Below are 71753 nucleotides of genomic sequence, written 5' to 3'. Positions count from 1 at the left end.
AGCTTTGGGACATTTTTGTCCCTGGCGAGTGGTCAGGCCTTGGGCTGAGCTGCCCAGGGAGGTTTGGAGTCCCTGAATTGTCCCAGAGCAGTCTGGATGTGGCCTTGGGGACAGGGATTGGGGTGGTGCTGGTGGGGCTGGGGTGGCACTGGGTGATCCTGGGGGTCCCTTCCCACCCTGGTGATTCCAAGATCCTGTGAAACCAGTGGCACTGGGAATGAGCAGGTTTTCATTGCATCACGTTCTCTTGTCCACATCTAAACTTGGCTCCAGCTGGAGCAGAGCCAGTGCTGCTGAGCCCCATCCCCTCCCCAGCCTTTGGAAAACTGACTAGAGTTTCTTTCCTTAGCTCTGGGTGTGGAGAGACCTTTCCACAAAACCTTCCTGCCATCCCCAGAACTCGGGCTGGGAGTTTCTCTGCCGTGGGTTCGGTCCCATCGTGAGCAAACTTTGACACGCTCAGCTCAACTCTTGACCCTCCTGATTTCAAGGGTCGAACATTCCCATGGATGATGCAGATGTCCAAGGAAAAAAATCACATTTTTCCAGCCCTGTCTTCCTTGGAGATGCTGCCAGTGCTAAGAACAAAGAATTTTACTGATTTAAAAAAAAAAATTAATTGGGATTTGATTTCTCATCCTTCCAAAATCTGCAGAGCCAACTCCTGGTTCAGAACCACGTCACCCTGCTCCTCTTTCATGTCAGTGTGGGAAGCATGGACAAAAATGTCTTCATTCTACTCCCCTGTCACGTTCTGATGACCTTCCCACATCTTTGGGGTGTTGCTCATCCTATTCCTCACTGGAAAAGCAGCCCTGGAGCCTCCAGCTGAACCCAGAGCAGCAGCAGCTGAGTCATGGTGCCAGCACTCACAGCTCTGGGGCAGGGAAGGAGGAAAAGCCAACCCCACCATCATCCTGCAACCTCCCTGTGAGGAAGAGGCACCTGGGGATGTGTTTGCTCACAGAACTCAGCTGATGTGGGATGGGAGAGCTCCCCAAGCCCTGTTTGCCTTGGAGCACCGAGGGAAAACATTCCTGAGCTGACATCGCTTCCCATCCCTGCCCTGGAGGTGCTGCTCCAAATGGGAAATGTCCTCACTGGAAAGGATTTGGGGTGGTTTGTTTTTCCTTTCCAAGGCATGAGTTTTCCATGGTGCCCATTCCTGAATCCTCACGGTGCCTGAAGCCAGAACTGCGTCCTGCAAAAGGCTGAAATTCAAGGAATGTGTTGGCTTGGAAGGGACCTTAAAAAACATCTCATTCCAGTGTCACTCCCTGGATGTGACCCTTGGTGGGGACAGAAGAGATAAGCCTTGACTTCCATTGGGAACTGGGAATTTGGAGAATTTTTTCCCTCTTTCTGTAGTCAGTTTTTTTGGATAAGAAGGATCTACTGTCATTCCTGCCTGCAGCCTTCCAGGACAAAATCTGCAGGACACAGAATAAAGTTGTTTTGTATTAAAGGGTAAAATCTGAGGGCAACACTCTCCCTTTGCCCTGGGATTATCCCTGTGGAATATGGCTGTGGTTGGGAATCAGACAAAAATCAGGGAGTGGGAGCAGCCTTGGGCCTATGGATTAGTGAAGAGTCACAACTTGGGATTTTGAATCTCCCTGGAAGTTTTCTACAGAAACCCTTTATTCATTCAGAGTTTTCCCCAATATTAGTACAGCTTTAAAAATAACATTTTTTGAAGTGAATAAAAAGAGGAGAAGCAGCCCAGAATGACCATTTCAGAGAACATTAAACCAGATGTTTTAACAGGAAGATCCTCACCGAAGGCAATTTTTGCAAACACTTGAGAAAAGCAGCTCCTCTTTGAAAGCCTCTTAAACAGAATTAATTCCAATGTGCCTGTGCAAGGTAGCAGGGAGAGAGAGAGAGAGAGCTGTGGCTTTCTTCCCTGTGGAGGAATATTTTTTATTGTTGGAGGCTCCTTAAAGAAGGCCTGGGTCTGTCTGGCTGTTAATTGTGGAGTTGTCTAGACAGTGATGATATTATTACCAAGCTATGCACAGCTCCTCACTCTGTCACTGTTTCCAGAGCTGCCTACACAAATTGCTTCACTGTTGACATGTGCAAGAGCTCCCCAGATATTTATTTTTCTCATTTAGAGGAGATACAGCGAGGCTTTGAAAACCATTATGCACTGAACCATTGCTAATGTTGGAAATGTCTCGTGGGCTCCAGCTGGGGGAGAAGAAGAAGTGGAGGGAGGAAAAGGCACCGTGGGCAGGGTTGGGTGGGATAAGGAAAAAAAGAAATTGGGAGATTTGGGTGTGGAGGACAATGGGATCTGCTCCAAATCTCGCTTGTCCCAGGGTTGATATTCATCCGGGGCTGTCCACATTTGGGGAGGCCAGAAAAGAAAATTCAAAACACCCTCTGGGACCTTAAAAACGACTTTTGAGTGTGGGGTGACCATTCAGGGTGGTTTTCAGGGGTGAAAAACGAGGCAGTTGCTGGAATCATCCCATGGGGCAGAAATGGGACCCTGGGAAGGCTGAAGAGGACGAGGACACCTCACAGAGGACTAAGAAATAATCCAGGCAGCCCATGTCAGATCTGGGAGCCCGAGTGCCTCCTCCCATCCCATCCTTGTCCCTCACATTCCAAAGCTCAGCTCAGATCCCAGGATTTCCTAAGACACCCCACAAAAGGAATGAATGCCCTGAAAAACACAGCGGAGTCCGCAGGAGTTGTGTCTAAAATTTTATAGAGCTATAATTAATATAATGTATGCAGCTTTTCATAGGATTAAGGATATAAGGATTGATATTTGTGTATAAAAATATCTTTATTTATATTATATTATATTATATTATATTATATTATATTATATTATATTATATTATATTATATTATATTATATTATATTATATTATATTATATTATATTATATTATATTATATTATATTATATTATATTATATTATATTATATTATATTATATTATATTATATTATATTTATACTACACTACATATTTTATATATATTATATATTATATATTATATATTATATATTATATATTATATATTATATATTATATATTATATAGTATATAGTATATAGTATATAGTATATAAAATATTATATACATATTTATACTATACTATATTATATTTATATATAATTAATAATTTATATATAATAATTCATAGTTATATAAACATTACATAAATATTTGTTATAGTTATACAGTATAATAAATATTATATTACATAAATATAATATTTTCCTATAATTTTCTTTAATGTGCTTTATTCTTTTTATTATAAAGAAATTATTTCTACATAATTTATGTAGAAATAATTTCTTTATAATAAAATACCTTAATGAGAGTATTTTACCACACAGTACAGTCCAGGTAGAGTTCACTATTTTAAAGCAATTATATTAAAATTAGGAAAAATAATTATTAAGTAGAGCTTGATGTTGGTCACCCAGAGTAAGGAAAGGGGGCAAATCTCACTCAGCCTCAAGGAGTGACATCAAAGGGTGTCCCCATTCCAGGGAGGAATCTCCACACACTCCCAAAGAAAAAATAGGATGGGAAACCCTCCAGTTGCAAAGTGGGATTGGGTTTTTACGGGATGAAGTGTCAGTCAGCTGTCCCAGCTGTGTCAGCCCAGCAGCTTTAGATAAGTTATCAGTGTTTTCCCTTGCTGGGTCATTTATCAGGTGCTCTGACTGGCAAATCCTCCCTCTTCCAGGTTCTGTTGGGAAGTTGAATTTTGGGATGGATGAGTCAGGCTGGTTTCAGCTCAGGCTTGGCTTCCAAGCCCAAAAGCAGCAATTCACTGACAGCTCTGCACATCTGGGGGTGTTGGAGTTGTTTTACCCCAACTCCAGGCAGAGCATCCTCCCACACCTTGGGATCACCATTCCTGAGCACCTCAGCTTGGGGAAGGTTTTGATGCCTTAAATTTTAACTTTTCTATTTTTCACATTCTGTGCTGCTTCAGTGTGTGGGTCTGGGTTCACATTCAGGGATGGTGAGCTCTGTGCACAGAGCAGGGAGACAAAACAATTCCTGCTCCAGCTGGGCACCAAGGACAAATGAGCCAAATCTCAGCCCAGGAGCACAAACCCCGTGGGCTGGAGAGAGAAAAACAAGCAGGGTGGGACTGCAGGGCTAAAGCTGCAATGGGACAATGAACTGCAAGGTGCAAATGGAGCAGAACTGATCCCAGGGACAGAGCCCGTGCCCGGCCGTGCATTTTGGGGCCATTTTGGTTCATCTTGGGTGCAGCCCTGGCTGGGCTCTGGTGCTGCCCAAGGTGCATCCATGGAGGAGATGCTGTGAATAAATCCCTGCTTTATTCTGGAGCTCTGCCCAGCCTCTGCTCTGGGGCAGCCTTCTCAAGGCTTCCCCAGCTGGACAGGAGGAGATCTGCCCTCAGTCCATGGCAGCACCACCACATTCCCAAACCCTCCCTGCTTTGCTCCCTGGGCTGAAAGGAAGGGCTGGAGGCCTCAAAGCAGCACCTGCAAATCCAAGTGGGCAGAATCACAGGATCATGGAATCATGAAGGGGGGAAGGGACCCCCAGGATCACCCAGTGCCACCCCAGCCCCACCAGCATCACCCCAATCCCTGTCCCCAAGGCCACATCCAGACTGCTCTGGGACAATTCAGGGACTCCAAACCTCCCTGGGCAGCTCAGCCCAAGGCCTGACCACTCTGCCAGGGAAATTTTCTGTGCCAGTCTCCAACCTGAGCCTGCCCTGGTGCCATCTGAGGCCATTTCCTCTCCTCCTTTCCCTGCCCCTCCTGTCAGGAGCTGTGCAGAGCACTGAGGTCCCCCCTGTGCCCCCTTTGCTCCAGGCTGAGCCCCTCCAGCTCCCTCAGCTGCCCCTCCCAGGATTTGTTTCCCAGCCCCTTCCCCGTCTCCACTGCCCTTTGGACATGGTCCAACCCCTCCAGGTCGTTTTGAAGTGAGGGCCCCAAAACCAAATCCAGGGGGCAATCCCTGCCCTGCTCCTGCTGGCCACACCATTCCTGATCCCAGCCAGGTGCCAGTGGCCTTCTCAGCCAAAATTTGGCATGCAAAGGTGAGGCCACGTGGGGTTCACCTCTCTGGCATCACTTTAAACCCTGCAGCAGAGGCTGGTGAGCAATTTCTGCCAGCTGAGCTTCCAAGAGCTGAAGTCCTCATGTCACCCAGGGCTGCAGTGTCAGTGTCACACTGTGACACACCAGCTGCCAGGCAGGAAGGTTTCCAGCTGCCACCATTTGTTCTTTCATCATTCCTTCTTGGAATCCTGGTCACTGAGAATTCCAGACTTTCTGTGCTGCCAGGCACTGACCCCCAGGAGAACACTGCACTGACCTGAGGGCCTGGAGAAGCTTCCAGAATTCAATAATAAAACTGAGATTAAAGGTGTGGAGTTTGAACAGAAGTGTGTGATATCACAGGGTGGGAAACTCAGAGTTGAAGGGTTTAGAATACAGGAATAGATAGAAAGCAAGAGGGAGGTTTTAGGGTGGAGGCTGCTCCTTCTTCTTCACCTTCTTCTGCTCCTTGTACTTCACATTCTTCTTCTCTTCCTTCTTCTTCTTCTCCTTCTTCTTCACCTTCTTCTCCATGGTTTTGGGTGGTTTTGTGTCATTGGATAAAAAAGTCCCCATTGCCATCTTTGTGTGATTAGTTATTGGGTGAAAAGTGAAAATAATTGAGGTGCCATTTCTTAATTGGACAGTTTATCCTTCAAAGGCCTTGGAGAGAGAGTTAGCCATTTGTCACTTGTTAGTACGATGCTGTAGAACTCACGACTTGCAAGAGTGTAATATAGACAAGAAATAATAAATATTTGAGCCTGAACACAAAATTCCATCTCAGGCGCTTTCAATCCTGACCCTGACAGAGGCAGAAAAAGAAGATAAATAATCAACAATTCCTATAGAAGCAATTCCTTCCTTCCTGTGAAGGATCAGCTTCCTCCTGCCTCTGGAGGCTGCCAGAAGTGGTAGAGCAGGGCAGGAGCTGAGACAGATTCTCCTGAGATCTGGGATTCTAAATCTACCAATGGAAAGGATTTGGGGATTTTTCTTTCCCAAACAGAATTAGACCTGCAGCTCCAGAAGGATTCTCTCACCCATTTTGGTTCCTGGTGCCCACAAGAGCATGAAGTCACATCCTGTTCACAAATCAGGACCTTGAAGCTGTGGTTAGAAAACTGAATCATAATCTCCATTTCACTCACATTTTCCCTATTTTTATGTGGGATTATTTTTTCCCCTCTGCCTGCTTTTATTTCCCTTTTTCCTTTGCTATTTCCCTCTCTCCTCCAGGCTGTTACTCGATAGCAAAGCCACGTGTGCCGTTCCCAAAACAGAGCTTGGATGGATTTGTGACACGGATTTGATGGCAACAACAGCCAGATCCCTGACCCCCCCTGCAGCCCCCAAAAAATCCCTGTTTGATGCTGACCAAAGCTGAAAGCACGGCTGGAGGGAGCTGAAACAAGACGCTGAGTCATTAATTTTCCTGAACTGCGGAGAAGTTTGGAATTACATCATCATTTAAGGGAAGTACATGAAATTTTGCCTCGGTGTCTGTGTGGCCCCGTGGCTTCCAGCCTGGGATCTGGTTTCTGCCTGGATGTGGGGCTGGAGAAGGGGTGGTGCTGCTCAGTTCCCCTTCACACCCTTTCCTTTCCTTTCCTTTCCTTTCCTTTCCTTTCCTTTCCTTTCCTTTCCTTTCCTTTCCTTTCCTTTCCTTTCCTTTCCTTTCCTTTCCTTTCCTTTCCTTTCCTTTCCTTTCCTTTCCTTTCCTTTCCTTTCCTTTCCTTTCCTTTCCTTTCCTTTCCTCTTTCCTTTCCTTGGGTTTTGCCTCCCAAACCCCCTGTTCCCCATGGATGATGGGGATGGGGCCTTGAACACTTTTCCAGTCCAGGGTTCTCCCCACAACATCCAGGCAGGGAAATAATTTGTGTTACCTCATCTCCCTGAGGCAAAACTGTGCCAGGTTCCCAAAAGGAGCCTTGGCACCTCTCTGTACCTGAGCAGCTCCAACAAAGCCACTTTTTACGTAAAAAATGTGATTTTTTTTTTTCCCCACGTATTTGATGTCTTTGCGTTGCTGAGCAAAGGGGGAAGGAGCTCCTCAGGGAGGAAATCCCAGTGAAATCCCAGTGAAAGGAGTCAAAGTCCCTGAGCCCAGCTGGGTCCAAACTGTGGGAAGTGTGTGGCCTGAGCACTTCCTGCCTTTGGGATTGGTTTGGGACAGGTTTGGGATTGGTTGGGATTGGATTGGGATTGGATTAGGATTGGCTTCGGACTGGTTTGGAAGAGGTTTGGGATTGGCTTGGGACTGTTCTGGGACTGGTTTGGGATTGGCTTGGGGCTGGATTAGGATTGGGTTTGGTTTGGGACTGAATAGGGACTGGATTGGGCCTGGTTTGGGACAGGTTTATGGTTGGTTTTGTACAGGTTTGAGGTTTAGGATGGGTTTTGTACAGGTTTGGGACTGGTTTGGGACTGGTTTAGGACTGGATTAGGATTGGTTCGGGATTGGCTTGGGAAAGAAAGAGAGAAATTAAAGAAAGCATCAAAATATGAAAAGTTTCAGCACCCTCCTAACTCAGTGATGTGTCTCTTGACTCCTCTTGACTAGAACCCCAGGATTTAAGTTGTAAAAGCCCTGCCAGCCCATGCAGTGCCAGCTGTGCCCCATGGGCACCTTGTCCCCAGCCCAGAGCACTCAGTGCCACCTTCAGGGCACACCTGCAGGGATGGGCACTGCAAAGCTCCCTGGGCAGCCCCTGCCAAGGCCTTTCCATGGGCAAATTGCTCCTGATTTCCTCCAGGAAAAAAATACAAACAATTCTTTGCCACAAAATACATCAAAATCCTGACATTTTCTTAATTTGGGATTATTTGTGTTGTGGAATTTTCGCTGCTATTCTTTGTTTGGAAGCTACATGAGCTTGACATCAGTGAAGATTTTATTCCCAAATCCTCAAATAGGATTAACTTGTACTGGTGCCTGAAATTCCTTTTGTATTAAGAAACAAATACGATTTATGTATTTATTGGCACCTGAAATTTCTTTTGTATTAGGGTTTTCAGGTTGGGAAAGATGGTGTTTGAATATTGGGAATATTTTCCGGAGATGGAAAATATTGGCCTCTCAGTTTGAGATCCCAAGGCTCATCCCTGGATGGGGCTGGAAATAGGTTTTTCATGGATTAAGGAAAATCTCCTCTCTGAGGGCAGCAGATTGAGGCACCTCTCACAGCATTCCTGGAGCTGTGGTGGCCAAAACCTCCCCTCTCCCAGGGAAAGATGGACAGGGAAACATTCCCAGCCAAAATCCAGGGAGGAAGGAGGAGGAGGAGGAGGCCCAGCACCTCTTCCATGGAGCTGTGGTGGTGGCACTTCACCAGTCATGGATCCTTCATGATTCTCCATGCCCTGGGTGAAACTCATGCCTTGAGTTTTAGTTTTTATATTTCCCTGATTCTGCGCTGCATTAGTGTGTGACTCTGAACTTCATTTGAAGTGTTTGCAAGCTCTCCTCACAGTTCAGCCACACAAAACAATCCTTTTCCAGGCCCAAAAAGTACAAACAGCAGCGAATTCAGGAGAGCAAACTGGGAGGATGGGACTGCATCACCTGAAGATGTAATTGGACAATTGACAATACGGAAATGGACCAAAACCTATAAAAGTGAGGAAACTTGAGACTCTAAGTCCATCTCGGGTCCATCATGGTTCCATTTTGGTTCATCTTGGGCCCATTTGGTTCATTTTGGGTCCATCTTGTGATCATTCTGGCCCACCTTGGGTGCAGCCCCAGTTGGGCTCTTGTGCTGCCCAAGGTGGATCCTTTAAAGGCCTTTTTAATAAATCCCTGCTTTATTCTGTAACTCTGTTCCAGGCAGCCTCTCAAGGCATCAAAACCACAGAGTCATCCTTCTCCTTCAGGGATGAAAGTTCTCCCCTGACATGTGCAAGCAGCGTGTGGAATGCTGGAAATGAGAACCTCATCCGGCCAGGAAATGTTTTTCCTGAAGTAATTTTTCTATTTTTAGGAAATAAACACCTCTCCGAGGGAGGGATGTTGTGCAAGGCCCTGGCTCTGATTACTGTACCTTTAATCTGGCAGATTTAGGGCGCACTTGTAGCCCCACTTCACCAAAATGGGCAACTTCGAACCAGTAAAGAGTTACATTTTCTATGGGGAAACCCCAAATTGAAGAAAACTGGGGAATTCTGGGGGGAAACACAGCTTCAATTCCAACAGATCATCCCTGACTGCCATGAGACAGCAGGAATCCACGGGGATGAAAAGCAGAATCTGAGGGATAGTTGCAATTTTCCTTTCCCAAGCTGCACAAACCCAAGGAGCTGAACTCACAGGGGCAAATCCAGGTTTTACTCACTTGCTGTTGTTCCCAGCAGAAACAAACTCCACTCAGGAAGAAAAGGCCTCAAGTTGCACCAAGGGAGGTTCAGATTGGATATTAGAGAAAAAAATTCCCTGCAGGAGGGGTCAGGCCTTGGAATGAGCTACCCAGGGAGGCAGCTTGGGGATTTTGGTGATGGTGGGACTGGAAGATGCTCAAAAACTCCTCCAGCCTTGATAATTCTGTGATTCCCCTCATTATTATAAATTATAATTTAAATTATGTATTACAAATTTACCTGCGTGTTTCCTTCAAATAACCCCAAACACCAAGGACAACAGCAATACAAAATCCCAGTGGTGCTCCCCAGCAGAAAAAACCCAAATAAAGAGTGTGACAGATGCTAACACAGAATATTCTGACGAGGAACAGCAGGAAGAAGCAAAGAAAGGTGTGCATTTCACTTTTCCTCTCTGGTTCTGGCAGCAGGGAACATGTTTACATTGTTCTAGGGTTTCACTTGGGAGGTGGAAATCTTTCAAAAGCTTCTGTGGGGCAAACAAAACTGCCTGGGATGGGACAGAGAGGCAGCTCTCACTTCTGGGCTGGAAAGGGATTCATTGAATTATTGATTTCTTGGATTTTTATCTATATTATAAATACTTTATTGAATATATTATTGATTTACTGAATAAAATATTTTAATTTAGTTGCGTGAGGGAATTTAAATAAAAAGTGACCTGAGGAACAGCATTTCTTCTGGGTAAAAAAAAAATCCTAGTTCCAGTCCCATCTTGGGATGAGCTTTGGGATCTCAAATTAAAATAAAGCTGGTCTTAAATGTACAAATAACACACAGAAAACTGAACTGAGGAGCAGCATTTCTTCTGCGTAAAAAAAAAAACAAAACAACAACAACACGACATTTCCAGCCCCATCCAGGAAACTTCAGATGAGTTTGGGATTTTAAACTAAGATGAGACCGAAAAACTATTAAAATTTCTAAAATTATTAAATTTCTAAATATCAGTCTAAAACCCACAGATAACACACAGAAAATGTTTCCATTGCTCTTGGGTTTAATTTGGGATGTGGAACTCTTTCAAAAGGTTCTGTGGGGCAAACAAAACTGCCTGGGATGGGACAGAGAGGCAGCTCTCACTTCTGGGCTGGAAAGGGATTTATTGGATTCATTGAATTATTGCTTTATTGGATTTTTATATACATTATATATATAAATACTTTATTGAATATATTATTGATTTATTGAATAAAAGAATTTAATTGAGCTGTGTGAGGGAATTGAAATAAATGACCCAAGAAGCAGCATTTCTTCTGGGTAAAAAAAAAATCCCATCTCCAGCCCCATCCTGGGATGAGCTTTGGGATCTCAAAATAAAATAAAACTGGTCTTAAATAATTTTTCCTCATATTAAGACTGAGCTTGGTGCTAGAGTAAGTTACTAAAGCAGTCATACTTTCATTAGTGATTAATCCAGCTCAGATACAATTAATCTGTGGTGAAATCAATTGTAATTCTCTCCTATCTCATGATGAGAGAAAGAGCAGGAAAGATTCCCCAGATCAGAATCAACACCCAAAACTGAGGACACTTTTCAATGTCTGGGAAAAAACAAATCCCTCTGGTTTGTCTCAGCTAAAGAGATGATTCGTATCAAAAATATTCCCTTTTCATTAAAGAATTCACTTGCTCCACATTCCCAAAAGGTTTGCCACCCTCCTCCCCAAGCCTGACATCTTTAAAATCCCAGAAATCTCTACAGTGATTTTTGATGTCCTGGAGCTTCTTTGTCCTCATTAGGAAGCCCCAATTTTGTGACAAAAATAAATGAGGGTGAGGGGACAAATGAAGGGGGATCTTCCAGGCCGAGCATTTCAGATTTCCCTCTTATTTTTTATATTCTCTCCATTTATGGGTCCAGAGCTCTCTGGGATGATGTGCAAAGGTTCTTGGCTTGGCACTGGAAATGTAGGAGCTTCCTCATCAAGCCCAGCTCGTCAGGATTTCTTTGAGAATCAGGTTTTGTTCATTGTTCTGCATTAACAAAGTTCCCTCTCCAATCAGATTGGTGTGCTGAGAAAACAGGGATCCTGTGAGTGCTCTGTGCTTCCTTTCTGAGTTTTATTTTAAAAGGTCTGACTGAGAATTCAGATTTGATTCCTGGTTTCTGTGGCTGCTCTTTGCCCTGCCAGCCTGGCAGCGCCCAAGGCCAGGTTGGAATTGGGGCTTGGAGCAGCCTGGCACAGTGGGAAGTGTCCCTGCCATGGGATGGGATGAGCTTTGATGTCCCTCCCAACCCAACCCACCCTGTGAATCTCTGAAGGCAAATCTGGGCTTGTGACTTTCCCAAAAAGCCCTAAACATTCATGCCACAGATGTTTTATCAATCCCAGTTTGGGAATCACCAGCTGAGAGCACCCTGGGTCCCCAAGGGAGTGGATTAAAGGGACAATGGTGACATTTCTGAACTTGATTTTCTTGCAGCACCGTAAGAGCCAGAAACCTCATCCCTGGGGACCATCCAAGGTGGAGCTCCTGAGGAATGCCACTGATGCCAGCTGGAATGTCCTGTTTACCCTCTAAAATGACTCCTCCATCCCTCTGCCTCCTGAAGTTAAAAAGCAGAGCTCTCTGAAATTATTTATTTGGCCTCTCCCAAAAGTTTTCTCCCTGAACTTCAGAGCTGTGTTCCAAAATGAACCAAAATATCCAGGAACAGCTCTGCTCTTATCTCTTGGCTGTCTGGCTTTGGGCAACGTTTTCCATCACAACAAACAGCAGCAAAAAAAAAAAAAAAAAAAAACAACAAAAAACCACAACCAGAGCCCAAACAACAGCAGCGGATGGATGGACCAACACAAAGGGAAATACAGCAAATTTTTATCCATAAAAAACAACTTCTTAAGCAAAGTTTGTTATTTTATCTTTTATCCCCAGCACCATTTTCCACAAGCAGAAGGATCTAGTTCAAAATCTCCCATGAAGGCTGCAAGAATAGAACATTTTTATTTATTTCAGCTCTTTCTTCACTCAAATTTATATTTATAAATTTCTCTTTCTCACCATTCAGGCACAGGCTGGTAACTGTTTTCCCATAAGGAAATACCCAACAACTCTGCCTTGGAAACTGTATTTATCTCCCTGAGAAAGCTGAATTATGAAAGCTAAAAAACAGCTAAATTCAGCGGAGTTTTTTTTTTTTTTCTCCTATTTCAAACCTCTGACAGCATAAAAAAAAAAAAAAAAACAGATTTAATTTTTAAATCACCCAATATAAATGAAGATTATTTAATATAAATTGAGAGCATTGAGCAGTGTTTAAAGAGAAGGGAGTCACGGTCTAACTCTTCCCAAAGAGTGGGAATGCGGCTGGGAGGGGGAGATGAGCCCCAGACACTGCTGAAATCTCTGAAGATGTCTGCAGCAACCAACACTCTCCCTAATGAGACCTCAGAATGTCTTGATGAGCTTCTCTAATTGCTCTGCATAATTGGAAGGAGCTGCAGCCCCATTTCAAAAATGCTCAGCTTCCAATTGGGGGAAATGTGGCTCTAATTAAGCTGAGGGGGCTGGGTTGGGTTTAGGGGGGCTTTTGTTTTGTTTTATTTTGGTTTGTTCTGTTCTGCTTTGTTTTGGTTTGCAGCCTTGATTATTTAAGGATGAAAACAACGTTAATCAGTGACCAGATTTATCAATTATCAGTTGCAAACATCTCAAAATTTACTGATCGTTTTTGGCTTCATCAGGGGATTTACACTGTTCATAAAGGAACAACCAACATTTCTTAATATTTCACTTGTTCCCCACTAAATCATCAGCTTTTCCCCAAGTTCTCCCTTTCAGGCAGTACACAAATAACCAGAAATATTTTAAAAAGCAGATAAAAAGGTAAATGTTTATGCTGGGGTGAGATGGCTCTGGGGAGACCTTCGAGCCCTTCCAGGGGTTTGGGAAAAGGAGGGAGAGGGATTTTTATAGGGACAGACTGTGACAGGACAGTGGGAATGGGTTTAAAGCGAGGCGGGGCAGGGTTGGATTGGATGTCCAGAAGAACAGGGAATTCTGTGCCTGGGGCTCCCCAGGACAGGGCTGGCTCTCCCAGCTCCCAGGGACCGTTCCTGGCTGACATTCCTTGCCATCCACCAGAATCCCACCATCCCTTTCTGTTGTCTTACATATCAAGAGTTCTCCTATCATTTTGGTGCAAGGGTTCCATACCACCAGAGTTTCACACCTCCTCGATGTTTCTTGCAGACATCTCCTCTAAACGCTGACTGTTCCTGGTCCTTGCAGCAGCCATCTAACTCCAGATCCCACCAATCCATTCTTTTATACCACTTGTTCTTATTTGTTACAGGTGTGGCCTGTTAACATCAGGCCTGCTCCTAATTTTTAGTAACTGGTTCAGCTGCAGCTCTTTGGGGGATAAGATCACATTCTATACCATCTTCATACTGTATCCCCCTACAATTTCCCCTTTTTCTTTTAATTAAAGAGTTGCAGCATTACCAGAAGGACAGATTCAAATAAATTAACATTATGACATACTTATACATTTCATTTAGAACTAAGAGTTATACAAAGGTTCAAACAGCATATTATAGGACAGATATATAAATATATATATATATATATATATTTATTTCTAAATGTTAGGTCAGCTCTATAGCTTTTCCCAGTTTACAAAGCACTTATCTTCAAGGTCTTTTACACTCATATTTAACAAACACCAACAGCTGTAATTGATAATATTTTGCCAATAGTTTGGTACTCAAATCCTGTTTCCCTGAATCCCCAGGGTTATATGGCCAAAGTCTGCTTCCCCAAATCCACAGGGTTATATGGTCAAATCCTGGTTCCCCAAATCCATAGGGCAATATAGTTTAGTCCCGAATCACATCGGGGTCACCATTGGTTGTCTTATATATCAAGAGTTCTCCTATCATTACAGTGCAAGGATTCCATATTGCCAGAGTTTCACACCTTCACAATATTTCCCCCAGGCAGCTCCTCTAAGCACTGACTGTTCCTGGTCCTTGCAGCAGCCATCTGACTCCAGATCCCACCAATCCTCTCTTTTATACCATTTGTTCTTATTGGCTACAGCTGTGGCCTGTTAACATCAGGCCTGCTCCTAATTTTTAGTAGTCGGTTCAGCTGCAGCTCTTTAGGGGATAAGATTACATTTTATACCACCTTCATACTGTATTCCCCTACACCTTTCCTCTGTTGCTCCCCTTCCTCATGTGTCCCACATCCAGACTTGTTCCAGGTGCAGAATCCATCCAGCATTTCTCTGGGACTCCTCTTCCAGGGATTCAACAATCTCCCATCACCACTTAGCACCCCAGAAGAATGAGATTTGTCCATGGATTCTCCCAAATTCCACCTGCTCAATCATGAGCTCCTTGCCATGGGTCCAGTTGGATTTATCTCCATGGTTGCAAAATTCCATGATCCAGCTTTTCTCCCAGAGCTGGATTTCTCTCTCAGCCTCAGCAGGGCATTTAGACTGAGATGAAAAGATGCTGCTGTTCCCTATTTACTACTGGAAAATTGGGTGCTGGGAGTGAATTATGAGCAGCAGAAACCTGGGATATTATCATGGAAAACTCTGTCAGTCCCAGTATCAGACATTGCCTCCAGAATCTCCATTTCCACTGTGAATTTCCCTTCCTACTCCAAGGGACTGTGCAGAGAGTGAGGCTTGACAAGGATATTCATAAGAGTTTGGGAATTTTCTGGAGTCCCAGGATTAAGGTTGGCAAAGCCCTGCCAGCCCATGGAGTGCCAGCTGTGCCCCATGGGCACCTTGTCCCCAGCCCAGAGCACTCAGTGCCACCTCCAGGGGACACCTGCAGGGATGGGCACTGCAAAGCTCCCTGGGCAGCTCTTTCCAAGGCCTGACCACCCTTTTCAGGGAGAAATTTTTTATAATAACCAATATAAATCTCCCCTGGCCCAGCCTCTCCTCATGTCCCTGTTCCTGGGAGCAGATCCCAGCCCCCCCGGCTGTTCCCTCCTGGCAGAGAGTTTGGAATATTGGAATATTGGCCCAAAACAGGTTGAGGACAGGAGCAGGAGCAAGGCAGCCTTATCACCCTGATCACCACGAGCAGCAGCAAAGCTCTGTGGTGTTTGCCTCGTTCATTCCTTGTTTTTAATGATTTTTTTTTTCCCTTTGGGAGCACAAAAGATCTGGGAGATCAAATCTGGCACTTCATCATCTCTCTTGTAATCTCCCTCCTCCAAAATGTGTTAATTTGGAAAAACAGAGAGGAGAATAAAAGGAGGATTTATGAACACACACAGGCTAATAAATAAGGTTATAACACTGCAAAAGGGCCGCTGTTAAATATGTTTTACATTTGAAGGGCAATAAAATTGTTCAAGCAAGCTCTGGTGAGCCTGGTTTTAATGAAGTCTTTTCTCTCTCCAAGGCAGCATGTTCCATGTGGAGAAGGTTTATTTCCTCCATTCCTGATGGACTCAGCTCTCACAGGGATGGCAGGGCACTTGTTAGAGCTGCTGGTTTTCCCTCTTTTCCAAAGGAATGAGAAATCCCACTGTCCCAAACATCCCTGAGCACTGGTGGAGGCTGCCTAACAAAGGGTCAAGTGTGCAGAGTTGGGATCTCCCAGAAATAAATGGTCAGTGCCACAAATCCCAAAGGAATGAGAAATCCAGGCTGTGCTCTGTGTGGTCATGGCCAGCAAGGACATCCAGGGTGGCTGGACTTCCCAAAAGTTTTGCTTTTCTCACTCTGGAATCCCAGCACTTCTGATCATCCCACACCTTTGAAAGTTGCTTTTCTCCTGCATCTTTTCTTCCATTCCCCTGAGCATTCAGTGCTCCCTGTGCCTCCTGCTGGGGGATGGCTTCATCCCTGATTTCTCCTCACCCTCACAGTCTGTTTATCATGGAATTATGGAATGGTTTGGGATGGAAGAGATATTAAAGATCATCTCATTCCACCCCTGCCATGGCAGGGACACCTCCCACTGTCCCCAGTGTCCAGCCTGGCCTTGGGCACTGCCAGGGATGCAGGGGTGGAATTCCATGCCAGCCCTGCCCACCCTGCCAGGGAACAATTCCTCATTGCCAGGATCCCACCCAGCCCTGCCCTCTGGCACTGGCAGCCATTCCCTGGGTGCTGTCCCTGCATCCCCTGGCAATTGTCTCTCTCCAGCTTTCCTGGGGCTCCTCCAGGCCCTGCAAGGCCACCCTGAGCTCAGCCCAAAGCTTCTCCTGTGCAGGTGAACAATGCCAGCTGTGCCAGCCTTTCCTGCCAGCAGAGCTGCTCCATCCCTCTGCCCATCCTGGAGCCTCCTCTGGGCTCTGCAGCAGCTCCAGCTCCTCCCTGGCTGGGGCAGCTCTGCAGCTGGGCAATACCTGTGGGGACACAGGGACACAATCCTAATCCTTTTCCTGCTCCTCACACTTTATTTTACCCTTTATTTTCTCTTGCCACTGTGAACTTTTCCAGACCCAGATAAAACCTCAGGAGCAGCCAAAAGCCCTCTGGCTCCACAGCTGAGCCAAATGACATTTTTACCAGCGCTCTCCAACCTGGAATTTCATTCCATTGGCATGGGAAAACCTCCAGGCTGTGGAACAAAGGGGTGGGACTGGAGGAGAAGTGTATTAAATGAAGGAAAAATCGGTGACACCTCCCTCTTGTTTTCCCAGAAGGGAACCCGGAGGTGAGGTGCTCCTGATCTTGAAAAGAGAGGGAGGAAGGAGCTGAAATGGCTGAGTCACAAAACTCCTGAGGACGCTTTTGAGGCAGAGCAACTCCTGTGTCATCGCTTGCTGGTGGCTCTGGAGCAGGGAATGTGGTCCTGCAGGGATGCAGAGCAGGAATTGCCTTTGAACTTTTGGAGGGTGGCAGCTCAGCCTCTCCCTCCTCCGTGTGGGTGTGGGCTTGGCAGCAGCTCTGAACTCCTGCATATCCCAAACCTGCTCCTCGCCCTTCCCTTTCTCCCAGAAAAGAATGTGTTTATTGCCCCTTGGCATTGCCAGGAATGGCTCTGTTTCAGGGGAATTTGGGCCTTCTCTGACTAGAGGAATGTTCACTCCCATCCTGAGGATTTTCCTTTGGAGCACTTTCATTCAGAGCCTCGGGATTTTCACATGAGCCCCTCACATCCAGCGGGTTTCTGGATGTTACTGTCAGGTAATTATCCCAGGAAAATCCCATGGGATTTTCTTTCCAGTGGGTAAACTGGAAAGAAACTGTCCTGAACTGTGCAGTCTCGACTTTTTTTCACCAGGATCAGGATTAAATGTGTGAGAGGGTATTTCTTGTTGGGGCTCAGATGTTTATCAGTTCTTATCTCTGTTACAGTCTCACAAACCCTGAGCTCTGCAGCACTTCACTCCAACAAACTAAAAATGGAGCCCTGTCTCTCTCTCTCTACAAGGCCTTTGAAGGATAAACTGTCCAATTGAGAAATGACACCTCAATTATTTTCACTTTTAACCCAATACCCAACACCTGTGCCCGCAATGGGGACTTTTTTATCCAATGACACAAAACCACCCAAACCCATGGAGAAGGTGAAGGAGGAGGAGGAGGAGAAGGAGAAGGAGGTAGAGAAGAAGGAGGTGGAGAAGAAGGTGGAGAAGAAGGAGCAGCCTCCACCCCAAAACCTCCATCTTGCTTTCTATCTATTCCTGTATTCTAAACCCTTCAGCTCTGAGTTTCCCACCCTGTGATATCACACACTTCTGTTCAAACTCCACACCTTTAATCTCAGTTTTATTATTGAAGCTTCTCCAGGCCCTCAGGTCAGTGCAGTGTTCTCCTGGGGGTCAGTGCCTGGCAGCACAGAAAGTCTGGAATTCTCACTAACCAGGGTTCCAACACTGAACCCCCTTCAGAGGCTCTGAATTCAGACAGGGAAATGCCGAGGAGGAAACAATTCCTGGTGTCCCACCCACCCGGTGGGGCAGGGGACGGACAGGCCACACATCAGGAAATATTTCCACGGTCCAGCCCCTGGGTAATTGATGAGGGCTTAAAACGCTGAATCCCGATGCTCAAGGCGCTCTCTCCCGAGCAGAGCTGGGCAGGGTAATTGAGCATTCAGTCTGGCTCGGGCTGGATCCCGGCTCTGTCTCGGCTCCGTGCCCAGCGCTGAGGCAGACTCAGAGCCAGGGTGATGAAAAGTGTCTGGAATCACCTCCAGGAACTCAGGGCGACCCCAGGAGCTCCCACGTGGCTGCCACATCCCACCCCAGCCCTGCTCCCTGCCCCACGCTCACATCCAGAGCCCTGGAGTTGTTTTTTTGCCCCGTGGGGGGACGACACAAGGAAATGTTTGGCTTCTCCCAGCCCGGGCTACGCTTCCCAAGCTCTCGGAGAAACGCTCAGCCTTAATTAGAGGCATCTTTCAGCAGGATTCATCCCCTGGAAGGTGAGACACAGGGAATTGTTCCTCCCCCTCTGGAGGTAAACTGCTGCTGAACTCTGAGCCCCACGTTCACCTGCCTGATGGAACATGTTGGAATTACATAACACCGAGTTTGATTTTGTTTCAGGCACACACAGAGGGTTGCACAAAATACCTGAGACACTTTTCCAGTCGGAGAAAACCCCACATGCAGGGATTTGCACTCCTTTTGGAACAGCTCAGAGGGGAGAACTGGCATTTCCATAATCTTTTTATAAAACTTGCAGAGATTTGTAAAATCTGCCTCCAGATCTGCCCCAATTTAGGGCAAACATTTTTTCCCAGGTCAGGATCATTTTTAAATTTTGGAAATGTAGAAAAAAGGCACTTTGGTAATTCAAATTTTTTACCATTGGACTTCGCATGGAATTAGATAATCAAAGGATCTTGAGTTGGGAGGGACCTTAAAGCTCACCCAGTGCCACCTCTGCCATGGCAGGGACACCTCCCACTGTCCCAGGCTGCTCCAGCCCCAGTGTCCAACCTGGCCTTGGGCACTGCCAGGGATCCAGGGGCAGCCGCAATTTCAACTTTTCTAACACTGCGAATGGATGCAACTGAAATTTGCATGTGAATTCCACAGGGTTTTATTCCCAAATTCAGGCACACTGACATATTTTGAATTTATGAACAATCACAGAACACCCTGAGTTAGAAGGGATCCTCATGGATCATCCAGGACGGCCCAGAGCCCACCAAGCCCAGCCTGGGCATCCCTGGCAGCGCTGGCCAAAGGCTCCTGGAGCTGTGGCAGCCTCGGGGCCGTGCCCATTCCCTGGGCAGTGCCAGCACCCTCTGGGCAAGAACCTTGCCCTAAAATCCAACCTAAATCCCTCCTGGCACAGCTCCAGCCCCTCCCTGGGTGCTGTCCCTGTCACCAGAGAAAAAAGAGACATTCGATCAACCCCACTGAGTGACAGTCACTGGCTGTGTCTGCTTTTGAGGCAAACAATAAAGGAGACATAAAATCATCCAAACCCCACTCAAACCACTCACAGGTTCCTCTCTCCAAGCAGTTCTTGTTGACCTCCCACCAGTCCCAGTCCCCAGATAAACACCCAAGGGGTCTCAGTCCTCCCGGTCTTTCCATCTGCTTCTCCACTCTTCCCTCTGCACAGGCAAGTGCTGACAATTGCACAATATTTGGTTTTCAAGCTGTTTTGGGCTGGATTTTATGCTCTGCAAAAACTCCAGACTTCTGAGATCCCACCTGGAATGTTCTGCACTGGTCTGGTGTCCCCAACGTGGGAAGGACATGGGAAAAGTTCAGAGGAGGCCACAAAGCTCCTCAGGGGACTGGAGCAGCTCCCCTATGGGGACAGGATGGGAGAATTGGGAATGTTCATCCTGGAGAAGTCTTGTATTTGTGGGGTTCCCAGAGGAAGGAAGGGATGATTAATCTGACTCCATGTTCTCAGAAGGCTAATTTATTGTTTTATGATACTATATTATATTAAAGAATACTATACTAACGATACTAAAGAATACAGAAAGGATACTGACAGAAGGCTAAAAAGAGAATAATGAAAACTCGTGACTCCTTCCAGAATCCCCACACTGGACTGTGATCGGCCAATGAGTGAAAACAATTGACATGAAACCAATGGAACAATCACCTGTGGGTAAACAATCCCCACACACATTCCACACAAGCACAACACAGGAGAAGCAAATGAGATAAGAATTGTTTTCCTTTTCTCTGAGGCTTCTCAGCTTCCCAGGAGAAAAATCCTGGGTGAAGGGATTTTTCCAGAGGATGTGAATGTGACAGAGAAGAGGAGTTTTGTGTGGAGACCTCACAGCAAATTCCAGGGTCTGAAGGGGCTCCAGAAGAGCTGGAAAGGGACAATTCATCAGGAGTTAGGGTGGCAGGAAAAAGGGGAACGGCTTTCACTGACAGAGGGCAGGGCTGGGTGGGATCTTGGCAATGAGGAATTGTTCCCTGGCAGGGTGGGCAGGGCTGGCATGGAATTCCATCCCTGGATCCCTGGCAGTGCCCAAGGCCAGGCTGGACACTGGGGACAGTGGGAGGTGTCCCTGCCATGGCAGGGTGGAACAAAATGATCTTTAATATCCCTTCCATCCCAAACCATTCTGGAATTCCATGATTGATCCATCTGGGTTTTGTGGAGACATTTCTTGCATTCAGGTTCTGGCAGGAATAAAAAACTTGCTGTCTCCACCTGAACATTTCCAGGCTTGCTGGGTGTCCTTCAACTCTTAATTTACTTCTCCCATCCCTGCAATCAAGGGATAATAATTCCCACCCTTTCTGTGAAGCCACTTTTTAATGATTATATAGAACTCATCACTTCCCAGGTCCTTGGGAAAATAATTTCTTTAAATTACTTAACACAGCAGCAAAAATATCTTTAAGAAAGCACTAAAAACCTAAAATTATCCCATTTTTTTCTCAATGTATGGGAAAGCTTAAATTAGTAAACAAACTTTCCCTGGTGCTTTAATTGGCTGGAAAAAGCATGTGGGATTTTTCCTAATTTCCTCTTCACCCTGATTTGGCCCTGCCTAAAGCTGTGCTCCCGTTGTGGTCAGGACATTTGCTCAATCCTGCCTTAAAGTTGGGTTCACAGGAGAGATCTGGGAAGCAAGGACTGGGGAAGAGTCAATAAATGTTGTTTTCCTTCAGAATAATGAATTTTGGGTGAAACCGGGGAGTTCTGAACATGAAAATTTTAAGTTTACACTAATTTCCACTTTTTTTTTTTTATAAATTTGTTTTGGGATGGGGTTTTTGGTCTTTTTAAAATTGTGGGAATACTTCAAAAGGACATTGAGGGGCTGGAGTGTGTCTAGAGAAGGGAATGGAGCTGGGAAGGGGCTGAAAAACAAATCCTGGGAAGAGGAGCTGAGGGATTTGGGGTGGTTTGGGGGAGAAGAGGAGGCTCAGGGGGGACCTCAGTGCTCTGCACAGCTCCTGCCAGGAGGGGCAGGGAAAGGAGGAGAGGAAATGGCCTCAGATGGCACCAGGGCAGGCTCAGGTTGGAGACTGGCACAGAAAATTTCCCTGGGCAGAGTGGTCAGGCCTTGGGCTGAGCTGCCCAGGGAGCTTTGGAGTCACTGAATTGTCCCAGAGCAGTCTGGATGTGCCTTGGGGACAGGGATTGGGGTGGTGCTGGTGGGGCTGGGGTGGCACTGGGTGATCCTGGGGGTCCCTTCCCACTTTGATGATTCTGGAATTCTGAGCCTGACACAGGTGGCTGGTGACTGCTCCAGTCTCCCTGGAGTACCAGGAGCTGCCTGTCCCGGTTTGGTTCTCCAGCAGCACAGGCTGGCACCTTCAAACAACCAAACATCCCACGTGCATCCCATCCCTGGAGCTGCCAAACCCCAACCACTCCTGTCCTTGCTCCCCCTGGCTCCCAATCCAGAATTCCCTTAAGGAATGTGGAATCTGGGGGGTGCTGCCATCACCCCGAACCTGCCAGGGCCTGCCCAGCTCCAGCAGAACCCAAATCCCTCATCCCACCCTGGCGCCGGCGATTCCTGACACGCCTGAGCTCTGCCTGCCACCTATTGGTGTTACAGCTCCTGAGCCCAGTTCACATTCCCGTTCCCAGCTCGTTTTAGGCCAACAACTGTGCCAGGGTGAAGGTGACACCCTCTTTTGGCCAGGGTGACTCAGAAATGCCTCCTGAGGCCAGGCCTGGCTGTTCCCTGGTTTGAGAGAGGGCAGGGAAAGATGGGAATTGTGTGTCCTGGAAGGGTTGGGTTGTTTTTTTTCCAGAGGACACTTTCATCCAAGTGGATTGTTGCCAATCCAAGCTTTGATCCCAAAGCTGGGATTTGTGATCTTAAAATTCCCAGGACATGAAAGGTCGGGAACTTAAATTGTTTTACTGAATCGTTTTGTGATAGAGAGTGAAACACTCCTGGTCACTCCAGACAGAAATGCTGAATCCAGAGGGAGATGGGTCAGCACCACTGCACAGGAATTGGCATTTTAGCTCCTGGGATTGATTCCACACCACCGGGGGATAAAATCATGGAATTCCAGGGTGGTTTGGGGTGGAAGGGACCTTAAAAATCGACCCATTCCACCCCTGCCACGGGCACTTTGGCAATTCCAATTCCTTAAAATCGGACTTTGCATGGAATTAGATAATCAAAGGACCATGGAATGATTTGAGTTTGAAGGACCTCAAATCCCACCCAGTGCCACCCCTGCCATGGCAGGGACACCTCCCACTGTCCCCAGTGTCCAGCCTGGCCTTGGGCACTGCCAGGGATGCAGGGGCTGCTCTGGGCACCCTGTGCCAGGGCCGACCTTGTGTCCTAAAATCTGAATAAAATTTGCATAAAATCAAAGATTACAACCAAGTCCATAATGAGCCAAACACATCCCTATTTTCAACAAGTCCAAGTCCCTTTTCAATGGGAATGGGGCTCAAATTTTTTATTAAATAATTATTATTTGCCTATTTTTTTTTATTTTTTTTTTTTGCTGGCCAGAAGCTTCCGGATGAAAATACCAAGTGGACATAATTCCCGGTTCCAGGGAACAATTCCTCGTTGCCAGGATCCCACCCAGCCCTGCCCTGTGGCACTGGCAGCCATTCCCTGGGTGCTGTCCCTGCAGGCCTTGTCCCCAGTCCCTCTGCAGCTCTGCTGGAGCCCCTGCAGGCCCTGCCAGGGGCTCTGAGCTCTCCCTGCAGCTTCTCCTCCCCAGGTCAGCACCCCCATTGCCCCAATAACCAAATTATCTTCCAAACAACTCCTTAGAATTACCCGAAATTAGCTGGGGTAGTGCATTTTAAGAAACTTATGGAAAAACATCCCAGTTTAAGATGAGAAAGGATCAGCAGTCCAGCACTCCACACCTGCATTCCATATTTTTAGCAAACCTTGTGGTGGCTTTAAAGAGAGTCAAGGGTGGAGAGATTCAACCCAGATGATTAAATTTGGCAATGTGATGCTCAGACAAATCATTTTTCCAAGATTCCTCCCTAAAAAAAAGTGGGAGACTGATCCATGTGGCCTAAACTGGTGTTCCCATCACTGGAGAAAAATCAACATTTTATTGTCCACTCACAACTCTCAGAGGCCTCAGTCAGAGGCTGATTCTCTCCTTCATTTTCTTCATTTTGAATAAATCTCCCACTGAGCTCCATAAAAGCCCTGGAATTAAACCCTGTGCTCAGTGTGGCACCAGCAGAAATTATTTCCAAATACTCCTTTCATTTATGTGCGGAGAATGAGGGGAAACCATTGCTCCATTCTTATTAACCACTGATAATCATTATTATTAATATTGAAAAAAATTGGTTTCCCCCAGGTTTTGGGGTTGTTTTAATTTTGGTTGTTTTGGCTGGATTTTTTTTTAAGATACAGGAAGGATTGTGGTGTTGTTTAAACCTCTGAATATCGAGTTTGCTGTGCCTGACCCTTTTAAAATCCAAGTGAAATCAAATCTTGTGGTATTCTCTTAAATCTTGAACATTGGAATGATAAAATTAATTTAAAACCAACAAAAATAAAACCCAAAAACAATCAACCAAAGAAACAAAACCAAACCCCGAAGTAAAGACAGAGATGGATGAAAAATTATTTATTTTCTTGATTTTTAAATATTACTGTAAGGAACAAAATTAAATTTCCAAGTGGAACAAGACTGAAAGTGTCTGAAATGCAGGATTTAGGGTTAAAAATTAATTTTCACCTTTTTCCTGATGTGGTTTTACTCGGTCAGGACCTCCATCAATTATTTTCAAGCCCTTCTGGTGACCCAGAACTCCCCAAGCCGAGTTTCTCAAAGGAAACAGGAATGGTGTTCCTGAAATTTATCATTTCCTGAGACTTTCTTATGAGTTTCACCTCTGCTGGCCTCTCCACTTCCAGGAATTCCAAGTTCCTCCTGAAACTGCTGCAGTGACTCAGCTGCAGCAGAGCACAGGAGTTTTCCCCAAAATCTGATTAGAAAAGCAAACCAAGCTGATGGAATTATGTCCACTTGGTATTTCCATCCAGGAAAAAAAATAGGCAAATAATAATTATTTAATGAAGAATTTGAGCCCCATTCCCATTGAAAAGAGACTTGGGCTTGTTGAAAATAGGGATGTGTTGGGCTCATTATGGACTTGGTTGTAATCTTTGGTTTTATGCAAATTTTATTCAGATTTTAGGACACAAAAAGAAGCCCAGACACTGGATTTTGAATAAATTGGAGCTTTCTGGCCATTGCAGTTCCTGGAAATCCCTATTTAGCGCCATCAAATCACCACCCCTGGGGATGTTCAAGGAACCCAATTTTTAATTGATTGATCAAAGACTGGCCTTGATCTTGGAGATCTCCTCCAACCTTAATTATTCCACGATTCTGATTCTGAAGAGCTGCTGTAAAAAAAAAAAAAAAAAAAAAAAACCAGCACAAAACTGATTTTACCTCTGCAAGCAGCCAGGGTTTAACTCCAAAGCCAGCCCAGAGCTCCCCTCTCTCTCCCTCTCTCTCTCTGCACTAATTGATCTCTTAATTGGCTCAGTCAACACAGCATCTGCATCGCACGAGCAGCACTAATTGCTACAAGGTCCTGGTGAAATGTTGAGCACTCCAAGGCAGGGAATGTGGGATGTGGATGTGCTGCATTGATTCCACAGGGGTTCATTTTGGGAACCCCAGCTGGGAGAATTGGGGGGCTCCCCGCAGCTTCCAGGGTGATGAGGAGCCCCCGTTCCTCCCCTCATCCATGTGGGAAAAGAGGGAAAGGAAGGTTTTGTCCCAAGGTCAGGGGTAATTCCTAAAGGAATGTATTTATTCATATTTATTTTTCAGTATTTGGGATGGCTATTGCTGTTTTGATTTCAAAATATAAGAGAATACCACAAGATTTGATTTCACTTGGATTTTAAAAGGGCCAGGCACAGCAAACTCGATATTCAGAGGTTTAAACAACACCACAATCCTTCCTGTGTCTTAAAAAAATCCAACCAAACAACCAAAATTAAAACAACCCCAAAACCTGGGGGAAACCAATTTTTTTCAATATTAATAATAATGGCTATCAGTGATTAATGAAAATGGAGCAAAGACTTCTTCTTGTTCTCCGCACATAAATGAAAGGAATATTTGGAAATAATTTCTGCTGGTGCCACACTGAGCACAGGGTTTAATTCCAGGGCTTTTATGGAGCTCAGTGGGAGATTTATTCAAAATGAAGAAAATGAAGGAGAGAATCAGCCTCTGACTGAGGCCTCTGAGAGTTGTGAGTGGACAATAAAATGTTGATTTTTCTCCAGTGATGGGAACACCAGTTTGGGCCACATGGATCAGCCTCCCACTTTTTTTAGGGAGGAATCTTGGAAAAATGATTTGTCTGAGCATCACATTGCCAAATTTAATCATCTGGGTTGAATCTTTTCATCCTTTGCCTCCTTCTAAAGATAAAATTACAGGTACAGAGGAAAATTCCTCTTGGAGATGCAGATGTATGCTGACCCTGAGCAAACTGAGGTTGGCTCCCTGCAGGAATTACAGCACAAGGAGCCAAAAAGTTCCTTTACAATCCCTCCGTCTGCAGAATGTACCTGGAGAATGGTGAAGTGAGGGAAGAGGTGTGGGATGGGGGTCTGGCAGGTGGCAATGGGAACTGGGAGGGATCTGGGGCTCTGGGATCCATCCCCTGCTGGGTGGATTTGTGACTGAGTGTAGAAATGTGTCTTTTGTTGATGGAGTGACAAAATTATTTTTTATCTTATTAAAAAGGAAAAAGGCTTAGAAGTTTTCTATTTTTTTTTAATTAGCAAAAAAGACACTTTATAGGACTTGAGGGATTTTACTTTAAACATAAGGATAGTTAATTGGACAGGAGCTAAAAAGTTTTGCTTAAGTAATTCATTAGAAAAATAAGAGAACAAAGAAACTGATTGTTTTTGTGAGGTGTTTTACCGGGAGCAAGAACTCCTTGCACTTAGCTTAGTTTTTCTCTGTAATGAGTTTTGTTATTTTGCCTTTTATTAAAACTTTTCTGTTTCCAACACTGCCACAGAAGCCATCCTGGTGATTTTATGCCTTCTAAGGTAGCTGAGCTACCTTGGGTGTGACATAAATCTCCAAGAGCTCATGAGACCTGGCTCAAAGAGACCCCTATTTCACGTGGAGCCTAAAAGAGTTTTGTTATTTTGCCTTTTGTTAAAACCTTTTTATTTCCAACACTACTACACTACTACATAAAATCATCCTGGTGATTTTATGCCTTCTAAGGTAGCTGAGCCGCCTTGGGTGTGAAATAGATCTCCAAGAGCGGATGGGACCTGGCTCAAGGAGATCCACATTTCAACTGAGGCCTCCAAGTGTTGGAGTGTTGGGGGGCACAAAACAGATGATGGACTTTGGGCCTGGTTAACATCAGAGATTTAATAACAGGATGCCTTAGCAAAAGCAAAGGGAACTTTGAAAATTAGACCTGGATTGCAAGACGATTAAATCAAACAGTTTTACCAGAAAAAGAAAATCCCATTAAACCCTGCAAGCAAGAGATGCTGTTATATGGATGTTTGTGTGTGTGATTTTAACCTAATCATTGTAGTACACATTGCTAGTCTCCCTGAAATAGGATAGAAGTGTTTGTATCCCACAATAAAATCAAATTCTGATCACCAAATCAGTCTCCCCATCTCTCTCCATCCAATGACAGATGTGCACAAGAAGTTGCACCCACTTAACTCCAGGTTTTAAATCTGTGGAGTTAAATGCACGAGGCAGAGGCCTACAAATGGAATCCTTCCTGAAGAATCATGGAATGTTTCAGGTTGGAAAAGGCTCCAAGGTCAGTGAGTCCATCCCAGTGAGCCCATCTGTTGTATTTTCAGGGAACCCCTGAAGAAGGGGAGAAAAAATGGTGCATCTGACTCCATCTTCTCAGAAGGCTAATTAATGACTTTATTGACTATTATACTCTGCACTATATTACATTATGTCTAAGACTTATCTCTTTCAAAGCCACATGGGATGAAAAATTGCTCAAACTCCAACAAAGAAACATCAATTTTCCAGGATTACATGGAGCAGGTTTGCACAGTAGAAACTATAAAGACCTGGCTCAGAAAGGTTATTTTGACAAGTTCTGGTTTTCTAAACATGCTCCAAAAATTTTATTTTCATTCCAGTAGGAACTCAAAATACACTTTGAATGTTAAAACCTTGAAAAACTTCCCCAAAATAAAGTTCTACCCCGAGGTCAAACTCAGTTTGGTCTGCAGAGCATGGAACAGCTGGGCAAAGGTTTTACTCTGAGAAAACACTCAGGTTTCCTATCAATTTTGTGGATAAATTTTCCTATATTTAACAGCTCAGAGTCATAATTGAGTGGATAATTTGTCAAGTCTTTTTCTGGAAATCAAACTTCCAGCATTAGATCCTTGACCTGGTGTTGGGATGAGAGCTTGGCTCTAATCAAGAGGAACGAGAAATGAAGGAAATAGAAAATGGTGGAGTCTGGGCAGGGCAGGGCTGGCACTGGGGGATCCCTGGGGGTCCCTTCCTATGGGAACCCTGGTCACTGAGAATTTTGGGCTTTCTGTGCTGCCAGGCACTGACCCCCAGAGAACACTGCACTGACCTGAGGGCCTGGAGAAGCTTCCAAAATTCAATAATAAAACTGAGATTAAAGGTGTGGAGTTTGAATGGAAGTGTGTGATATCACAGGGTGGGAAGCTCAGAGCTGAAGGGTTTAGAATACAGGAATAGATAGAAAGCAAGATGGAGGTTTTAGGGTGGAGGCTGCTCCTTCTTCTTCAGCTTCTTCTCCTCCTTCTTCTTCACCTTCTTCTCCTTCTTCACCTCCTTCTCCATGGGTTTGGGTGGTTTTGTGTCATTGGATAAAAAAGTCCCCATTGCAGGCACGGGTGGTTGGGTATTGGGTTAAAAGTAAAAAAAAAATTAGGTGTAATTTCTCAATTGGACAGTTTATCCTTCAAAGGCCTTGGAGAGAGAGACAGGGCCCATTTTTAGTTTGTTGGAGTGAAGTGCTGCAGAGCTCAGGGTTCGTGAGACTGTGACAGAGATAAGAACTGATAAACATCTGAGTGCCAACAAGAAATACCCTCTCACACATTTCATACCAACCCTGACCAAGGCAGAAAAAGAAGATAAAAACATTATACCTTCCCACTCAGGATATTCTATGATACTCCAGGCTGAGAGAGATGGGATGGCTCAGGCCCAAGTAGGGAAGTTTGGGGACAATCTGGTTTTGGTACAGGAGAGTAAAGAAATCCCAGTGAGAGGAGGAGGACAGAAAGGCAATGAACAGAAATACAGGAACTTCCATTTCCTGGGGGCTCCCAACCCTTGAATTACCCCAAAATAGGGTTTGAATCGGATGATCCCCAGTCATCAAATCCCATCAGCAAATCCTTGAAAACTAATTTGAAAAATAGAGGGGAAATGGACTAAAATGAGCTCTGAGTAAACCAAGACATGTGTTGCACTCTAAAATCTTAATTTTTATGTCAGCTGAGGGATACATGTGGTAGATACAGGATCTCTGAGCTTTCACCTGCCCCATGGAAAACCATTTATTATTGTAGAAAAACCAGGAATGAGCTACAAATCACGCTGAGGAAAGAACAGGAGCTATCAAACCCCTGCAGTTAAAATCAGCTTGACAGTGCAGATGCTCTGACAGCAAATGGGCAGCACATCCCGTTTGTGTAATGCCATCCCACCCCTCTCCCAGTCCCAGGCAAGGCAATTAAAATCATCATTCCCAGGAGCATCCCAGAGGAGTTTCCATGGAATTGCAGAGCAGGGAGAGGGGGGCAGGGTACCACAGATACCCACTGTCCATTAGGCAGAATGTTAATTGTACTCTGGGTATTGGAGAGCATTAAAATCTGACAGAAAATTTGCAGCAAATGCCATTCTCAGGAATTTGAGCTTTTATGCTCTGAGGAACAGAACACTCTAAATGATGGAATTAAAGGCCTTGGTTTTATTAAAAATAAACCCAAAAGCTGATGCTGTGATGAGTGTTTCTTCTTTCCAAGATTCCAGCTGGAAATTTGTGGCTTCTTCTCTAAATTTTGGCCCAGTTTCCATCTCCTCCCAATGGAACAGGGGAAGGAATTCAGGTGCTCTGCTCTGCCTGGCATCGAGGTAATCTCAGGCTCACCAGGGCTGTTGTTAGAGTGGTTTTTGTCCTATTTTGCACCAGTGTGAAATTCAATCTTCTGTTCCATGGAATATCAGAGCAGATCTATCTTTTAAAGGATTTTAAGAGGACTTTTCTGTTTCTCCTGGGATTCTGCATCATGGTGTTATTTTGGGCTTCTCCATGGTAGCACCTTCCAGCCTGTCCTGCTCAAAATTAACTTTTCTATTGCCAGTGAAATCCTCAAAGGCGGTGGAGTCACATCCATTAATATCTGGAATTTTCAGGAAACACAAAATCCTGCAGGTCAAAAGTATTTTTGCATAAAGCCAGAAACAGCTGATGCACAGAAAAGATCCTATAAAGGTTCATAAATCTAGAGGGTCAAATCATAATAATAATAAGGATTTGATCCTATTCTTTCCTTATTCAAGGGTATCATTGAGTCCTGAGAGGAACCAGCCCAAAAACTGATCAGAATGAAGTTGCTCCTCTCCGTTTTGAAATGTATCTCAAAACCCCACATATTTAAAAGAGACTTTTGTCTCTGCACTCCACTTGAATTATTCATGCGAAATCAATCCCTGAAATATCTGCAGCCATTCCGCGTACGAGGCTCTGGTCAATTTGCAAATTATTTTTAGGCCAAATGTGCCGCAAAATTTTTTCCAGCTAATTGCAATATAGAGTTGGGCTTGGCCCGGTTTGAACCCAGCTGCTTGGGCTGCTTCTCTGCATTAGCTAAGCCGAGGTTAAGAGAGGAGAGGGGTGGGATTTGTGCAGCAATTTACACCACCCTGGGCCCTCTCCTGGCTGTGGAACAGCAGGGAGAAAAACTGGTGCAGATCTTCTCAAAATTCAGATTTTCCACCTCAGCAATGAAGAGGCAGATTTGGACCGTGCAGGTGAAGGAGGAGATCAGGGTAAGAACTGGAATGGGAACAAGAAGAAAGAGAATGGAGATGGAGAGAGGTTATTTATGAGAGGTTGTTGTGGGGTGAATAGTTTCAAACTTGCAGAGGGCAGGGCTGGATGGGAAATTGGGAAGGAATTCCTCCCTGGCAGGGTGGGCAGGCCCTGGCACAGGGTGTCCAGAGCAGCTGCCCCATCCCTGGATGTGTTCCAGGCCAGGCTGGAAGGGGCTTGGAGCAGCCTGGGACAGTGGGAGGCTCCCTGCCCTCCGCAGGAGGATTGAAATGAGATGAGATTTAAGGTCCCTTCGAGTCTTAGAGCAGAAAATTTCACCCAAAAGCCAACACTTTTGCCTGTTTTTGCACAAGTCAGGTCCATAAATATGGAATTCCCTGTAACAGCCCTGTGCTGCTGAGTAGGAGAGACAGACTCAGCAGGACGGCCCAAACCACCTGGAATGAGCCATGATTTGATTAAAAAGATAATAAAAACCCAAGAACTCCTGTGTAGGAAGTAATTTGAACATTTGCTTCAAAGAACACTGTCAGCTTTTGGGTAGAGGCTTCAGGAAGTGGAAAATGGAATTGCTCACCACAGCAAGAGGACATAAAACTGATGTTAAAGTTCATTTGCAAATGATATGAAGGAAAAGAAACCTGGACTGGCTGCAGTGTTTAAACCTGTTCCTAAACAATTTCAGTGATGGAGAATCAGCTCATTTCAGAAATTTACTGGAGCTCTTCCTAGGTCTGAGAAAAATTCCCTGACTCTTCTCCTTGCTGCAAGAACTGATAGGTCTGGCCTAAAATCTTTCTCAGGTGCTGATGGTTCAAACCCAAAAGGATGGGGATTGAGGCCTAAAATCTAATCCAGCTCAGCCAGGACTTCATCTCTGGAAGGGTTTCTGCAGTGGATAATTATTAGATAATCTAGAATAGGTAAATCTTCTTTTTAACTGACATTTTTAGGTGATATTTACCTGTCTAAAGTGTTAATTATGGGGTAAAATGAAAAACAGAAAACAAATGCAAACACAGACCCTCATTCAAGCCACACGCGGCCTTGTTTGGTTTCCTGGGGTCAAGCTCCTGAGGTTTTACAGAGCCCAGCTCTCCCAAGTTACCCATTACAAACCCAAGGAAGGGAAGGGAAGGGAAACCCAGACTTTTATCTGAGCCACAACTCTGGGAAGGCTTTGAGGAGGTGGAAGCCACCCGTGACCCCACAGAGGCCACCCCAAACCTCAGCCCGCCCCACAGAGCCCCTGCAGCCGCTGCCATTTGCGGTGTCTCCACTGCAGCAGGTTCCCCCCAGCAAACCCAGGGGGGTTCTGGCAATTTGGAAGGCTGAGCACGACCCAAAGCTGAGCTAATTTCCAAGGAGGACGGCGTGAAATGGGCCTGTGACTTCCAATAAGCGGCGGCTCCGCGGCGGCTTCTGAGAAGTGCGGAACTCTTTATGGGCGTTTTAGCAGAGCTGGTGCTTGTAAGTGATCTCCCTGCCCAGCCTCAAGAATCCACTTACAGCACTAATTGTTTCCACAGAAAGTGATTTTTAATGCACCAAGATCCTCTCATTTCCCCCCTCCCTTCTTTTCCCTCTCCCCAAGCCACCTCGGGCCTCAGATGGAGGCCTGCAGTCACTGGTGGCCTCGTGTTTTCCACAAAGAAATAAAACAAAATAGCAAAGAACCACAGGGATAATTTAAAATTATTTACCATGTCCCCCCTCCATGTTTTGGCACAGGAGAGTAAAGAAATCCCGGTGAGAGGAGGAGGACAGAAAGGCAATGAACAGAAATACATTTCCTGGGGGTTCCCAACCCTAGAATTACCCAAAAATAGGGTTTGACCAAGATGATCCCCCCTCATCAAATCCCATCAGCAATTCCTTGAAAACTAATTTAGTTTTGGCTTGTGGAAGTGTCACAGTGATTATTTATCACATTTGCTGTTTATTTAACCAGAATTCAACCAGAAAAAGAAGCAGATCTCAGACCAGTTTTAACGCTGATCTCAGAACAAAGAGATCAAAGTTACTCCAGATCTACAAAACAAAGACATTTGAGCCATAGATCTTTTTCCAATTAACTGTTTAAAGAAGGAGAATTTCTTCTAGCCCAGGGTTAGGTCATCAGGATATTATTCCTGACAGCACAGGCTCGAGGAAATTACTTTGGTTAAGTTTGCAATTGAAGCTGAATCACCTGCACATCTTTTAAAGTTCCAGTCATTATATTTGCTTCATTTTGCTCCTGTTATTGTTGCTCTTCTTATTTAAAACTGGCTTTATGGACTCCTCTTATTTAAAACTGGCTTTATGGACTCCACTCAGCTATCCCAGATTGCTCCAGCCCTGTCCAAGCTGACCTTGGACACTTCCAGGGATGGAGATTCCACAGCCTCTCACTGAACACAGCAGGCAATCCTTCACTGATCTCCCTACCAAGAGGGTCTTTGGAAAATCCCCTTTGCCACTGGCAAAACCAGAGCATTTTTGGCTCCCCCAGAACCAACTTGGAACCTCAAGAGTTCAGTGCCTCCAGTGCCCAGTGCTGCTTCAAACCTAAAGAGTTAATCCTGAAAGCAGCAAGAATTTTATTCCCCACTTCCCAGAGAATGGCTGAGCTCTGATTCTACAGAATCCAAAGCTGAAACTCAACCTCTGAGCAAACACTTGAGAAAATTCAGCAGAAGTTCTCTAAAAACATGATGCCAGCAGAGCTGGGCTTGTGCCAAAGCCAAGCTTTTATTTTTCTCAGGAAGCAGCTTGATTTTTGCATGCATTTTTCAGGCAGGATCCCTCCAAAGTTTGCTCACTAACCAGCTTTGACACCTGCACAAAGCACTTGTTGGAAAATATGTGCTCTGAGCCCACTTAAGGTTTAAAAAGTGTCCCAAATTGTGAGTGTATGACAGGGAGCCAGGGGGAAAAGTGCCAGAATGATGGAATAGTTTGGGTTGGAAGGGACCTTAAAAATCATTCAGTGCCATGGGCAGGTGTTTGAATCCTGGGTGCTGAGAATTTGAGACTTTCTGTGCTGCCAGGCAGGAGAACACTGACCCCCAGGAGAACACTGCATTGACCTGAAGGCCTGGAGAAGCTTCCAAAATTCAATAATAAAACTGAGATTAAAGGTGTGGAGTTTGAACAGAAGTGTGTGATATCACAGGGTGGGAAACTCAGAGCTGAAGGGTTTAGAATACAGGAATAGATAGAAAGCAAGATGGAGGTTTTAGGGTGGAGGCTGTTCCTTCTTCTTCAGCTTCTTCTCCTCCTTCTTCTTCACCTTCTTCTCCTTCTTCCCCTCCTTCTCCATGGGTTTGGGTGGTTTTGTGTCATTGGATAAAAAAGTCCCCATTGCGGGCACGGGTGGTTGGGTATTGAGTTAAAAGTGAAAATAATTGAGGTGTCATTTCTTAATTGGACAGTTTATCCTTCAAAGGCCTTGTAGAGAGAGACAGGGCTCCATTTTTAGTTTGTTGGAGTGAAGTGCTGCAGAGCTCAGGGTGTGTGAGACTGTGACAGAGATAAGAACTGATAAACATCTGAGCCCCAACAAGAAATACCCTCTCACACATTAATCCTGACTTTGGCAAAAAAAAGAAGACTTGGTAGGCAGGGACACCTCCCACTGTCCCCAGTGTCCAGCCTGGCCTTGGGCACTGCCAGGGATCCAGGGGCAGCCCCAGCTGCTCTGGGCACCCTGTGCCAGGGCCTGCCCACCCTGCCAGGGATTAATTCCTGCTCAATATCGCACCTAACCCTGCCTTCCCTCAGTTCAAAACCATTCCCACTTCTCCTGTCACTCCATGCCCTGGTGAAAAGTCCCTCTAAGCTCCCTTTAGGTACAGGAATGGTATCAGGGGCTAATTCTGGACAGCCACATTCCTTGGAAAACACTGCCTTGGAAAAGCAGCAAAATTGGCTTTTTCTAGACTGCAAGAGAAGGCTTGAAATGCCTGCAAAGGAATTGCAATGTCACCGCCTCTCCTGAGATGATTGGGAATTTCACAGCAATTGATATTTGCCTTCAAGTCCCAGCACTTTTCCAGGATCAGCACAAAAGGAGGAGACATGCAAAAGCCTTGAAAATGCAGGTCAACAATCTTAGTGCTCCACCAGGAAAATATAATTAGAAAGAAAACATCTAGCATTTATTAATTTTGGTTTTAGGAAAAAAAAATCTGAGGGATTTTTTTCACTCTGACTCATAACTTTGGAATGCTTTGGGTTGAACAAGCCAGAATGGGTTTGTTCACAGGAATTTGGTCATCCCTGAGGAAAACGCTTGATTTCCCTGCTTAATTTCCTGAAATGCTCTCTTTAGCCTGGAAATTCAACCCTCGGTGCTTGCTCAGCAAATTCCTCTTGCTGCTCTTCCCTGCTGCTTTCTCTTCATGAGCAGCGCTTCCTTTTCCCCTGCCTGCTTCCCCTGGGACACAAAAGCCAGGCTGGACACCGAGGAATTCCGGGCACTCAGGGCTGTGCCACCACTGCTGGGGACAGTCACAGCACAGTGGGCAAAGCTGAAACCCTTCTGACTTCCAGGAAGACACAAAAGATGCCTGTAACTCATCAGTGCCCAGTTGGAATTAATGAGGAGGAAAGGAATTAGTGAATTAAGGGAAATAAGGGCTCTGCGTGTAGTTCTCAATTCTTTTCCTTGGCTTTGTGCAAACCCCAAAGCCTTGATCACTGGGCATTGAGTGGCTTTAGTCAAAAAAAAATTTCTCTCTGAGATCACTTCTCCTCTTTGATCCCTCAGTGGAGAGACACGAAGAAAGAATGAATTCAAGCCCACAAGGTGACAAATGGGGAAGGTTTCACTTCCAGCACATTAAAGGCTCTGCTGGGAGGACACAGAAGCTTCCCAAGCACGTGAGATTCCCACAGGAGCTGTGTGGCCACCACAAGGCACAAAGAAAATGAAACATTTTGTGTTTCATAGCAGGAGGAGACTGAAAACCACCCTGCAAGGTTCCACAAAGAGTTTGGCTTCAATTCCACGGCTCATTCTGACACCGTGGACAGGCAGGCCCAGGGATCTCCAGGATCCTCACAAGCTGTGGATTTCCCATCCCTGGCAGTGCCCAAGGCCAGCTTGGACAGCGTTTGGAGCACCTTGAACAGTGGAAGGTGTCCCTGCCATGGCAGGGGTGGCACTGGAGGATCCTTAAGGTCCCTTCCAACATAAAACATTCTGGATTTCCATGATCCCATGAAGAAGCCACTCCATAAGGGAGCGCCTTCCTCTCCAAAGTGAAAGTCAATAAAGTAAAAGCTTATTTACTTTGAAGTTCATTTACTTTTTACTTATGCTTCACTTTTTTTTTTTTTTTTTTTTTTTTTAGGTTTCTTCCAACCCAAACCATTCTGGAATTCCTTGAAGGGTTTTCCTCTCTCCCCTGGGGAAGCTGTGCTTGCCCAAGCTGGCAGAGGGGCTGCTCTGGGATTTTTTTGGGGATCCTCTGCTGTTCCCAATGCAAGGACAGGGGGAAAAGGGGAAATAGGGGAAAAAGGACCTTCCCAGCATAACCCAACCTTTCTGCCCTTACTGTTTCCTGCTCCTGCCTCTGCCAAAGTTTCTGCTTCTGTGAGGCAAAAAGAGAAATAAACCCCATGGTGCTGCAGTGATACATGATTAGGACAATTATTAAGACAAATATTAGGGTAATTATTAGTATAATCCCTCTCTGTCACGCTTCTGGGATGTGTTTTCTGCAAATCTCCCTCTTATCAGGGAGCTATCCCTACACAAATCCCTTTTCATCCCTACACAAATCCCTTTTCAGGCAGATAAAGCCAGAGGCAGAGCCCAGCAGGGACAGAGCTGAGGGCAGTAAGTGTGGAAAGGTTAAAGGAGATTTTCTTTGCCTCAAAGAGGCCTGGACTTGCAATCTGCTTAAATTAAGTGTGAGAAGCAAAGATCCTGATAAGGGAGATAAACTGGAGGCTTGAAAGGGCGGCAGCAGTTCTTGGAGACTGGGAAGTGGCTTCAGCAGCTGTGCTTTAATAAAAGGAGCCGAGAGTGATGAGAGGAATGAGAGGCCAGCTGAGCTCACCTCAGCACTTGGAGAGGAGAGTGAGACTCTAATTAAGGGCAGCACTTGGACAAGAAAAATCTCCAAGGGTCAAAGTCTGTAGTGCTGGAAAAAGAGTTGGTGCTTTAGGGAAAAATAAAAAGGGAATATAATAAAAAGGAGAAAGGATGTGATGGGCATCATCTGATTGTCTGTTGCAAAGGGTTTTTATCAGTTTCAGCAGAGGAGATCATGGAGAAATACAAGCAGAGGGTAAAGAGCAGTGCTACATCAAAATCTATCCATAAGGAAGAAAAACTCAGGGTAGAAAACCCCTCAAGAAACAAATCTAGGGAAGTCAGTGGTGAAGCTGGAGAAGTGGATTTTGCCTGAAAAATGCTATTTCAGAGAAGCAAAAGAGTAAGAAAACAGAAGTTTCCTTCCAGAGCAGACACATCTATAACTCCCTGCATTGTTTCTCCATCTGTGTGACAGAATCAGCTCCTGCTCTGAAGGAAAACTCAGCTTATCAGTGACCCACAGGAGCTGGCTCAAAGTGACATTAAAAATGAGAATGGTTCAAATAAAACCCCTCTGCTGGGATGTTTAATTTTGAAATTATCATTTAGATAATTGCCTTGGGGATATTTGAGGTTTGCATCTTCCTCCCTGTTTAAGGAAGGGAATATTTCCATCCTCCAAACTTCTACAGGGAAGCCTGACACTTGCATCTGATACTTGCACCAAAACCAATTAATATTTAGGAATAATTTCACCTAAAGACTTCAAGCCAAGGAATGTCTCTGACTCCACCAGCCAGACCATTCCCAGCCCCAAACCAGAGCAGCTTCCTCAGGCCTTACTCAAAATTCATGGATTACTCACACACACAGAGATTATCCCAGCCAGGGAATGTCCACCCCCTTGGTTCCCACAAAGAACCTCTGAGGTGCCTGGCAGGGGTTTATTGGTTTAATTTTCCTCTCTCACATGGGAATTTTGGCAGGCACCAGGATTCTCACATCTCCATTTCACCCTCACCCCATTTCAAGCTGCTGCTTGTACCAAACCCAGCCTTGTTGTTTCCCTCCTTTGTTGGTTTTTTTGGGGGCGATGTTTGTTTACAAAATCTTGGGGGAGAGAAAGAAGGGGAAAGACCAAACCAAGCAAAGCTAAAAAAAAAAAAAAACCAAAAAGAACAGGCAAAAAGCAGCTACCAGAAGTTATGCACTGGATCTTTTCCTAAATGAGGAACATAAATGAGGAAAACTGGACATTTCCTTCGCCCAGTGTAAGCAGAACATAGCAGATTGTAAGGATTCATGGAATATCCCAGAATGATTTGGGTTGGAAGGGACATTAAAGCCCATCCAGTGCCACCCCTGCCATGGCAGGGACACCTCCCACTGTCCCAGGTGCTCCCAGCCCCAGTGTCCAGCCTGGCCTTGGGCACTGCCAGGGATCCAGGGGCAGCCCCAGCTGCTCTGGGAATTTATTCCAGGGCCTGCCCACCCTCCCAGCCAGGAATTCCTGCCCAAAATCCCATCCATCCCTGCCCTTTGCCAGTTTAAACCCCTTTTTCCTGTCACTCCATGCTCCTGTAAAAAGCAAACTCCTCAGATTCCTGGCTGAGCCTGCAGAGCAGCTCCTCATGTGGGAAAAATTGCCATGTTCCAGCTAAAAACACGGATTATCCCCTCGAGTGGCTGTGGGGAAGCTGAAGGTGGGTGCCAGGGCTCAGCAAAGCCCCTCTGTCCCCTCTGCAGCGATGCCACCTCCTCAGTGGGGCTGGCAATGAAACTCAGAGAAAGGAAGATGCCAGCCCCGTCTGTCCAGAGCCAGCAGAGAGCCCAAAGGCAGCTCTGAAAAGCAGGATGGGTTTTTGTCTCTCATTAGCTACAGATGATTTTTTGCCCCTCAATTTGGAGCAGGTGATTTCCTTTCAGGTCTTTGTGTAGAGCAGGCGGCCTTTAGTAGTGGGGAGGACAAGCTGAAAATCCACCTTTAGAAACCCAACCTTTGTTGTGTTCAAAGCCTTCTTGTCATCAGTGCAATCATTCGACACATCAAGCAGCTTTCTGACACATCCCAAATTCTCTGTGGCAAGAAGCAGAGCTTTTATTAATTCCCTTTTATTTATAAATACTGCAAACACCTTTCAGAACAATCTGCTGGCACGTCCTCAGGCTGAGTTAGAAGGCAGAGTGAGAAACATTCCTATTATCCCAGAAAATTATCACTTGGTGACCTCCCAGCTGCCCTCCCTGCTGACCTTTGAGGATATTTAGCCTGGCATTTAACATCTGTGCTCCCAGCAGCAGCCCTGGAGTAAAAGGTACTTAATGCAGAGCAGCTCTTTTGCAAGGTTAGAAAGGATCAATAGGAGACGTGTTTAATGTGGTATCACTGTCAGGGCTCAGCTCACTTCTAAAACTGGAATATCCACAGTGGGACACCAGCTCAGGCACACAGCACTGGGATCTTTAAGGGGCTGAGATCCCTTCTGGCAGGGGCTGCAAACGGAGCTGGAGGCTCACGAGGAGGAAATGACCGAGGTTTGGAAGGGAAAAAAGAAAAACGATCAGGGGGAGCCTTCTGGCATTTCAGTCCCACTGTGGTTTTTTCCATAGTAGTTCTTGTGGAAAAGAGGCAGCTTTGCAACAGGCTGTGGACAAAAGCAGGAGAGTTTTTCCCCTGGGAATCCGTGTACCCGGTGCCTGGAGCTGATCCTCTCTGACTGCACCAGGGAACAGGAGCATGAGGGGAGTTTCCACTGGGAATTGCAGTGAGCTTCCAACCCTACAACAAACCTGGGCTGCCTCACCAAACACCCTGCAGTTAAGCCGCTCTTTCAGCGATGAACTCAGCCTAAGGGATCTTGTGTTACAGCAGAGTGGGGCTGTTTTATTGTTTAGATGTGCTTAGAAACCCACCTGTGTCACCTCACAGCACTTACTGGCTGTAAAACACACCTGGAGGAAGAATTCCTGCATGGAGAAGGTGCTCAGGCCTTGGGAAGAGCTGCCCAGGGAGGTCTGGAGGTGCCCAAGGAAGGCCTGGAGGTGGCACTGAGTGCTCCGGGCTGGGGACAAGGTGGGCATTGGGCACAGCTGGCACTGCATGGGCTGGCAGGGCTGTGCCAGCGCCAGGAGCTCTGGAATTCTGTAGCTGAGGGCACAGATGTGGACTGAGAGGTTGGGGATCCCCCCATGGGACGCCCCACAGCTCTGACCCCTCCTGCTCAGCAGGGCTGGGCTCATCCCCCCTGGCAGCGCTGAGGGGGAGCAGCTCAGGATTAACTCCAGGTTTAACTCCTGGTTTAACTCCAGGTTTAACTCCTGGTTTAACTGCAGGTTTAACTCCTGGTTTAACTCCAGGTTTAACTTCTGGTTTAACTCCTGGTTTAACTCCAGGTTTATCTCCTGGTTTAACTCCAGGTTTATCTCCTGGTTTAACGCCTGGTTTAACTCCAGGTTTAACTCCAGGTTTAACTCCTGGTTTAACTCCAGGTTTAACTCCTGGCTTAATTCCAGGTTTAACTTCTGGTTTAACTCCTGGTTTAACTGCAGGTTCAACTCCTGGTTTAACTCCTGGTTTATCTCCTGGTTTAACTGCAGGTTTATCTCCAGGTTTATATCTTGGTTTATCTCCAGCTTTAACTCCAGGTTTATCTCCTGGTTTAACTCCTGCTTTAACTCCACGTTCAACTCCTGGTTTAACTTCTGGTTTAACTCCAGGTTCAACTCCTGCTTTAACTGCAGGTTTAACTCCAGGTTTATCTCCTGGTTTAACTCCAGGTTTAACTCCTGCTTTAACTCCTGCTTTAACTCCATGTTCAACTCCAGGTTCAACTCCTGCTTTAACTCCAGGTTCAACTCCTGCTTTAACTCCAGGTTCAACTTCTGGTTTAACTCCAGGTTTATCTCCTGGTTTAACTCCAGGTTTAACTCCTGGTTTAATTCCAGGTTTATCTCCAGGCTTATCTCCTGCTTTATCCAAACTCTGACAAGTGGCAGGAAGTGACAACTTTGCCAGCAGTGACAGGGCCACCCCATGAAGGGTTTTAGGCTCCCACACAGCCTCTGCATGTGCTACAAGAAAAAAAATAAATAAAAGTAAAATGCAGCTCCATTGCAAATCCCCAGAGGCGTCTGTTCAGCAGTGATTCAATTGTCTGGCTCGGAAAGTTGTGGATAATTATGGTTGTTCCAGTTTTCAACCCAAGTTGCTGAGCTGGGAATTAAACAGCAGCTTGTTTTCATGCCTAAAAGCCTAAATCCTGGCCACTTTTTCCTGTCCTTCCCAGAGTTTTCTGTCAGCTCTGCCCCTCTCAGGCTGCGGATCCCTCCTGAGGCAGGTTCAGCCTCTCGTGCCTCCGGAGCCACGGGAGTGCCCACATAAAACAAGCTGAAATTCCTGTTCCAGCTCTCTCTGGAGAGGGATGCAGCCACTGTGGGGCAGAGTGAGCCATGGGGAATTTCCAGCTGGAAAGGGCCCAAGTGTGTTCGGTTTGCAATCTGATCTCTGAGGGAATGGGGAGGAGGAACTGATGCCAGAACTGGCTGGCAGTGAGAAACTCGAGTTCTGAGCAATTAAGGAGTAAGGTTTGTATCCACTTCATTTTTTTTTTCCTTTGTAAACACTGCTTAGCATAAAATTACAGAATGGTTTGGATTGGAAGGGGCTTTAAAATCATCCAGGTGCAAACCCCAGCAAGGGACAGGGACGGCATCGCTGAACTGGGTTCCTGGTCTCAAATCCCGCAGGGATGGGGCAGCCACAGCTTCTGTGGGAATGTGTGGCCTGCCCACCCTGCCAGGGAACAACTCCTCATTGCCAAGATCCCATCAAATCCTACTCTGAAGCCATTCCCTGGGTGCTGTCCCTCCATCCTTGTCCATCCTTGTCCCCAGTCCCTCTGCAGCTCTGCTGGAGCCCCTGCAGGCCCTGCCAGGGGCTCTGAGCTCTCCCTGCAGCTTTATCCAGGTGAGCCCCCCCAGCCTCTTTAACTCTTCTGCACTCCCCATCTGCTCTCTGATGAGCAAACGCTGTCAGAAAAAGAAAACGAACATTTCTCATCCCTCTTCTCCCCCTTGACACTGATATATATTTTTTCTATTTCTTTAATTATCAGTAAATTGGGGTTCTGGCAGCGCTTTGAGCAAGTGTTTGATGCAGCCACAGAGCCCTTGAAAGGGCACCCAGGGTTTGAATCAAACCATTGCAGCCGTGGCACTTGTGACATCCATCCATGGCTGGCTTTGTCCTGCAGCCCCAGCAGGATCCTCCGGGCTGCAAAAAGCACTTTCAGCGTTCAGCTGGGTCAACAGGAGCGCCGAGAAAGGAGGAAAAAGGCCCGGGATGAAACCCTGATGCCATTGAAAGGCACTTCCATGCTGCAGCACGGGGTCAGGCTTCAGCCTCTGTCCCACTTTCTGAGCTTTTGTAGGATCACAGGGACACACAGGGAATATTTGGCACAATTGCAGCGAGGCCAGGCACGGAAATTTCTCTCCTCTGAGCGCAGATTTTCTGCTCCTCAGGATTTGTCAGCCCAATAGTTTTGCACTGATGAGCACCACTACTGTATCCACACAGTTCTTCATAAAATAAAATTTAAAAAATTCAAGGATTTTTCCAGAGGAATTGAGGGCAGCTTTGTTCTTTCTTCCCCAGTGGAAGGTGATTTTCTCCTGCCAGGGTTTGTGCTTGATGGAGAGCTTGAAGATGGAATTAAGAATTTTTTAAAAATACAAGAAAATCACTGTAACACAGGATTTAATAAGCATGAAATAAATAAATAAACAGCAATTCCTCAAAATTAGGCAAGATGTGAGAATCCCTTGATTTCCTGGGGGTTCTCAACCCTAACCCTGTCCCCAAGGGCCACATCCAGACTCCTCTGGGACACTTCCAGGGGCAGGGACTCCATCACCTCCCTGACCACTCTGGCAAGGAAAAAAACAATTCCAAAATCTCCCCAGGAAGTTCCTGTTCTCCTTCACCTGATAAAATTGTTGTCACTTTCCCTGTAGCTGGAAAATGTTTGGATTGCTGTGGTTAGAGAGGATCGAGGGACTTCTCCTGGCAAGTTCAGGAGACCTAAAAAATTCAGAATTCCCTGTCTGGTTTTCATCCAAGCTTGTGTTCCTCAACCCTTTGCTTTTGGCAAGTTCCCAAATTTTAACAAAATCTCAGTCTTTGGGGAAAACTGAGGTTGTGTCTTACTCTGGACAGGGATTGGGGTTAAATTCCCATTTCCTTGGGGCTGCATTTATGGGGAATAATGAAGTGGTTAATGAGTGACAGCTACAGAGCTCACAAATGTGATATCACCCTCACAATTCCTCAAATCTCCAAGAGAGATGCAATTTCACTGATTTTTCTCATTTTTTTAATACAATAAAATCCCTCTTTGGCCTGTGCTCTGTTCCTTTTCCCCTTTTTGCAAGGAGAGGTGGAGCAGACCCATCCAAACATCCCAAAAACCATCAAGGCTGGAAGAGACCTTCAGGATCATCCAATCCCACCATCACCACCCCTAAATCGTGTCCTTATCATCTGATATTGATCCCCAGAGCATTCACCAATACCAGTTATTGATAAGAAATGACAGGGAACAATTATTCATTTTTTTAATAATTAATTCACATTAAAGTTTCTTTTTGGTCTCTACCAACCAGGGCCTATTTTGTTGTTTGAGTTAATTTAGGAATATTCTGCTTTATTGGATTTTTGTACTTTCCAGCAATATCAAACCTCTCATTGGAGTCGCTTTGCTTTAGGAATGTTAAAAAAATGTTTTAAAATTGTCTAAAATGTGTAAAAAATGGTAAGTGAAACTTAAAGAAATTATAAATAGGAACATCAGGAACCAAATTTTCACACGGACAATGGATTGATAGAATTTCCAATCCAATATTTTGCAGAATCCCAGAATCCCTGAGGCTGGCACAGCCCTGCCAGCCCATGCAGTGCCAGCTGTGCCCCATGGGCACCTTGTGCCCAGCCCAGAGCACTCAGTGCCACCTCCAGGGCACACCTGCAGGGATGGGCACTGCAAAGCTCCCTGGGCAGCCCCTGCCAAGGCCTGAGCTCCCTTCCCATGGGCAAATTGCTGCTGCTGTCCCAGCTGAGCCTGCCCTGGCAGCACAATTCAGTTGGCGCCCACAGGATTGATTTGGATCTGCACCTGACCTTCCATCCCACACCAAAATCCCAATTTACAACACTCCCAACAGGAATCCTGGTGATTCATCCCACATGGCAAGAAGCTGGAGCAGAGTGGGAAAACATGGGAATTGTTTTTGTTGTCCTGCTTACTCCCCAAGCCCTTTTATGTGTGAGTTATCGACAAGCAGCATCTCTGAAACCTTGATTTTCCTTGCACACAAATTCTTTGGACACCCACGGCTCACATTTATCCTGGAGTGGTGCAACAGCTCTGGGAGAATCTGTGGCTTCAGGAAGCCACCCCAGACTATAAACAGAGTGGGAGTTTTACTCTGTGTTGAGGGAAACTCATCTCTTCCAGCTTTTCCCACAGAAATTCAGCCGCTGCTCCAAGTGTGACACCACCTGAGCCAGCAGACACAGCAAGGGAGTCACAGATTGGGAGTGACCGGGACCCTAAACCAACCCAAATCCCAAATGTCCTTAGGCACAGGTGCCACCACGAGGCACAGAGCCAAAACTCAGCTCCTGTTGATGGGGGCCCCCCTCAGAGGCCTGGCTCAGGCCCAGGAGCAGCCGTTGCCTTTTCTCCTTCAGCCCAGACACCGGGCTGGGGCTGCTTGGGTGGCTCTGCTCCAAGGCAGGGTTAAATCACCCACAGGAAAAGTGGGAGCCACCCCAGGGGGAGGTTTGATGCTGCTGAAAGGCTGACCAGGAGGAGCAGCACTGGTTTGAATGGGTGTGAGCTCAAACCTGGGCCTGGTGTGAAACAGCATTGTTAATTTAGGTTCTCCATAAACAGGGAAATCGTGGAGTGCTTTGGGTTGGAAGGGATTAAAGATCACCCAGTGCCACCCCTGCCATGGCAGGGACACCTCCCACTGTCCCAGGCTGCTCCAAGCCCCAGTGTCCAAGTGGGATAATTTTAGGTTTTTAGTGCTTTCTTAAGGATATTTTTGCTGCTGTGTTAAGGAATTTAAAGAAATTATTTTCCCAAGGACCTGGGAAGTGATGAGTTTTATATAATCATTGAAAAGTGGCGTCACAGAAAGGGTGGGAATTATTATCCCTTGATTGCAGGGATGGGAGAAGTAAATTAAGAGTTGAAGGACACCCAGCAAGCCTGGAAATGTTCAGGTGGAGACAGCAAGTTTTTTATTCCTGCCAGAACCTGAATGCAAGAAATGTCTCCACAAAGCCCAGATGGATCAATCATGGAATTCCAGAATGGTTGGGGATGGAAGGGACCTCAAAGCCCAACTCCAGCATCGTGGAATCATGGAATGGTTGGGATGGAAGGGATATTAAAGATCATTTTGTTCCACCCTGCCATGGCAGAGACACCTCCCACTGTCCCCAGTGTCCAACCCGGCCTTGGGCACTGCCAGGGATGCAGGGGCAGCCCCGGCTGCTCTGGGAATTCCATCCCAGGGAACAATTCCTCATTCCCAAAATCCCATCCAGCCCTGCCCTCTGGCAGTTTAAAGCCATTCCCTGTCACTCCAGGTTCCTGTAAAAGCTCCTTGTCCTTTCCACAGGGATGCACTGAAACATCCCAAATTTCAAATGGAACTCCCCAAGCTCTTTAGCAGTGGGATTTCAGCAGCCCCTTTCAGTGACCCAGGTGCTTCTGGAAAGCACAGCCCAAGGCTATTGCTGAACTTGATTGGATTGCAGGGAAATAACAGGATAAAGTTTATGAAAGTGCCGAACGATTTAGGATCAAAAGTGAGAGACACAAAACATTTCCAAGCAAAACAATGATATTTTTTATTTAGTCTTGTTCTTTTATCCTTCATTAGGAGCAGCTTTTTCCATTTGCAGCCTTGGACCAACACAAACCTCTGTGTGTGACCCCAGTTCACAGCACTTGTTTTGCATGGGAGGCTTGTGGAATAAATTCCCATCCCTGGCAGTGCCCAAGGCCAGGTTGGACATTGGGGTTGGAGCACCCGGGACAGTGGGAGGTGTCCCTGCCGTGGCAGGGCTGGCACTGGGTGGGATTTAATGTCCCTTCCAACCCAAACCATTCCATGATTCCTGTGAAATTAAGTAAACAAGATCCAGGACCTTTCCCTTTTCTTGCAGGATCACCACAAAATGGCTTTGCTGGGATGATGCAAAGATAATTAAAACTACAGCCAGCACAGGGAGGAGCTCAAAACCCAAAAACTCCTGACTTTGGGACTCTCTTATTCTCAGGCTCGACGGCCTCTTTATCAGCAGCACCGTCAGGCTTTAAACCAAGCCTAACCAAAGGACAGAAAAAAGTAATCCAGGAAAAAAGGTACTTGACAGCTTGAGGAAGGAGGGAGGGATTTGTTGCCTTTTTGTTTGCCAGGCCCGTGGCTTTGCGTAACTTTTCCCTCTGGAGTCCAGAGCATTTCCCAGGTTTTTCAGGCACTTCTGCAGTTTGCTGACAGACACCACCAGGGGTTAGCAGGGAAAGTCACAACTCCAGGGATCCACGGGCAGCCACAGCTTCTCTGGGCAACTCGTTCTGATGCCTTGTGAAGGCTGATCCAGAGCTGGGATGAGCTAAAGAATAAAGCAGGGATTTATTCACAGCATCTCCTCCATGGATGCACCTTGGGCAGCACCAGAGCCCAGCCAGGGCTGCACCCAGGATGAACCAAAATGGCCCCAAAATGCACGGCCGGGCACGGGCTCTGTCCCTGGGATCAGTTCTGCTCCATTTGCACCTTGCAGTTCATTGTCCCATTCCAGCTTTAGCCCTGCAGTCCCACCCTGCTTGTTTTTCTCTCTCCAGCCCACGGGGTTTGTGCTCCTGGGCTGAGATTTGGATCATTTGTCCTTGGTGCCCAGCTGGAGCAGGAATTGTTTTGTGTCCCTGCTCTGTGCACAGAGCTCACCAGCCCATAATGTGAAGCTCAGATTCACACACTAAAGCAGCACAGAACCTGAAAAATAGAAAAGCCAAAACCTGAGGCATCAGTTCCAGTGCTTCACCACCCTCCCAGGGAATGATTTCTCCTCAAGATCCCACCCAGCCCTGCCCTCTGGCACTGGGAGCCATTCCCTGTGTGCTGTCCCTGCATCCCCTGGCAATTGTCTCTCTCCAGCTTTCCTGGGGCTCCTCCAGGCCCTGCAAGGCCACCCTGAGCTCAGCCCAAAGCTTCTCCTGTGCAGGTGAACAATGCCAGCTGTGCCAGCCTTTCCTGCCAGCAGAGCTGCTCCATCCCTCTGCCCATCCTGGAGCCTCCTCTGGGCTCTGCAGCAGCTCCAGCTCCTCCCTGCACTGGGCCCAGGTGGAATCACAGAAAAAGAGCAATCACAGAATGGTTTGTGTTGAAGAGACCTTCAAATCATCTCATTCCACCTCTGCCATGGCCAGGATCACCTTCCACTATCCCAGGGTGCTCAAAGCCCTGTCCAATCTGGACATGGAGCTCCAGAGTGACGCAGGACAAAGACAAAGAAATAAAGTCAAGTTTTTCTCTTCATTCCAATCTTAAAGAACTTTCAGATCAGCTCTTAAATGAGTGGAACTGGAGGGGTTTTTTCATTCCAAGTCATGCAAGTAGGAAACAAACCATGAAGGTTGGAGTTTTAATCCAAATCAGAGAGGGAAGAGCAAATCCTCACACCTGCATTGTAGCATTCACATTCTTGGAAAAAATCCCTTCACCCAGGAGTTTTCTCCTGGGAAGCTGAGAAGCCTCAGAGAAAAGGAAAACAATTCTTATCCCATTTGCTTCTCCTGTGTTTGCTCCTTTGGAATGTGTTTGGAGATTGTTTACCCACAGGTGATTGTTCCATTGGTTTCATGTCAATTGTTTTCACTCTTTGGCCAATGAGTGCCAAGCTGTGTCAGGGCTCTGGAGAGAGTCACGAGTTTTCATTATTATCTTTTTAGCATTCTGTCAGTATCCTTTCTGTATTCTTTAGTATAGTTTTACTGTAGTATTTTTAAATATAATATAGTGTTATAAAATAATAAATTAGCCTTCTGAGAACATGGAGTCAGAGTCATCATTCCTCCCTGCCTTCACTGGTACATTCCCAGCAAACACAATCCTCCATCATCCAGCGCCATAAATCCAGGTTGCTCAGCTTTCCCTAGCCAAGGATCTACTCCAGGAGCACCTTCACAATGACAGTTTAATTATTGAGAAGAGATGAAATGCTTTTCACAATAGAAAAAAAAAAGAAAAAAAAAAAAAAAAAAAAAAAAAAAAGAAGATCAAAAGAAAAAAACAATAATGGAGAGTGGAATAAAAATCAGCAATACCTCGCAGGCTTGTTGGGAAATCCTGCAGCCTCTTTTCTCCCTGCAGAGGGACACAAATGAAGTGTTTAACAAAGGGATCCCATTTCCAGGTGTGACAGGAGCAGATGGATTAGCAGCAGGGAATGAAAAGCCTCGTGCCACAGCTGGAATGCTCTTAAGGAAGACAAAGTGTCCTGGGCAGCTCCGGGACTGCCAAAGGAAATGAGGGGAGAAATGAGCACAGCCTGCAGGGATTTGTTCCAATTGCCCCCGTGACAGGCCGGGAGCACAGGGAAGGAGCAGCACAATGCCCAGAATGATTTCATCTCTGGTTCTTTATTATCCAGGGGTCATGGGATGCAGCAGGTAGCCAGAATCCGCTTGGCTCCAAGTGATTTCCTGGGGAAAGAGTTTTGTGGGATTTAATGAAGTCATGAGCTCATGTTTGCAAGGACTCATTTTGCTGGAGATGGCCCAGATGGATTGGGATGAGGGCCACTGCTGCTTCCCAGCTCTTTGGAAATCCTGGAAGATGTTGCTAAAGCTGTCTGGGAAATGCTTTTCCCATCTTGCACAACTTTTTTTGGGATTTTCATCTCGTTTCCCGCCCTGATTCAAAATGTTAAGCAAAGCTTTGCAACATTTTGTTCTGATAAGGGACAAAAAACAATTTAAAAAAATATTAAAGAGGGGAATAAAGAAGGAGAAAAATTGACCCACTTGGATCTGCTCAGGTCAGGGAAACTCAATTTTTGGGCAGAATTTGGCTGCAGGTGAAGACCTCACCTTGCCCTTCAGTTTTTTCTGCTTTTTCAGGGCTTTCCAAGAAATTCTGCTGCTGCTCTCCTTTGCCTCGAGTTTCATTTTCCTCTTCCAAATGAATAATCTTTGAAGAAAAGCCATACAAATAAATTATCAGGGCTGTTAAAAATGAGAATTTTACTGAACAGTTCTACAACAGATGGAGCTCACAGAGGAGCTGTAGAGAAGGATTAGCCAGTGTTTATGAAGAATTTGAAAATAAAACTTTATATTCCATAATCCATAACCCGTGCCTTCAAAAAATGAGGATTTCACGGCCCTCAGGAATTGTCCTGCAGCCTTGCAGATCCCATTTTCCACCTGGTGTTAAGTCAGTGATTTCAACACTGTTCCATCAGGCAGGAACTTTTTTCCTGGTGGCTTCCAGCACTTCATTTCCCCCTCTCTGCCTGATAAAACCATTAAGTTGAGGAGGATTGGGTGTGAAATCAAATAGGAAATTATAAAATGACATTCTGCAGGGAGGGAAGGGGACAGGCTGACTCCAAGCCAAACATTCTTAATGATTCCTCAAGAACTTGATGTTGGAAATGTTTTAAAGTAATATTTTAAGCCAGGTGCTTTGTTTCTATCAGCCAGTGACTTTGATTGTGAGATTAAATCTCTTGTAAGAATTTCAGGGACTAACCCAGCCACACTCCCTGACATCTTTAACATTTATTTAGATTTAAAACAACTTTCCCTGATTTCCCCAGCTCCTGGAACCTGTGCTTGCTTCCATTGCTGGCATGGCAAAGAGCAGCCATGGAAAACTGGGAATGAAATCTGAATTTTCACTCAGACCTTTTGTATATATACAAAAATATATGTATGTATATATATATTTATTTATCTATATACATACATAAATACATATAAATATATATATATTATATATATATACACATATAAATATATGTGTATATATTTTATATTTGTATATAAATGCATATAATATATATGTATATATATATATGTATATATATATATATATAAATAAATTTATATTATATAAATAAATAAATTTATATATAAATAAAATTTAGAGGGGGACCACAGAGTACTCACAGGATCCCTGTGTTTTCTTGGCAGAGCAATCTGATTGGAGAGGGAACTTTGTTAATGCAGAACAATTAACAAAACCTGATTCTCAAAGAAATCCTGATGAGCTGGGCTTGATGAGGAACCTCAGCAGAGCTGGGCTTGGGCTGCAGCTGGGCAACACAAAGAGCAGAAATCCAGGGCATCCTTCAGCTGGAAATGAGGATTGCAAGGAGGGAAAGCCAAGGATCACACCTGGATCAGCCTGGCCTGGTGAAGGGCTGTGTTTGATGGCATGGCAGGAGCCCTGTGAGGGTGATAAATGGGAATATTGGCACGGGATCATGGAATGGTTGGGCTGGGAGGGACCTTAGGGGTCATCTTGTTCCACACGGGGACACCTCCCACTGTCCCAGTGTCCAGCCTGGCCTTGGGCACTGCCAGGGATGCAGGGGTGGAATTCCATCCCAGCCCTGCCCACCCTGCCAGGGAACAATTCCTTTCCAAAATCCCATCTAACCCTGCCATCCTTCAGTTTAAGACCATTCCCCCTTTTTTGTCACTCCATGCCGTGGTGAAATCCTCCTGCAGCTTTTTCAGAATTCCCTTTTGTTTACTTCTCATTTGCTATTTCCTCCCTGTCATTTCTTTCCTAAACTTTGTGGTGACAAAGGCAAACTTGTCTTTTGTGCCTGGCAACAGATCCCAAATCCCTGGGGCTGGCACAGCCCTGCCAGCCCATCCAGTGCCAGCTGTGCCCCATGGGCACCTTGTGCCCAGCCCAGAGCACTCAGTGCCACCTCCAGGGCACACCTGCAGGGATGAGCACTGCAAAGCTCCCTGGGCAGCCCCTGCCAAGGCCTGAGCTCCCTTTCCATGCAGAAATTCCATCTGATTCTGGAATTCTGTGTGTTTTTCCTTGGCACAAAAGATTCCAAGCCCCATCCCTGCAGCAGCTGCACATCCTCATTGGTTGATGAGAACATAATTATGTTGATGAAGAGAGGAGGGGACAGGAGGTGTCTCATGAACACTAAAACACCTTTAATTTAGGGGAAGTCCCCTCAGGTCCCCTTTAGCATCCTGGAGAATTTAGAGGGAAATTAGAGGGATGGAAACTCAGCCCCAAAAGAGACCCTTAAGTGCTTCCCTCCCCCACGAGCATCGGAGAGAGGAAAAGAAGGGGAGAGGAACAAAGGATAAAGTGCTGCTTTCCCTGGAGCTCAGGAGCTGAAAGGAGGGAAGGAGAGAGAAGAAGAAACATCTGGAAGCAAGGACAAGCCCCACATCCCCTTTCTTTTTTGTACCACACAAGCAAGGGAAGTGCTGCCATGAACCAAATCTCTCTGCTGTGCATTGTGAATGCTTACCAGTGTGGTTAAGCTCAAAATCCTGGAAGGAGAGCAGGCAAACTGCCTCCATTTCTGAGCCCCAAATGGATCAACCATCACCATAAATCCCCTAAATCCCCGCTCCAGGTCCTTCCCAGCCAGCAGCTCTGCTCCCAAACCTCTCCTTACTTCTCCCTGTGTGACCGTGTTCACAGGGGTTCTTGGATGAGGGGAGAGATGAGGATCTGACTCCATGTTTCAGAAGGCTGATTTATTATTTTATGATATAAATTACATTAAAACTATACTAAAAGCATAGAAGAAAGGATTTCATCAGAAGGCTGGCTAAGAATAGAATAGGAAGGAATGATAACAAAGATTTGTGGCTCAGGCTTTCTGTCTGAGCCAGCTGACTGTGATTGGCCATTAATTACAGACAACCACATGAGACCAATCCCAGATGCACCTGTTGCATCCCACAGCAGCAGATAATCATTGTTTACATTTTGTTCCTGAGGCCTTTCAGCTTGTCAGGAGGAGAAATCCTAAAGAAAGGATTTTCCATAAAAGATGTCTCAACATCCCTGAGCACTTCTCTGTTTCTGGGAAGGTTTTGGGGTCATTTCTCTTGCACTGAAAACCTCTCCCTATTCTCCTCCAAGCCCTGTGCCCACCTGGACCTTCCAAGAGCAGGATTTTCCCTCTGGGATTCCCTGCTGGGCCCCCCTCCATTCCCAGCACAGCCCCAGGGAATGCCAGGGCTCCGTGCCAGCCCCATGCCAGGGGGAGCAGGATTGGTGCCCTCCAGGGCCCTCCCTCATCAGACACTCCAAGCCCTGGAAATGGCTGCAGTGCTCTTTAATTGGCATCATTACCTCACATAATGCTTTCTAATTAGATTATTGATTTTTTTCTCCCCTCCCCTCCTTGTTCTTTTTAATGGATTCCCCTTCCAGTTCTCCAGGAGGAGCGAGGATGGATCTCCAGGGAAACCCTTCCAGCACACACAGGTGTTTCACTCTGCGTTGGCTTCCTAATTAGCCAGGAGCAGAATTGTTTGTGGGATGGCAGAGAGAACAAGAGCTGTCGTGTTCTACTAAAGTGGAACATTAATTCCTGCTCTGGAATAACATGGGGGATAATTCCCAGAGGTTTTTTGGGGTTTTTTTTTTGTCCTGCTTCAGAAGTCAGAGGAGCTGTCTACTGAGATAAGAAAGAGATCTCATATCCTGCCAAAATTCTTGATTCTTGGAAACACCCAAAAGCCTTCAAACCAAAGGGTGCCTTCAAACCTGGGTGCATGTCCCACACCCAGGACAGAGTCATGGATCAGGAGGATCTGCTGGAAGGCAAATCCAAGCTGATCCTCCCTCACCTCCAAACCAGGCCCAGGCTGTGGCTGCCCCATCCCTGCAAGAGCCCAAGGCCAGGTTGGAGCAATCTGGGATAGTGGAAGGTTCTCATTCCAAACCCTGGTGATGCTGGATGATCCTGGAGGGCTCTTCCCACCTTGATGGTGCTGTGATTTCACATGAAACACTCCCAATTACAGCAGCTTCCCTTGCACAGTGTGTGAAAAAGGAAGAGCAGCCCCAGAGACACAAACCAAATTCCCATTATTTGTTCCATTCCTCTTCTCCCACCAAAGGAAAAAAGGAGAAGAGAAAAGCAGAATCAAGAAAATGAGAAGTCCTCAGAATATGAAAAGCTCCTGGTTGATAACAAAGAATCAAATTTTACCCAATTCCAGGTGTATTTAATCACTCCTGAATAGGTTGCCCAGAGAATCTGTGGCTGCCCCTGGATCCCTGGAAATGTCCAAGGCCAGGTTGGATATTGAGGCTTGGAGCCCCCTGGGATCAGGACAGGTCATCTTTATGTCCCTTCCAACCCCAGCCATTCCATGAAGCTTCTGCCATCCCACAAACTCCATTTCTCCACAAGTAATTCCCTGTCCACGTGTGAGGGTCGAGTCCTGCACGTGTTCCAATGGTCCAAGTCAGGGCTGTGCAGCTCTCGTGGGAACCTTTGGATAACCAGGATGACCCAAGCCCTCTGGAGCTGGGAAATGCTGCATCCACGTCCTAAATCCTTGTGTTTTGTGGGAGAAAAATGATCCATTGGATGGTTTTAAAGTGCATTTACAGCTGGTGACAGAGGCACCCTGCCCTGTCCTTCTGCCCTTTCTCTCAGCTCATCCCAGAATTATCAAGGTTGGAAAAGACCTCCAAGTTCTTCCAGTACCATCATCACCACCCCAAAACCCATGTTCCAAATATCTAATGTTACCTTTCTCCCAGTTAAAGCCAGACAGAAAATACTCGGCTTTGCTGGGAATTTATAAACAAATCTTGTGGCTTCCCAGGTCAGTTAGAAAGAAAATTTGATGATCATTTTACTAATCCTCATTAAAGAGCTTTCCATGCATAATAAGGCAAATTCCTCTCTCCTAAATGGGTGAGGTGTCACAAATCGATCTTGCCAAGGTGGAACTCCAGCAGCTCCATCCCTGGAGCTCCTGGGAATCCCATGAGCACCTCACGAGTCTGGAATAAACACTGAGAGGGAAAAGGTTCCTGCCGTGAGGGATTTACAGCCAGACACACACGGAGCAGGGAATGCCAACATGGAATTAGGGATCAAGTAACCAAGGATATGGGATATTAAAGGGTCTCCACTGAGCTGAGCCATGCTCCAAACCAACTCGTGTTTTTAAGCTTTATATTGTATTTTGCAAGATGGTTTTGTAGGGGTTGGATACCCCAAAGCCCTTTCCAAATGGTAAATCATGCCTATAATTCCTTCCAGATATTTTTGCACCTTTAAATCGCAGTTGTGATGCAGTGACAGGACAAGAAGTTCCCATCAGCCCCACGTCCTGGTTCCAGTGTCCGTGGAACCACCTCACTCAATTTGGCACAAATAAGCTGAAGGTTTTCGCAATTTTCTGAGTTTCAGGAGTTTTGGCACACCTGAGAAACCAAACTTCCAGCTGCCTTGGTGCTCTGGCAAGAAGATTTCCAGAAGTGCAGGGGATCAGCATCAGGAGCTGAACCTTTGCTGTGCCATCCCAGGAGATGAGGGCTCTGTGAGAGCCCAACCAGGCTCCAGGTCAGGTCACAGAATTCCAGAAGCATCGAGGTCAGAAGAGATCTCCAGGATCACCCAGCCCCACCAGCACCACCCCAATCCCTGTCCCCAAGGCCACATCCAGACTGCTCTGGGACAATTCAGTGACTCCAAACCTCCCTGGGCAGCTCAGCCCAAGGCCTGACCACTCTGCCAGGGAAATTTTCTGTGCCAGTCTCCAACCTGAGCCTGCCCTGGTGCCATCTGAGGCCATTTCCTCTCCTCCTTTCCCTGCCCCTCCTGGCAGGAGTTGTAGAGAGAAGCTCAGATCCAGAAAAATCCAAGCAGAGCCCTTGGGGCACCTGAACCAGCCCCAGATGTGTAGGCAGAGCATCCCTCCCTCCATCCTCACGCTCCTGGGATGGAGCTCATGGGCAGGAAATAATTCCAGCTCCAAATACTCCCTGAGCACCCTGGGATGATGGAAGATGTCCCTGACCATGGCAGGGGGTGGGAATAAGATGGACTTCAAGGCCCCTTCACATCCAAACCATTCCTGGCATTCCAAGAACATTTGTGAAACTCCGAAAACAATCTTAGAAGGAAATCCTTACAATTATTTTAAAATTATTTTAAAAATAGAAATATTTTTTTAAATATTCAAAATTATTTTTCAAGTGTTTGACCATGCAAGGAGCAGGTAAAAGATAATTTATATCCTGCAAGAAAATGCTCCCTGCTGAGAAGAGGTGAAGCCCAGCTCTGTTTTCTTTTCTCCTTTGTCTGAACCAACACGGAGGCACTGAAACCATCAGCAATGTTGTGGACTCTGTAGCACAGAATGAAATGTGAAATTTCCACAGAATTTCTCATGAAATGAGAAAATTCCACAGAAATGAAGAATTTCCATGAGGAAAATCAAATGTCTCAAGCAATTTTGGCCCCACTGCAAGGAAACCAGGATCTGGGGAGTCTGAGGGACTCCATTACTAAATCCTGGTGGGTTTAGTAATGTACAAACTGGGGCAGTGTAAAATCGGGGATATTTTGGAGAGGTAAATTGGCTTCTTCTTCACCAAGATTGGGTTGCTGAGGAAGTTGTCACCTTCTGGTGAAAAATAAGAAGTTATTAGTGGGTTTTAAGCCATTATTCAATAAAATTCAGAATCTATCACTACAATTCCTCATGGATACAAGGAAGTAACTCCAATGAACACCTGTGATTATAACATGGCAATTTGGGTGCTAAATCTACAGGCAAAGCACATTATTGATGAAAAACAAAATAAATCATTGCTTTACTCCCTGTTTTGCAACCGAGCCTTGAAGGGCTCTACAGTCCTGACATTCCAATTTTCCTGAGGTGTTTCAGTCTGGAGAAGAAGAGGCTTGGGGGGACTTCACTGCTCTCCACAAATCCTTGACATGGAAACATCCTGAAAATATCACTTCTGTAACTTACCATGCTTGGTTTGGTCTAAGTGGTGTTTCTTTCAGTTATTTCTACCACAAAAAGGGAATATCACCATTGATAACTCGGGCAGAGTGGGAAATATAGTCAAAGTTTGGTAGAATTATGAGGTGCAGAAATCACCCCCTGGCTTTCTAAAATTCCTTCTCAGAGAGGAATCTGGGCACACCTGGACCCAAATCTTACCCCCAGAATAATCACCAGTTATATCTAAATGATTGTATAGATGCAATTGAATTTTTATACCATTTTTTCCCTCAGGATTAAGAATGGCAACCCAAATATATTTATATAAAAATAATATATTATCACAACGATTAGACGCAAAATCTTAATCAGAATTATTTACTATAGAATATTAGTCACACCTACTAACAGAGTGTACTAGACTGAAGCAATTAAATTAATATAACGATTAATTAAATTAATATACCAATTATTGTGTAGAGACTGATGTCACTCACCCAGACCAAGGAAAGGGGGCTAAATTTGTGTTCATTCTCGAGGGAATTCCCCGCTCCTGGGAGGAATCTCCACGAAAGGGAAAGTTCAAAGCCTCTCCCGTTAAAAAGTGGGACTGCGTTTTTATGGGATAAAGCGTCAGTCAGGCAGCCGTGGCAGCTCAGCAGCTTTAGATAAGTTATCAGCACTTTGCCTTGTTAGCTCCCTTATCAGGGCCGTTATCAGCTGTGCCACATCTTCACCTCATTAGCAGGGGGATTAACTCCGGGGTTGATGAGCCAGGGGTTATTCAGCACCAGAACGATGTCCCCTCCTCCCTTCACCACTGACAGCTTTGCTTTGGGTGGTGTTTGAGCCGGATTTTCCCTCTCCCGGCACAGCATCCCTGTCCCATCCTGGCTTTAGGGAGGCAGGATAGGCACGGGAGGGAACAGCTCTTTTTATCTTTCCTTTTCCCTTCCCTTTTTTTCTTTTTCTTTTTCTTTTCCCAATTGTAAGGGATGAAATGCCTGAACTCCGAACCGACGGAGCCTTGGCTCCCTCCTCAGGATGCTGGATTCACCCCAACTGGGAAGGAGGAAGGAACATTCCTTGATTTCAGAGGGTGCTGGGGAGGAATTTGGGCTTTGCCAACAACTCTCTGTGCCCCACCTTTCCTCTCCCCTTGTCCCAGACGATCTCTGGAGGGCTTGGAGCAGCCTGGGACAGTGGAAGGTGGAACTGGATGGGCTTCAAGGCCCCTCCAGCCCAAACCATTCCACGGTTCCCTGATTTGATGATTCTCAACATCCCTCGTGGAGCTGCAGCCAAGCTCAGGCCCTTGCTCCGTGACATGTCTGAAACCCCCCTGATGTCCCTTTGCTCTTTCCTGGAAAAACACTTGATTTATTCTTTCCAGAGGCAACATTTCCCTTCTCCTTTTCCACGGGTTTGCCTTCTGTGTGTTTATTGTTTTCCTCAGTGACCTGGGAGACTCTACAACCTGACCTAACTGTAACCCTGGTTTCCTGTTGCGATAAAATACTGTTAAATGCATGACAAAGGAAAAAAACCCACACCAAAAAAACCCCACCAAACCAACCAGCTGCTGTTTTTCACTGGGGTAAAGAGAGTAAACAGCTCGTGCTGCTGCTCTGAGAGGGTTTTGAAGACAAATGTTCTGTCACACGTTTTGTGCACAGTCATTTTTTTATTAGGGAAGAGCAGAGGACGTTTCTGAGCCGCCCAGGCCAAGATAAACACAGAGAGAGGAGTTGTTTCGAGGGGGTAGGACTGGAAATCTTTGTGCTGGAGACTGGGGACAGGTTCAGGGCACAGCCGTGGATGCTGCTATAGGAGCCCAGAAGGGTTTGGGCTGGAAGATACCCCAAAGCCCATCCCACTCCACCTTCCACTATCCCAGGCTGCTCCAAGCCCTGTCCATGCTGGCCTTGGATACTTCCAGGGACGGGAAATCCACAACTCCTCTGGGCAACATTGCACATTTTCCCCGATTTTTCCTGGTTTAAGATCAATTTTTCCACTTCTTACTTCTCCCACGAGTTTCCTTCTAAATAGCCACAAACACATTCATATATAACTGCACACACGCAACCCCATTCAAGCCTTTCCAAGGAGGATGTCAGGAAAAACTTTTCTCTCCTTCCATGATAAAAAATTAAAATCTGGTTTTTTCTGTTTTTTTTTTCCCTTTAAAAACTCCATTTATTTTAAGACAGCAGCACAGCTCTGGGGGAAATATAGCGAGAGTGACCACAAGGTTTGGACTTAAAGCCAAACTTCTCCCAAGGGGAAGCACAAAAAAGCCAAACTTCCATGTTGGCTAATTAGGCAGACAAACCTCAGGCATGAAACTGGAGGTGGAGTTCATGGCCAGGGTTCTGGTGCAGGATTCCATATTTATTTAATTGCTGTTGATGTGACTTTTCCTCCTTTTTTCCTCTGCTTTTGGATGCAGAGCTGTCACAGGTGCAGAGAATTGCTGCTATTCCTCATCCAAAAACCTTCAAAGCCAGGTTGGATGGGGCTTGGAGCAACCTGGGATAGTGAAAAGTGTCCAGGTGGAATTGGATGATTTTTAAGGTCCCTTCCAACCTAAAACTTCTGTGATTCCATGGCAAACTAAGAGAAAACATCATAATAAAGTGTGTGCCAGACTACTTTCTTTCTGAAGTGCTGCTCCAGAGCCAACTGAGAGTTCAATAATTTCCAAGAGAGTGTTAAGAAGCATAAGCAGGATGGGGATGCGAGAAGAAAACCGAAGGCAAGACAACAGCTAAATGTGTGGTTTGAGTGAGTTCAGTGTTAATTTAGGATATTGTGGTCATTTCAGACAGAGAGAGGGAAAGAAAAGGGTGGGGAGTGCTGCAGAGATGATTCTACTAAAAGCTAATTTCTATATTAGCACTGGAGAATGGATTTGATGCAGCCACACCTCTCCCATTTGGAAAGGAAAAGTGCATTTTCCATTTTGAAACGAGTGCTGATTTCTTAAAGTCTCAAATGTCAGTGGCAAAAGCATCTTCAATTTCCAAAGAAATGCGTCTGAATTGATTATTTCATCTGCTCTTTACAATCTGTGGAGGACCAGGTACAAAATCAAGCAGTTGCTGATCAAACCTAAAAGTTTCACTACAGCTCTTCCCAAAGTGCTCCATCAGGGCGAGTGTAGTTCATGTCTCATTTTCCGTGAAGCACAGGTTGAGAACTCCAAGCCAGTTCTTCCCAATTGACAGAGAAACAAAAGGAAAAACTCTGTGATTTTTGAATTGCCACTATAAAAAACTGCTACCATTTCTGAGGCTGAAACATGGAAAGCCACATCAGGTCATCAAGAAAACAGGGATATTTCTGATTCAGATTTGGCGGCAAACAGAGGTGCTGCTCTTATTATTTGTGAATTTGGGCTCTTAAAAAGTTCTATTTTCAGTTAAACGAGAGACTTTTTAAAAGCTTGGCATCCTGCAAAACAGCCTGTATGGATAAAAATCGTGTTATGTACTCAAAAATCATAGGCAATAACCATCATGTTTTAACAGGAAAGTTTGTGGAAGGAGCATTACCCACAGCAGAAATTCCTCTTAAATCTTCAGAGGTGCTTTTCCCCTGGACAAAGAGATAAATGGAACCCACTGGACCTGCAAATCAATTTTTGCATTGTTAGACAAAAGTGCAAATGAGTCTTTTGCACTCTTGACCCCAGACAGGCTGACTTTGGCAAAGGCAGGTCAGTCCCTGCTTCCTTTATTGCTGAACGCTGATAACCGCTCGGAATTATCTCTGCCTGAAACCTGGAGGTTGTGTGGGGACGGGGATGAGAAACACGAGTCCTTCCCGTGCTCTCCTCGTTCCGCAGCTCGGGCCAGGCCGGGGGGAGCCGCGTTCAGGGGGGCGGCAGCAATGGCGGCGCGGCTCCCTCAGTGCCCGGCCCCGGCCCCGGCGGGCGGGGAGCCCTGGGCAGCGCCCTGCGGGCAGCAGGGAGCGAGCCCCGGCCCGGCCCCTGTGCCCGTGGCGCCGCAGAGGCCAGGGCAGAGCTGCAGGAGTCGGGGCCTCGGGCAGTGCCCCGAGGCAGCTGCAGCAGCCGGGCCCGGCCTTGTGGCAGCGCAGGAGGCTCTCGTGGTGCCGCTTCTCCGGCCCGGCAGGGTGCCCGTGCATGTGTGAGAGTCTGTCCGAGTTTTCCCTCATTTCCCTCATGATCGTCATTTAAGGACCACTGAAGAGAAGCCCCTCCTGTCTCCTCTGGAGGAGAAAGTTCCACACGCTACGGGCCTCGAGACCTGAGCACAGTGCTAAGCTGTTGTCCGCAGGTGTTGTTTGCCGTGTGCTACACTGAGCCCAGTGAGAAGAAGAAGGGGGCACTGTGCCCTGCTTGCAACAACAGCCTTGGCAGCTGTCCCACCTCTCGGCCTGGCTGCAGTTCCCCTGAGTTTCGGGTGGTCTCCCACCAAAGACCCTCACCTGTTTTACAACCACCGTGACAGACAGACTGAGATGGAAGGAGCCTCTCCATCAAAGACCGAGACATGAAACATCTATGTGAAAAGGACCCTCTGCTCCTTCCAAGGACTGGGACTGAAACCCCCAGCCCAGGGGAGGTGTGCGGGGAGGCAACCTGGCCAAACCGAGATGTTTGCCTGCAGGTGTGACCGCTGGACCAAGAAGACAATGGCTCTTGCTTACTGCTGAGAACATGGACTACCTGTTACATCTATTTCTTATTGTGTCTGTTCCCCGCCCCCCCAATTTCCAATACAGTTATCATAATAAAAACCTCTGAGTTAGCTAGAGATTTTGAGATCTCCCTGATGTAACAGGTGGATCCATGACTGGACTGGACCAAAGGATTTTGTTTCTACGTTTGGTAGCTATATCCCTCTCTTTCTCTCTCCTCCTTTTTCTCTCTCTCTTTCTCCATCTTTTCTCTCCTTTAATCCCTCTATCACATTTTGCTGCGATCATTCAATAAAGGTGCATTTGTTTTGATTATTACTGCAAATCCCCTGTGCCGTGTCACGGTTTTTGCATCCTGAGAACAATCCACGACCCGCCAAGAAACCTGTTCCTAAGGATGAATGGTGACAGCACAGCCCCGGCCTTGCGCGCTGCCCCTGCCCCGCTCGGCTTCCCGTGCCCGGCAAAGGCGCCCAGGCCGCGCTCGGTGCCCCCGGCTGTCGCTGCTGAAGGCAGGGCCGAGCCCCGGTGCCCGGCAGAGCCCTGAGGGACACCCCTGCTGCCCGGGCTCCCGCGGCTCCTGGAGCCGCTGCCCACGAGTGCCCGGCCCGTCCGTGCGGCCAATTCCTGGTGTCCTGGGCAGCGCAGGCGGCAAAGCCAGGGCTCTGCACTGTGGGGCTGGGGCTGTGCTGGGGCAGCGTGGCCAAAGCCTCTCAGGGCTCTGGGCACAGCAGGGGCCAAAGGCCACAAGTGCGGGGCTGCTCCAGCCACTTCCTGGCTGCTGCACGGATGTTGGGCTGCCCCGGGTGGCCCTTGGTGACACAGGCACACGGTGTCGGGGCCCTTTGTGATGTGGGACGTGGTGGTGGCCAGAGAGCCTTGTGACATCAGGGAGCCCCGGCCTGGCTGAGGGTGTCTAAGGGGCGCAGAGCCCTGCGGTGCCCAGTCACAGGAGAGCCGCTCTCTGTGCAGGAAGCAGCTCCCTGTGTCTGTCTGCGCTGGACGCCCACAGCGACAGAGGCCGACAGCGACAGACGAGGACAGCGAGGAGGACAAAGGCAACTCCAACTCCCGGTCGCCAGCCCCTTGCCCAGCTGGCTGGAGGCCCCCAGCGGGCAGTGGTCGGGGGCAGTGGGCAGGTCAGTGCTGCCCCTGTCACAGACTGAGGAGGAGGAGAGGCCCTTTGCCCAAGTGGACTGCGAGCTTTCCCAGTGGGAAGGTGTATAAGAGACATATCCAAGAGAAGTGCTGAGAGTCCAAGAAATGTCCCAGCAGAGATCCAGGAGCTGCCAAGAGCTGTACCAATGCCAGGTATGTGTGAGAGCTGGGGAAGTTTCCCAGTGCAGAGGTGGGACACACCAAGAGCTCTAGGAAGGGAAAGAATCTGTCCCAGTCCAGGAGCTGTAGCAGTGGGGAGAGTCCTCAGTGAGATGGACCAAGAGGAGTGCGAGGGGGAAGAATGTGTCACAACCCAAGAGATATCCCAGTGGGAAATAGACATGAGAGGGCAGCAGGAGTTGGGATGGGGAGAAGACAAAAGATCCCATGAGCTGTCCCTGCAGAGAGATGTAAATGTGTCCCAGAGGATTCCCAGTGGGATGATGCCCAAGAGCTTTCCCAGAGGGAAGGTGAGAGGTACCAAGACCTCTGCCCATGGGGACAAGATGTGCACTGTCTCATGTCCCAGTGGGAAGACAGGAGAGAGCTGGCATTGTCCCAGGTGAGAGCCAGCAGTGACAAGGAGCTGTGCCAAGGAGCAGACGCTGCAGCCCCAGAGCTGCCCTGGTGGGACGATGGCAGTGAGGGAAAGCTGTCCCAGTGGGAGGGAGATGTGAGCAGGCAGGAGCTGTCCCGGTGGAGAAATGCCATCAGCTCTGAGATGTGGGACAGATCCTTGCTCGCAGTGAGTGAGGAGGAGCCTGAGCCTTGTCCCGCAGGGGGCCCAGCTGTGGCAGCCCCGTGGGCTGTGACAATTCAGTTACCAAAGTAAAAGACATTCAAATTATTTTGGTTCGCACTAAAATGTCTGATTCCTAAATATTCTGTGTTTAAACAAAGCCACCTAGGTAAGCAACCAGGCCGTGCAAGCAGCCAAGTGCCGGTGTCACTGTGACAACTTGTGCCTCTTCCAGCAAACCCTTACCAAAGAATTCACACATTTTCTGCAAATACTTTGTATCTGGGTGAGCTTTCTGTGTTTAAACTCATCTTTGTTCCCTGCTGAGCTTTCTGCACCCCTGTCCACAGTGAGCCCCGTGTATCACACTCCTGAGAGCTTGCAGGGACATCCCCACGGGATGCTGCAGAGGTTAAAGGGAGAACACTGCCTGCAGTAAGGCAGAAATGAAGGATGCCAACTCACAAAAGACATCAAGACACTTTAAACTGATAAATTCTATTTTTTTTCCAGCAATTCAATGCTTGAGTGAAAAAGAGGGGCTACTAGGGGCTACCAGGGGCTACTGTGCTTAGCTGATTTCCATCCCTTTTCCTATTATACATCTGGATAATTTATTATAAAACCGACAGGAAGATTAATAGTAAGCATGAATGACAACAGTGAGCTCCTGCTTTTACAGACAGACAGCCAAGAGGGTTCTACATTCCCCTGGTACCAAACAGCTCCTTTACCCTGACAAGAGTCAGGGACACAGCACCAGTCCTGGAGGGTGCTGAGCCCCAGCTCTGAGTGCTCCAAGCTCATGCTCAGTGTGAGTTTGGGACCAAACTTTCTGAAGGATCCCTGCTGGTCTCAAAGCCCTCCATTAGAATCCCTAAAATCCCTGGGGCTGGCACAGCCCTGCCAGCCCATGCAGTGCCAGCTGTGCCCACTTTGTCCCCCAGCCTAGAGCACTCAGTGCCACCTCCAGGGGACACCTGCAGGGATGGGCACTGCAAAGCTCCCTGGGCAGCCCCTGCCAAGGCCTGAGCTCCCTTTCCATGAGGAAATTGCTCCTGGTGTCCAACCTGAACCTCCTCTGGCCCAGCCTGAGGCCATTCCCTCTCCTCCCCTCCTGTCCCTGTTCCCTGGCAGCAGAGCCCGACCTCCTCCCCAGCTGTGCCCTCCTGGCAGGGGGTACAGAAGGATTGTTCCTTTCTTAGGCACTCTCCTCCTCCTCCTCTCTGCTTTCCAAACCCAAATAAGAATCACTGAAGGATGACAAAGAAATCCCACATGAGTATTTGGGCCTGAATGTCACCCATTTCCTCTGCCCACAGGGACAGCCAAGTGTCCCCCTCCTGCCTTGCCCAAAATCCACCAGCAGAGCATCCCCATGCCAGCGTTCTCTGGGGGAGCAGCAGGAGGGAAGTTTGAGGATTCTGCAGCCCTGAGAGAGGGGAAGGCAGGAATTCTCCTTTCTTTCTGTCTTTTCCACACCAAAGGAGACTCCTGCATGGGAAAAGGAATTGTTCATGGTGGAGCTGCCCTGCAGGGCTCCAGCCCAAAGGAGAGGCCAGGGGAAGAGGACAGTTGTGGGAGAATAGATTGTGAGAAATTAGGAATGGGGCTGCTGGCCAGCCAAGCCTCATCCTTAATGACACTGACAATGCAGCAGCCCAAGACACTTTGCTTTTTGCAGCTGGCTAAAGAGAACGTGAATGGGCACTGTAATCAATATGTGTGCAATATAGTTCATTGATTAGATCATGCTGTTCTGAAAGAGGTAAATTATAAGGAATTGTTTGGTTTGCAAAAAACATTATGGCATGCTTTATACCAACAAACTGCACAGTTCTATGTTCTCCATGTTTGTAGTCATTCTAACTTGCCTGGGTTCTTTGTGGAAGGAAACACCTGTAGAGATAAGCTGACAGCCCCAGTGTGGGCTGCCCCAGTACCAGATCCATTACACCAGGAAATTGGGTCACACCAGCTTTCCACCAAGGGGCTTGAGCCCTAGGACATCAATTCCATCCTACATCTGCAGCAGCACGTGGTAACATTGCCTCATGCTCTGATTGTCAGCAGCATGTCACCATGACTCAGGATGGAACAAATCCCAGGGGCTACAAGCTCGTCAGCTATGGCAACCTGATGTTACTCATGTTTCAGAATTTGGTTGCCTTAAATATGTACCTGTTTCTGTGGACACTTAATTCTAAGGCCTGTTGGGGTTCTTTACATGCAGGAGAAAAGGTAAGAGGTGTAATTTGACATTGGCGTGGTGCTTTTGCAGCCTTAGGTAATACCACATGTTGTAAAAACTGATCATGGTCCTGGTTATGTAGCTCAGTGCAGCCAACAATTCCTGCACATGTTCACCGTGTCACTGGTGTTTTGCATTCTCTGACTGGTCAAGCCATCATAGACCATTTTCATTCTACACTTAAAACCCTTCTTCAAAACCAAAAAGTGGGAATGCAAGGTGAAACCCTGCAAGCAAGAGTTTGGAAAGCTGTGTTTACACTAAACCATCTTACTATTCCTCCCTTGTGTACAATACCTGTTATTCTACTGTGGTTTTGTCATTACAGTCACCAAGTGCCAGGAGCCCTGGCCCTGCTCCAGTCTGGGTTTGCAGACACAAGCCTGGCAGGGTCCATGGGATCCTGTTCCCTGGAGGAGTGGATGTCCCTGCATCCCTGCACCTCTAGAGATACCAGAGATCTGTGGGTGCCTGCTGGTTGTGTTTGACCTGTGTTGGACAACACCCCTCAGAGCAAACCTGGCTGTGGCTCACCTGACTCCCTGGAAGAGCAGAAGGTTTGGGTGATGGGAACACACAGCCTATAACTTATTTTTGCATGTTACTTTAGAAAATAGAGTAGTTACTAAACCCTTGTTAATACTTCATAGGAATAGGTACAAAGACTTTAATGATAGGTGCTTGTTAATATCTCATAGGTGTAAGTGTAAACTTTGGTGATGTGTATGAATTTGGGGAATGAATTCAGGTCAGTTCACAGATGCATTCTGGAGGGAATGGAAGTTATGCAAGAGCTGCTTTTACCATGTTTGTCGTGTTTTCTGCAAAGGGCCCTTGCAGAGGGATGGTAAACATGGAATTTGCAATTTAATACAAAATAGGGGGAATTGTGAGAGAATGGATTTTGAGAAGTTAGGAATGGGGCTGCTGGCTGGCAGAGCCTCATCCCTCATAGAGTGCAGCTGTGTGAAACAGGTGAACATGGTGAAAGGAAAAGGAGCCTGGAATGCTGAAGTGCACTGAGCAATCACCAGAGGGTAAAGGGCACACAGGTGGTATGCATAAGGCAAAAGGGTATAAAAGGGTGTACTGGGGAGCAATAAAGTGCTGATGCTTGAAGCTATTCTTGGTGTCAGTTGTGTCTCTTCCATCCAACGGTGAGATGTACCAAGAGGTCTTGGAAGAATGTGTGACAACCCACGTGGTGTCTGAATGGGAAGTAGATGTGAGTGGGCAGCAGGAGCTGGGATGGGAAGAAGATGAGAGATCCCAGAAGCTGTCCCTGCAGAGAGATGTGAGTGTCCCAGAGGATTCCCAATGGGACGATGCCCAAGAGCTTTCCCAGAGGGAAGGTGAGAGCTACCAAAAGTGCTCACCACGGGGACAAGATGTGCACTGTCACATGTCCCAGTGGGAAGACAGGAGAGAGCTGGAATTGTCCCAGGTGAGAGGCAGCAGTGACAAGGAGCTGTCCCAAGGAGCAGACGCTGCAGGCCAAGAGCTGCCCTGGTGGGACGATGGCAGTGAGGGAAAGCTGTCCCAGTGGGAGGGAGATGTGAGCAGCCAGGAGCTGTCCCAACGAGGCTGTGCCATCAGCTCTGAGACCCAGGACAGATCACTGGCTCCAGCAAGCGAGGAGCCTCAGCCTTTTTCCTCAGAGGGGCCCAGCTGTGGCAGCCCCGTGGGCACAGAGGTGGCAGCAGAGGCAGTGCCTGCCCCAACCAGCGCCTCTCCTGCCCCATGCAGACCCCCCAGCCCCTGGCCTGCCCAGCTGGGAGCCCAAGCCCCCAGGGAGCAGCAGCAGGACGGGGCAGTGTCAGCATCAGTGCAGGCAGGGCAGGAGAGTGAGGAGGACAATGAGAGGGAAGGTGATGTCAAGCCAGAGCTTTCCCGGTGGGAGGGTGAGGAAGTCACGAGTTACCACCGACTCTCTAGCTGGGAAGAATACTGGGAGAAAGACCTGTCCCAGGGAGAAGTCAGCAGCTCCCAAGACCCCTCGGACTGGGAAGAATACAGAAAGCAAGGACTGCCCCGAGGAGATACCAGTTGTGAAAAACTTTCTGACTGGGAAGAAGACTGCATTAGCCAAGACATGTCCAGAGAGAATGGCAGCAGACCCTTAGGACACTCCAATTGGGAAGATGACAGCAACAAGAAGTTCGTGCCGGAAAACTGGGAAGATGAAATCGAGCACAGCATTGAACCCAAGCCCTTGTGCTCAGAGGAAGATGAGTGGGAAACGGTGAGTGTCCTGGAGCTGCCCCCAGGAGAGGACAAACAGCAAAACCAGGACGTTTCTGCAGCTGATGGAGTCCCAGTGCCCGTCCCTCAGGAGTGCCCGGCACAGGAGCCGTGCAGCCAAGGGCCGGCGCCTGCCCCGCACAGCCCCCCCGGGCCCTGCCCTGCCCCGCTGGGAGCCCAGGCCCTCCGCGGGCAGCCGGCTGTGCCCAGGACACGTCCCTCCCGCTTCAGGCGGGCGCTGCGGGCGCTGTGCGGCTGTCCCTGCCTGAGGCCACGGCCCGAGGAGTGAAACAGACCAGGAAAAGATGAAGAAAAAGAGCACGACAACAAAGGCGATGACTAAAAAGATGAAGAAAACTACAAATATATTGAAGAAGAAGAGGAATAAGAATGTATGATGAAAACATGGGCAAGAAAGGGTACCACAACTCCCAGCTTCTGGAATCCAGTATTGTTTCATGGTTACTAAGTTGCTTTGCAGCAAGAATCTGCACATGAGGGGTTTTTACTGTGAGAACAGGAGTAACGCTGGTTTTACTCCTTGTGTGCTGCAATGCAGCCCCAGAGAGGTGCTTTGTGCCTGTGTGCACACACGTCTGAAGTGTGAGTCCTCCACTTGTTGCACTTTGATTGTGAAGCCTTGTACTCAGCTGTTGAGTTTTTCCTTGATGCTGCTAAATTAAGCTTCAATATTTGCAAAATAAAGAGCACAGGAAGCAAATTTAAGTTTAAAGTGTGTTTCTTATCCCATCGCACACCCCTGGCCCCGGTAGCGGCACGGGGGATTTGGCCCTGGGGCAGCCGTGTGGCGATGCTGCCGCAGCCGATCCCAGCCCCTGGGGCCGCTGTCCGGGTGCATTTGGCAGGGTACGGACACAATTTCAGCGCCGTCTGTCTTTGTGCTCCGTGTTTGTGTGGCCCGTGCGGGCGGAGCGGGGCTGGCGGGAGCCGCGCTCCCCTCAGAGCCCCTGAGGGCGGCAGCAATGGCGGCGCGGCTCCCTCAGCACGCGGCCCCGGCCCCGGCGGGCGGGGAGCCCTGGGCAGCGCCCTGCGGGCAGCAGGGAGCGAGCCCCGGCCCGGCCTCTGTGCCCGTGGCGCCGCAGAGGCCAGGGCAGAGCTGCAGGAGTCGGGGCCTCAGGCAGTGCCCCAGGCAGCTGCAGCAGCCGGGCCCGGCCTTGTGGCAGCGCAGGAGGCTCTCGTGGTGCCGCTTCTCCGGCCCGGCCGGGTGCCTGTGCATGGCCCCGGCCTTGCGCGCTGCCCCTGCCCCGCTCGGCTTCCCGTGCCCGGCAAAGGCGCCCAGGCCGCGCTCGGTGCCCCCGGCTGTCGCTGCTGAAGGCAGGGCCGAGCCCCGGTGCCCGGCAGAGCCCTGAGGGACACCCCTGCTGCCCGGGCTCCCGCGGCTCCTGGAGCTGCTGCCCACGAGTGCCCGGCCCGTCCGTGCGGCCAATTCCTGGTGTCCTGGGCAGCACAGGTGGCAAAGCCAGGGCTCTGCACTGTGGGGCTGGGGCTGTGCTGGGGCAGCGTGGCCAAAGCCTCTCAGGGCTCTGGGCACAGCAGGGGCCAAAGGCCACAAGTGCGGGGCTGCTCCAGCCACTTCCTGGCTGCTGCACTGATGTTGGGCTGCCCCGGGTGGCCCTTGGTGACACAGGCACACGGTGTCGGGGCCCTTTGTGATGTGGGACGTGGTGGTGGCCAGAGAGCCTTGTGACATCAGGGAGCCCCAGCCTGGCTGAGGGTGTCTAAGGGGCGCAGAGCCCTGCGGTGCCCGGTCGCAGGAGAGCTGCTCTCTGTGCAGGAAGCAGCTCCCTGTGTCTGTCTGCGCTGGACGCCCACAGCGACAGAGGCCGACAGCGACAGACGAGGACAGCGAGGAGGACAAAGGCAACTCCAACTCCCGGTCGCCAGCCCCTTGCCCAGCTGGCTGGAGGCCCCCAGCGGGCAGTGGTCGGGGGCAGTGGGCAGGTCAGTGCTGCCCCTGTCACAGACTGAGGAGGAGGAGAGGCCCTTTGCCCAAGTGGACCACAAGCTTTCCCAGTGGGAAGGTGTATAAGAGACATATCCAAGACAAGTGCTGAGAGTCCAAGAAATGTCCCAGTGGAGATCCAGGAGCAGCCAAGAGCTGCTGTACCAATGCCAGGTATGTGTGAGAGCTGGGGAAGTTTCCCAGTGCAGAGGTGGGAAACACCAAGAGCTCCAGACAGGGAAAGAATCTGTCCCAGTCCGGGAGCTGTAGCAGTGGGGAGAGTCCCCAGTGAGATGGACCAAGAGGAGTGCGAGGGGGAAGAATGTGTCACAACCCAAGAGATATCCCAGTGGGAGATAGACATGAGAGGGCAGCAGGAGTTGGATGGGGAGAAGACAAAAGATCTCATGAGCTGTCCCTGCAGAGAGATGTGTGTCCCAGATGATTCCCAATGGGACAATGCCCAAGAGCTTTCCCAGAGGGAAGGTGGGAGGTACCAAGGCCTCTGCCCATGGGGACAAGATGTGCACTGTCACATGTCCCAGTGGGAAGACAGGAGAGAGCTGGAATTGTCCCAGGTGAGAGGCAGCAGTGACAAGGAGCTGTGCCAAGGAGCAGACGCTGCAGCCCCAGAGCTGCCCTGGTGGGAGGATGGCAGTGAGGGAAAGCTGTCCCAGTGGGAGGGAGATGTGAGCAGGCAGGAGCTGTCCCGGTGGAGAAATGCCATCAGCTCTGAGATGTGGCAGAGGTCCTTGCTTGCAGTGAGTGAGGAGGAGCCTGAGCCTTGTCCCGCAGGGGGCCCAGCTGTGGCAGCCCCGTGGGCACAGAGGTGGCAGCAGAGGCAGTGCCTGCCCCAACCAGCGCCTCTCCTTCCCTACAGAGCCCCACGGAGGCCGAGCCGGCAGCTGCTGCCCCAGCGGGAGCTGCTGAGCAGGAGGAGCCCCTCGAGCCTGTGGCCCCTGAGGCAGAAGAGGCAGCAGAGCCTCCTGCCCCCAGGAAGGAGCTGCCATCAGCAGGGACACAGAGCCCAGTGCCTGCCCTGTCAGCCCCCCAGGCTGCAGCCAGACTCTGCTGGACTCAGCGTGGCTCATCAGCTCTGTGATCGTGAGCCAGGTGCTGCTGGAGATCCAGGGAGCCGGGCAGCAGCCGCAGGAGCAGGGGCAGCTGGAAGAAAGAGAGGATCCAGCAGTGGCAGGAACAGGCCCAGCAGAGAGGGGAGAGATCCCGGCGCCTGCCCCGCACAGCCCCCCCGGGCCCTGCCCTGCCCCGCTGGGATTCCCGGCCCCCGGGGAGCAGCCGCAGTGGGCAGGGGCACAGTCAGAGCTGGCAGGGGCAGAGCTGTCCCTGGAAGGCAGCCAGGAGACCTCGGCTTGGGACAGTGAGCCCTGCCCTGAGTGGGACATCTACAGTGTGGGTTGGGAAGAGGAGTGGGCAGGGGCCGGGTCAGAGCTGGCGGGGCCACGGCTGTTCCTGGAGGGCAGCCAGGACACATCGCCTTTTTCCAGTGAGCCCTGCAGTGAGAGGGACGCCTACAGCGAGAGAGAGGAGGAGGAAGGTGAAGTCCCTGCCGTCACTGCTCTGGGCAGACTCTTCTCTGGAAGAGGTGTCCCAGCTGGCAGCCCCTGCCCTGGCCAGCGCCTCTCCTGCCCCGGGCCGTGCTTTTGCATGGGCCGGCAAAGCCAAGCGAGCCAAGCAAAACTGCAGCAGGCAGAGCCAGGAACAGCTGGGCAGTGAGGCTTGGAAAATGGGCAGCCAAAGAGCCCAAAGCTCCCCCCTTGCCCGCCCCACACACACCCGGCCCCGGCCTGGAAGGTGCAGCAACCATTTCTGGGGCACAAAGCAGAGGCTCCTGGAACGGACTCTCAGCACAAACCACTGCAAGACAACGGCAAACAAAACCAAGAAGATAAAGACACAGAAGAAGATGAAGAAGATGAAGACAACATAGCAGATGAAGAGGATGAAGACGTTGAAGAAGATGAAGACAAAGAAGATGAAGAAATTGAAGAAGAAGATGACTAAGAGGAAGAAGTCAAAGACTAAGACAAGATGGAGAAGGCTTATTTGAGGATACATAGAAGACAAATATTCATAAGAATTTAGAAATACTTAGAGGAAGAAGAAGAATAGGAATAGGAATTTAGAAATAGATATTAGAAGTGTTATAGGAATAGGGATCGGAATAGGAATAAGAATCTCAAAATACTTAGAAGAAGCAAAGAAGAGTAGGAAAAAAAAGAAGAGTAATAAGAAGAAGAATTTAAGAATAGAAAAATAAAGAGACAATTTAATGAATTAGTAAAAGTAGGAAATAGTTTAATTTATTCCATGTTGTATATCTACTTTACAGTCTATGAATATGCAATATGTTGTAATTAGGATACATTATAATGTCCCAACACTGTTCTCTTTCTTGAAGAATTTGTGTGTTTGTAATAAAGTTTCTGAAAAGGCACAAGAACAGAGTGCCCAGGTTTCATTTCTGTCTCTCAGCGGTGCCGATGCATTTTCCCAGGCAGTGGCACGGAGTCCCCTGTGAGCAGGGAGCGCTCAGCCCCAGCGCAGCGGGAGAGCTGCCGGCCGGGCGGGCAGGGCAGGGCTGGCGCTGCTCTCTGCAGGCCAACTGAAGGCGCCCGTTGGGGCCGGCTGAGAGAGAGCTGTGCTGGGAGAGAGCCCTTGGCAGCGGGGCTGTGCAGCCGCCAGAGCGGAGCCAGCACAGCCCCGCGGGGACGCTGCCCGTGGCCCGGCAGCCCGGCTGGGGCCGTTCCTCACAGCCCG

This window comes from Melospiza melodia, chromosome 2 (assembly GCF_035770615.1).
Source record: "Melospiza melodia melodia isolate bMelMel2 chromosome 2, bMelMel2.pri, whole genome shotgun sequence".
NCBI classification, from domain to species: Eukaryota; Metazoa; Chordata; class Aves; order Passeriformes; family Passerellidae; genus Melospiza; species Melospiza melodia.
Note: the sequence above shows the minus strand (reverse complement) of the source record.